General features: G+C 41.8%; 1 protein-coding gene and 1 pseudogene across 1 annotated transcript; one reads left to right on the forward strand and one right to left on the reverse strand.

Moving 5' to 3' along the window:
- The first annotated feature begins 20333 nt into the window (after positions 1-20333).
- Positions 20334-41801, forward strand: LOC149026238 (RING-H2 finger protein ATL11-like; annotated as a pseudogene).
- Positions 41802-42918: 1117 nt separating this feature from the next.
- On the reverse strand, positions 42919-46457 carry LOC149026239 (uncharacterized). Its single transcript, XM_089143631.1, has 3 exons — positions 45176-46457; positions 44509-44586; positions 42919-44247 (listed from the first exon to the last, which is right to left on the reverse strand). The coding sequence occupies exons 1-3, from the start codon at positions 46268-46270 to the stop codon at positions 42919-42921; spliced, it is 2502 nt and encodes an 833-aa protein (XP_088999757.1). The 5' UTR covers positions 46271-46457.
- Positions 46458-72089: the final 25632 nt, after the last annotated feature.

A 72089-nucleotide genomic window follows, 5' to 3' on the forward strand; every position in this document is an offset into this window, starting at 1 on the left:
AAAGGCTTAATCATAGCCATCCAATCTATACTTTCTATCCGACGGTCATCAATGATAAGAGACAACATATTCAAGCCTATAAATAGAGCCAAGATTCTCATGAAAGGTAAGCTCATTCGAATATTCACACACTTCTCGTTTATTTTCCATTAAAGCTCTCTAAGAGCTCACTTTTGATCATCTACTGACTAGATCGTCGGAGACGGGCCAATCAAGACGATCGGCTTCGTTTCTCACTGGTGTTCTATCTTTCAGGAGCAAGAGGTTGATTGATTGAAGAGCGCGTCGGGGGGGGGGCGGGGGGGGGGGGGTTTTGGGTTGGGTGGTGGGGGTGTGGGGCCCCTCTTCCTCCAGTTCTTCTAGAGTCTAGTGTTGTAACTAATATATCCATTGCCGGTTTGTACCGGTCAAACCAATCTCAATCGGGTTCAATTGAGATATAAAGCTAAGATGATCGAAGACGTCCAAAGAGGAGCAATGATCTGATGGCCATGATTTAAAGAGTATTATAAACGGGAAAGTCAGTATAAAAGCGAGGGAAGATCCGTGAGAAGGTAAGTCTCTAGAATCAACCAAAACTCTAAGCTCACTCTGATTGAACTCCATTACTAGCATTCCAAAAGCTCCAGAGAGAGCTCTGTGAACACCATTGACTCCATACTGACTAGATCGTCGGAGACGAGACGCCGATCAAGACGATCGGCTCCGTTTCTTACTGTGATTCTGTTTTCTTTCAGGAGTGAGAGGTTGATTGATCAAGGAGCAAACCAGATCGAATCAGATCTGAGGAGTTCGGTGCGAGAAACTTCGGTTCAAGGCGATCGACAAAAATAGCACTAACATTTGGCGCCGTCTGTGGGAAATCAAGTCAGAACAGAAGCTATGGCTCAATCACCTGAGCGAGAGGAGGAATTACCGATAGAAATGGCGGAAACAAGCCAGAGGGAGCCAAGGAGAGTAAATCCAAAAAGAAGAGCGAGAGAAGTGGTTCCGATGCCGCAAATTCCGATGATGCAAACTCGCCAAAGGCGAGAGAATGCTTTGGAAGATCATTCTCCATCTCGTCCAACCGATCGGTTTGAAAGGCAAGAGAAACAATTAGCGAGATACATTGGCGACATCTCGTCCAGAGTTAGATCCAAATCTAATTGCTGAGCGGTTTGAGAGCATGCAGCATCAAATACTGGAGACACAAAATCTAATGAGAACCTTCATCAAGCAGATCGGAGTACATCCTGAGGAGAGAGTTCCGGTTTTGTCAGTTGGAAGATCTCGAACTCTTTCCCGAGCAAAAGCGACTTCTGTCCCAAACTCTCAGGTTCAAAAATCAGGAGGAAGTCGAAGGAGATCATTTCTGAAGGAAGGATCAGGAGAAAGTGCAGATCCAAACTATATTCCACTAGAGACTGAAGATCGAGAATCGTCCAGAGATGATCAATTGAGTCATATCTGGAGCAAAAAAAGCAGGAGCGTTGGGAATTGGAGAGATAAGAGAGAAACAGAAGATCAGAGATTGGCAGATCTGAAGTTTATGGATCGGAAATCAGCAAAAGATTTCGCGTCCTCGATGATCGATCCAACGATTGGTGAATAAAGATGGCGGAGAAAATACCGAGGAAATAATGAACCGTAATCCATTTGCTAAAGATATTATGTCAAGCACCATTGCCGCGCAATTTTAAACTTCCGACATTCACGATGTACGATGGAAGTACAGATCCAATGGAGCACCCGCTCGGTTCAACTCTGTTATGATGCTAGCGAGTAACTCGATATTTTAAAGTGTCGCTCATTTCCATCTTCCCCGAAAGGATCTGCAACAACCTGGTTCTTCACTTATTGCCGACTCCATTAAGGATTTTAAGGATTTGACGAAAGTATTCTTGTCAAGATTCCAAAGTAGCATGAAAAGCAAAGAAAATCATGGATAACTTGGCCGCAATCCGCCAAAAATCGGGAGAATCGGTTCGAAATTATATGAAGAGATTCAATCAGAGTCAATTCAAATTAAAAATTTGAATGAGGCGGTGGCATATGACGCTATGTTCGAGGGCCTAACGGATGAACATCTTCCGGAATTCCTAATTATGAATAAACCACAAACATAGCGGAATTGACGACTCATTGGTAATCGGGATGCAAATATGAAAGACATTCTCCAAGCAAGAAAAGAAACTGATAGCGAGGAGTTAAAAGAAAAGATGATGGAGTTGTGAAATCTGATCGAGAGAGATCGAGAGAACGAAGGAACAACAGGAGCTTTTCAAGAAATATTCCCGATTGTCAATACGTAAGGGATATTCCCAAACCATTCCAAGAAAACTACACTCCTCTCAACGTAAGAAGATCGGAAATTCTGATGCAAATTCAGCACCAGGGATTTATGAAATGGCCATTACCTATGATAGAAAAGGCGGATGAAAGGAATCCGAATAAATTCTGGAGATATCACAAAGATCATGGTCATGATACCGATGACTCGCAGAATTCTAAAATATGAAATTGAACGACCGATCAACCAAGGAAGATTAGATCAAGATGTTCAAAAAAGAAATGGGGGAAACAGAAGAAATGTTGCTGATCAGCCGAGAAGGTGGAACAATCGAACACCAGCAAGAGAAGAACAAGCCAAGGGAGATTTTCAGTATAACTCTCCGGAGGAAAATACTAAACAAGCAGGAAAATCGGCAGATTCAACAAGCATGGCCCCCCGTCATGACCATCCTGGGAAGTTTGGACTTAAATTCAATTTCAAAATCTAAGGCTCATGCCGTATGTGAATTCTGTTGAATCTCATGTTATTCCTAGAAGAATCAAAATGATGAAGGAAATAGTCTTCACGGAGGAAGAAATGGAAGGAATTCAAGAACCACACGATGACGCAGCTTGTGATAGTCATTGAGGTGGCAAACAGAGATATTCATAGAGTTCTCGTAGACACAGGATCATCTCAGTAGACATCATGTCTTACGAAGCTTTTCAACGATTGAAGTTGGATACGGTCAAGATAAAACCTTGCAAGACAAGACTATTTGGATTTTCCGGAGAGTCTACTTCGGTAGAGGGAACTGTGGAACTAACGATAACACTTGGAACACATCCACAAACGGTAACTACAGTTACCAAATTTTTGTTAATAAAAAGTCTATCAAAGATACAATATAATTCCGGGGAGACCAACGTTGAATACTATTGGTGCAATAATTTCGACAAGACATTTGAAAGTCAAATTTCCAACTGAAAGTGGCATTGGAGAATGCAAATCAGATCGAAAACTTCAAGGCAAAGCTACACAACTTTTTTGAAGGATTCGAAAGCACAAGGTAAGGCACTTGCCTTTACCGTTGAAGTTACGAGATAATAGAGATGAGGAAAAAATTCAAAGAGGTGAACCAAAGAGAAAAGCTAGAAAAAATTTGTTTTGATTTGGAGAATCCAGAAAAAGGGACCATGATAGGAGCTGATCGTAACAAATGATAAGGAACAATTGAAAGAATTTCTCCAAAGAAAACGCAGATGTCTTTGCCTGGTCAAGACAAGACATGCCAGGTTTAAGGAGGAGGTAGCAGAGCATTGTTTATGGATAGATAAATCTATCAAACCAAGAAAGGTAGAGACGAAGGAATTTCTCATCGTAAAAGCATGATGCAATTAAGGTTGAAGTGGACAAACTTAAGAAATCTGAGTTCATTGAGCAAATCGAGTGCCCAAGGTGGTTAGCAAATGTGGTAATGGTGAAAAAACATAATGGAAAATGGCGAATGTGTGTAGATTACACCGATTTGAACAAGGCATGTCCCAAGGATTGCTATCCTTTGCCACGTAATCGATCAGCTAATCGATGCCACATCAAGTCAGCAGATGTTGAGTTTTATGGATGCTTATTCAGAGTTATAATCAAATTCTTATGAAAAAGGAGGATCAACCTCACACGGCATTCATGACCAATCGGGAAAGCTATTGTTATAAAGTTATGCCTTTTGGGTTAAAAAATGCTGGTGCAACATACCAAAGGGCAATGAACAAGTCTGTCACTGATCAAATTGGAAGAAATATGGAGGTTTATGTAGATGATCTTCTTGTAAAAAGTCAATTTAAATCTGATCATCTCGCTGATCCGAGAGAATGCTTTGATGTATTGAGGAGAAATGGAATGAGACTCAATCCCGAGAAGTGTGCATTTGGAGTTTCATCTCGTAAATTCCTAGGTTTCATGGTCACACAGAGGGGCATTGAAGCAAATCCAGAAAAAATCGTGGCTATCTTAAATATGACGGCTCCCAAAGAAGATGAAGGAAATTCAAAGCTTAACAGAAGAGTTGCAGCATTAAGTAGATTTATATCCAGATCAGGAGATAAGTGTGCACCATTCTTCAAGGCTTTGAAGAATCTAAATGCACTCAACGAATTCAAATGGTCGAGGACTCACAAAATTCATTTGAAGAGTCAAGAGGAGGTTGACCAAATTCACCAGCTTTATCTCGACCAAAGCCCGGAGAAAGCTTGCAGATATATCTATCTTCTTCAAAGGCGGCGGTAAGCGCGGTGTTAATCCGGGAGGAAGGTACTGTCCAAAATCCTATCTACTTTGTAAGCCATACATTGTTAGATGCAGAATCTAGATATCCTGGAATTTGAGAAACAAAGCTTTCGCCTTAATAATAGCAGCCAGAAGCTCCGGCCCTATTTTCAAGCTCATCCAATTATCGTTCTTACTAACTGGCCTTTAAAGAAAATACCGCATAAACCTGATCTCGGCAGAAGAATGGTATCATGGGCAGAGAGTTAACATAACATGATATAGATTATAGACCTAGAACCGCAATAAAGGCACAAGTTTTGGCTGATTTTATTGCCGAAAGTATTTCATCACCAGAGGAGGAAAAAGATTCTAGTAAGGTATCTTCTATATGGACCTTGCATGTAGATGGGTCAAGTCATTCGCAGGATCGGGAGCGGGAGTGATTTTACAAAGTCCGTTCGGATTTGTAATTCAAAATGCACTTCGGTTTAATTTTCATGCTTCAAACAATGAAGCAGAATATGAAGCTCTTATTGCAGGATTACGACTAGCTAGATCTCTCTGTGTTCAAAGCATCGAAGTAAAAAGTGATTCAGAATCGGTGGTCACCAAGTCACGGGAGCGTATGGTGCGAAAGATGATCGAATGGTCAGCTATCTTAAAAAAGTATCACAATGTAAGGAGTGGTTCGCACAGCTTCTCACCACAAGGATATCTCGAAATCAAAACAATGAAGCAGCATTCTCCGGCAAAATTGGCATCCGCAAAGTCTGTTTCTATTCCACAAACCGTATATTATGAGGAGCTAGATATTCCGGCATATTCAGAGCCGTAGATAATGGAAATTGATGCAGAGATATCTTGGATGGATCCTATTATGCAATATCTAAAAGATGGTATTCTTCCCGAAGATAGAGAAAAGGCCGAATCGTAAAAAGAAGAGCTGCCAAAGTTTATTCTAAAAAATGAGTTATTATATAAAAGAACAGCTTTCGGGCCACGTTGAAATGTTTGGGACCCTCTCGATGCTCTTTATGCTCTATCTCAAGTTCATGAAGGAATTTGTGGAAACCACTTAGGTGGGAAAGCTTTGGCATATAAAATTTTAAGACAAGGATTTTATTGGCCACGAATGCAATCTCGAGGCAATTGAGTATGTAAAAAGGTGTCATCAATGCCGATTCATGCACCAATTCGGAGCCAGCCAACAGAGCAGCTAACATCAATTCTTAATCCTCTCCCATTTGCTATGTGGGGTATGGATTTGTTGGGACCTTTTCCCCGTTGCAGCTGGAGGGAAAAAGTTTGTAGTGGCCGCAATCGATTATTTTACGAAATGGGTAGAAGCAGAAGCCTTGGCAACAACTACCACGAGTCAAATTGAAAAGTTCTTCGAAATCATGTCATATTCAGATATGGCCTACCAAAGATTCTACCGACTGATCACGGACCACAATTTGACAATGAGAGATTCAAGGAATTCTCAGGCAGATTATCATATTGAGTGCAAACACTCATCTCGTAGCGTATCCTCAATGCAATGGCCAAATTGAGGTAACAAACAACACTTTTGCAGGGGATAAAAAAGAGACTGGATGAAGCGCATAGTCCGTGGATTGATGAACTACCTCATGTATTATGGGCATATAGGACTACGGTCAGAACCCCAACAGTGAAACACCTTTCAGATCGGCGTATGGATCGAAGCATTGGCTCCAAAGTGGAAGTTATGGTGGGATCAAATAGATATGAAGGATTTGATCCAATAACTAATGAAGAGGGACTACGGGCAAACCTCGAATTTTTAGATGAAGTCGAGAAAAGGCCTTATACCGTAATATGGAATATCAAAGGAGAACAAAGCAAAGCGTATTATAATGCTCGAATCAAACATAAATCTTTCGTAGTAGGAGATTTGGTTTTGAGGAAAAAATCAGCGTCGATCCAAGGAATTGTGGAAAGCTTTCCGCAAACCGGGAGGGACCATATGTGGTAACAAAAACCGTGGAGCAAAAACACATACCGGCTGAAGGACTCTCATGGAAGTTGTTTGAAACGACCGTGGAATGTAGTTCACCTTAAGAAATATTATCAAGAGAAAGAATTTTCTTGTATTCTTGGAGAATGCATTTTATTAAGCGGGGTCATCCAAAGTTTCTTTCTCGTTATTAAACCAAGAAACATCAATGCGAACCAGCTTTCTTCCGATCAAGCCATATCAACGCTGATCCAGGGTCATTCCTTCCGAGGATGATCCCGACTTTCCGAGTCAGCCCAAGTGGCCAGCCTTCCGAGGCCTGGTCATGCTTTCCGAAGCCGATCACGGATCATTCCGTACCGAGGATGATCCCGACTCTTCGTGAGTTAGGCTCAAGCAGCCAGCCTTCCGAGGCGTGATTATGCTAGCTGATCCGGATCATTCCGCACCGAGGATGATCCCGACTCTTCGTGAGTTAGGCTCAAGTAGCCAGCCTTCCGAGGCCTGGTCATGCTTTCCGAGCCGATCACGGATCATTCCGCACCGAGGATGATCCCGACTCTTCGTGAGTTAGGCTCGGCCTGCTCAGTAGCCAGCCTTCCTTCCGAGGCCTAGTCATGCTTTCCGAGCCGATCACGGATCATTCCGCACCGAGGATGATCCCGACTCTTCGTGAGTTAGGCTCTGTAGCCAGGTCACGCTAAGCTAATCACGGATCATTCCTTTCGCGAGGGTGATCCCGGATTGTTCCTTCCGAGGAATGATCCCGACTTTCCGAAGTCGACCCAAGTGGTCAGCCTTCCGAGGCCAGGTTATGCTTTCCGAAGCCGATCATGGATCATTCCGCACCGAGGGTGATCCCGACTTTCCACAGTCGACTCCAAAGAGCCATCTTTCTAAGGCATCATTTGGATCGAGTACGACGGAATTAATCAAGAAAATAACTCAAGGATCAAAGTTACACCGAAGTCCGTTAATTAAAGCTCAAAGGTCGATCGTATTAAATCAACATCTCAAGCTATCCGATCGTATTAAAAATCATTTTAAATACTTTTTCATCGTAGGTATTTTCAGCAAGATATATATATAATATAAAAATAATCACAATAGAAGGAGGGAAGAAAATTTCATTCACATAAAAGTTGGACAAGTAAAAAAAAAAAAAAACAAAAAAACTCATATGCAAAAGAGGTAGGCAAGAAAGAAAAAGGTAAGTCCATAAAGCAAAAAGAGTGTTTTCTTCATATGTGTGATTTTGTAGATGGATCAACATCTCGTAGCATTATCGACGGATCAACATCAACAAGATCATTAGCAGCAATATCTTCATCTCCTTGAGCAGTAAATTATCATCATCATTATCATCCCAACCACCGCGTAATGATCCGCCGAGCCGGAGGAGTCACTCATATCATTATCGTAATCATCTTCCGATGAACAATCGAATCGGGATGCTTCAAATTCCTAAGATCAAAAAAGGTTCTAGAAGGGAGAAACTCTGGAGGTAACAACTTGAAATCTAAACCAGGGTGAGTCTTAAGGATCTCTCGAAAAAATTTGGTCGAGCAGTCCTTTACCATATTTTTGCAAAACCCTAGGAAAGTCGGATTATCTCCAACTTCCTTTATAGAGGAGGTAACCGAGTTTAAAACTATCTCGCTCTCATTTTGTATTCTTCTCTTTTCAATTTCAAACTGCTTCCTCTCTCGCCTCTAAGTCTTCATGCAAAGAAAGTTTTGAATTTTAAAGTTTCATCCAGGAGTGCATGAAGGTTTTCTTTCTCCTTAGAAACCAAATTAAAGGAAGCATTGAGATTATCCTTTTCCACCGTCATCTCATTTAGCCTTGACTCCAAACCATTATTCTTATCTTCCAAAGTAGACTTCTCCAACAGAATTGAACTCAAGGCTTTCACATGATATTCTTGTGCCAACTCTAAAGCAAGATTCAGCTTCTCAATCTCATCAAACTTCTCCCCGGAGTTCATTCTTTTCCTTCTCAATGCTTTGTGACTGCACCAAGGCTCGGCCGCCTTTCCTTTAAAATCTTCTCTTTCACCCGTGGGCAATTTTGGCCTCACAAGGGCATCATCCTTTAACATTTTAAGTTGAAAAAGCTCATTCCTATGATTCAAAACGGCTTCTCTCAACATAGAAACTTCTTCCCCGCAATTCAAAGACAATGGTCGAGCAAATTTCATAATCATTATGCAAACTATCAAGATCATTCATCAAATCTATTTCTCTCGAACTCACCTGCCGTTAATTTTCTTTTCGAAGATCCCAATTTTCTTCGAAGATCCCGTACCTCATTAACCAATTCGAAGTTCTTCTTGATCAGCTCAACATTTTCCCGAGACAAAGTTTTCTCTCTCTCCAACACTTCGTAAAATGCATTGAAGGCAGCTCCAAAACATCTGTTTATCAATCAATATATATGTATACATTAAAGACAATATAAATAATCAGATCAAAAGCGAATTAGTTTTAAATAAATAAAAAGAAGGAGAGGTCTAATTCTTACCCCCACCCATGAGAATAAAGATCGTAATCGACATCCGTGCAAAGATTCTTCTTGTCGCGAGGAATTCCCGCCTTTTGTACCCCATTCTCTCGGCAGCCTCCCAATTACGGCCGGGTCGTGGTGATTTTCTTTTAAAAACCACTCAGTGGTGGAAAGGATTCCCGTAATCAGCATTGCTCATGGTATCATCAACCCGATCGGGGCTGGTTGGAGATCAGCTACCTCAAGAATATTCTCAGGATTAACATTCACCGCAAAGATCATTTGAACCAACCACGCATGATGATATTTTCTTGATCTTCATGAGGGACAATTACCACGAGGGCTTCAGGAGGGACAGGATTATTCTCTGGGAGAACTACTTCATGAATTCCATGGGAAACATTTTGGTTATTATCCTCCAAGGGAGGAACATCTTCATTACTTTTCTCAGGAGGAGGAACATCTTCATCATTTTTCTCAGGAGGGGGAACATTAGTATCTGGGGGAGCAAGAACATTGGTATCTGGAGGAGCAAGAACATCAATATCTGGGACAGCAACATCCAACACAGGGATGGACAAAGGTAAAACGGAAGCGGAAATTTCATTTACACGATCTTCGGCAACAACATCCAAGGGAGAGACAGAACATCAATATTTTCATCACATAGTTGATCGGCTATTTCTTCAATAATACCACCCGCAAGATATGTTAGTATGTCTTCAGCAATTTTCTTCGATGGTCGAAGAATAGTCAAATAAATCCTTACCTTGACCTTCGTCCTCAACCATTTTTTCTCGGGAAGACAAAGTATCATGAGGAATTTCTTCACATGGATTATCTTCAACAATAGGAACTTTTATGGGGGCAAGATGAATTTCTTTTCTTCTTTTCTTCTTCTTCTTTGAGCCGATGGGCCCCCGGTCGTAGATCGGACCAGAGACCTAAGTCTACATCTCAAAGGTATTGGAGGTTCCGGAGGTCCTCATCTTGGGACCAGGGATTTCACTTGCAATCGTTTTCACAATTTGCACATCAAGCATCTTCTCCGATGGCACTTTCTGAGCCGGGGTAGTTTTCTCTTGATCGGGGAATCTCTCTTAGCAGTTTTTCTCTTCGAAGGATGACGGGCAAGATGTTTTCTTTTCTTGGAGGGTTTAATAACCCTAGAATCGTACTTCTTTTCCTCCGAAACACTTCTCCGTAAGTCAAGAACATTAAGGATGGGACGAGCAATTACTTCGATGGCAAAAATATATGATAATGAGTAAGGATTACAAAAGGATAGAAAGGTATACAACAGCTTATTATCTTTACCTGGAAAAAGGCCATGACTAATGAGACTCGCATCCGTCTTCAACTTGGCCGCATCTATGGGAGTTCCAACTGGAATCATTCTCCAAAGTTATTCGGTCATATTCAAGAAGCTACGCAGACGTACTTTTAGAGGAGATAAGGATTCCAAGGAATGAAGACACCATCGAGACCGGAAGTTTGGATTTGGAATAGCGCAGAAGAAGTATTTTTCCCGCCATTGCTTATTGTCATGGGGAATGGAGGAATCAATGAAAATTTTGGATTCTCTTCCCAGCTCACCCAAAATGCAGTTCTTCTAGCAAAATGAAGATATCCGCGTCATGGGATACTTTCAAGGTGTAATAATTTCTGAAGAGATCAACAGACGGGACACGATTCATCCGGAGAATAAACGCAAAAAAACAAGAAACTAGCCTCCAACTATTTGGAGTAAGCCGAGAAGGACAGACATGATAATAGTCCAACAAAGATTGAACTACGGAATCAGCGGGATTCTAAAACCCGAATCAAGGTGATCAAGGTAGATGGTGATAACACCAGGATCAACCGAGTAAGGACGGTCGGAGGAGTCGGAAACCCATACTCTAGCATCGAAGGAAAATGGTAACTTTCCAAGTAAGAATCCAGGGGATTTCTTTATTTTAGTGGGATACCATTCAGACCGGCATGCTTTGGGTCCATTTTTTCTCCGGACATGTTGACAGGAGTATAAGGAAGGATGGCTTCGCCATGAGCATACGGGACCGGTTTCCAATCGAAGGATCATGTTGAGAAGAGGAAGAAGCACCAGACACATTTTTCATTTGCTCTCTGCTTGAAGGTATATCAAAGTTGGGAAGAGATACTTGGCAATCAAGGATTGGAAGCAGGATCCATGGCGGAGATAAGCAAGGAAGAAGAAGGAAATTGAAAAGGTAAAATCTGAAAAGGAGTAATAAAGAAGTTAGCAGATAAGGTATGTTGGTGTTCGCGAAGAAGAACAGAGAGTACGGAAAGGAAAAGGCGACAGCTGATGATATATATAAAGAATGAGAGAGGATTTCTTGAAAGGAGGGGGAAATACACGATGGTCCAAAATCAATGGTCATTACCTTTCGTGAACCGACGCGTGGGATTAATCAACTAACGCATGAAAAACAACAATTGAAAAAATGAAGATGATGTGTGAAAAGACAAGGGAACAATATGATGGCAATGCATGGGAAAAAGACGAAGTCGTTGATCAAAGCGGCGGTAACGCTAAGGAAGTTAAAAAGTTATATTTGAAAATTCAGAAAAGATCTCGACAAGACAATGGATTTCAGCCGGTTTTAAGATAATTTGGGGGCTGAATACGGGATAATATAATGTCAACCAATACGAAGGACATGATCTCATGAGAGATATAATTATAAGCAGATTTTCAAGATAATGATGATATGATGCGGTAACTCGTCATCAAGGTTTTGAAGAAACCGAGAATTACCCGGGGAAAAGGCATAATAGCCGGACAAGAGATGCCGTGTGTTTTTTATGAAAAGGATAAAACCTCCCGACTGCAGTCTCATACAAGCTCGACCCGATCAGCAGTGCTTGGGGGCTTATGTTGTAACTAATATATCCATTGCCGGTTTGTACCGGTCAAACCAATCTCAATCGGGTTCAATTGAGATATAAAGCTAAGATGATCGAAGACGTCCAAAGAGGAGCAATGATCTGATGGCCATGATTTAAAGAGTATTATAAGCGGGAAAGCCAAGATAAAAGCGAGGGAAGATCCGTGAGAAGGTAAGTCTCTCGAATCAACCAAAACTCTAAGCTCACTCGATTGAACTCCATTACTAGCATTCCAAAAGCTCCAGAGAGAGCTCCAGGAACACCATTGACACCATATCGACTAGATCGTCGGAGACGAGACGCCGATCAAGACGATCGGCTCCGCTTTCTTACCGTGATTCTCGCTTTTCTTTCAGGAGTGAGAGGTTGATTGATCAAGGAGCAAACCAGATCGAATCAGATCTGAGGAGTTCGAAGTGCGAGAAACTTCGGTTCAAGGCGAAAAAAAAACAAACAACAACAAAACCAAAACAACTTCACAAACTAACAATCCTCCTTTCATTTTTCTTCATTGACCGCCCCCCCCCAAGCAAATAAAAAAAAACCCCAACCAAAAAAAAAAAAAAGAAAAAAACAAACCCCACGAAACCAAAAAAAACAACACAACACCCACCACACTTTACACTTTAACAAAAACAAACCCAAACCCATCATTAATTTTTCTTCTCATCTACCTTCCCCCCCCCTTTCTTCCCTTCTTCTTTATCTTTTTTGTTTTTATTTTCCTGTGTTTTCTTTCCATGATCCATAATCTATAGATTTCTAGTTGTTCTCTTCTACCATACTATGTGTTCTTCATGATGCATGGTAGTTACATATATGGTAGGTTTTATTTCCTTATTTAGATTTATGCTTCTAAGCCTTTTACCTTGAAGATCTAAGTATGTTTTCATGATACATTTACCTGAAGCAATGATCCATCCTCCTATTGTTCTTGTCTTTGTTTTCTATTTCAAATTCATCAAGATCCATGGTTGATTTAATTATGGTAACTTTTTGTTTCCTAATTTGGATCTTGATATCTTGATTTGATTAGTGTTTTGAGGTCCCCTATATGTTAGAATACTACTGATGTAGTCTACCCCTTGATTAGTACCCTTTTGAACCACCAAATTCGGATTTCATATCTTAAAACTCTGTTTTTTTAGGTTATCGTCGCATTGGTCGATCGATTGGTCGATCGGACCACTCGACCAATCCACTCGACCAATGAGTACAAAGAACTCCAGAATTGGTCTATGTTGGATGTTTTGGTATCTTTTCTGTTAGGGATCTTTCCTAATATGTTGTATATACTTGTTTAGGACCTTCTTCTCAAGTTTGCCAAGATCTTACTTGATTTCTTAGGATTCCTTTGCGAGTTATAAAAGGTAAGGATGGTTATTTCCTTAATTACATAGATAGCATGAATCTAGTTTCTATATTTGAATATCATTGACATGTTTCCTAAATTAGATTCTTACAATGATATACTACTATGTTGCATAACTTTGATTACGGTAGCATTACTTATTCATATTAAATTGATTCATGTATGATTTACTTACCAATGTTATACAAGTGATTGTAATTATTGATTTCTTTCCATATATGAAGTTACCATATATGTGATGATATGAATTGATGCATGTGTATGCTTAAGTATGGTTTGGAAAGGAGAGGTGTCCTTTTGACACTTCTGTCCTTGGACTACTACGGGAATATTATGGGATGTTTCCGGAGATGCCCTCTCGGACACCTTCCTAAACCGTTGGATGACATATCTAGGATTTGTCTAGTAGTGTTTGGCTAGGATGTCCTGTTATGTCGACCCTAATCGGAGGGGTATTGAGACCGAACGACCCGTGGTAGCAATGGGGATTCATGGGCGCTCAAGACCGGTAACCAACCCGGTGAGAGGACAGGAATCACATTGTGGGGGCCATTTATTGGTAGGGTTGCATATGGTTAGACTTGGGCTCACGGGCGCTTAAGACCGGTAACCAACCCGTGAGAGGACGTGAGAGCTTCCCGTTTACCATATGTGGATAACCAATAGGGTTGATGAGTCCGTAGTCCGAGTTGGTCGGTGCCATAGGATACGCCGACTCTAGTGTGAAGGATACTGGAAAGGATCGTCGTGGACGAGGAATGGACGTATCTGGATCCGACTTGATGTAACTAAGTAGAAGACTTGCATTTGGCTAGGTTTTACCTCGACATGCGCCAAGATTTATACCAAATGGTTGTGAGAGAGTGTGTTGACTTAACCCCCGCCAAGGTTTGTCCCGAGGGATGAAGGACCCATTACCAATCGGCTACTCAAGACCGGTGAAATGATCCGTGAGAGAATCCAAGATATCTTAAATGGTTGAGGATGTGAGTGGACTTTCCTAAAGAGGTACGGTGCTATGACTTAAAGCATGTCTCGCCAATAGAGACCAAAGATACATAGAGTTAGATTCATTCATTCATTGTTTGTCTCATATCATATTGCATTTATGTTTGTTCTGGAATCCTGCCATTTATGTTATTATGGATTTTTAATCGCTTACCGAGTTTCTTTGAAACTCATTCCTTTATTGTACAATGTTGTTAGACTATCCTGCAGTACCGAGTACTATGACGGTCCCTATGAAGAAGCGCAAGGCGAAGAGGCATATCTCCGGGGAAGGTGATTGCGGTTACCACAATTACTCGAAGATCCCACGAGTGGTTATGCTCCGTACGATGCTTAGTCCGACCATTGAGTGGAAGCGTCCTTGTGCCATTTATGAGATTTACACTTACAAGGATGTTGTCTATAAAGTGGAGAACAATTTAGTTACCCGATGTACTAGCTACTGGGATTAGATTTTTATTTAGTTTATTCTCTTTAGAGCTACTTTTCCGCTGGATGTAAAGTGGAATTTTTGCCTCACTTTACTTATCTGTTTGATACTCTGATTATATCTATTATTCTGATTCATTTATGATTCATTCTTTCTTTATTGGATCTATGATTTATCTTCCGCACTTTTATTATGATTGTTCATGATTATGTTATTGTTTATGTGGGAGGTTGATCACTCGATACCTGATCTTCGGGCTGTGGATCACACTCTCGGGTATGCCAGATAGGGTACCGGCTGGGAGGGCGTGACAGCTGATGTCACAACTAGGGAGGATGATTTGAAATCTAGTGGGACCCATCAGAGTTTGGCTAGGCTAGAAAGTGATGGAATGCTGCAATTGGAAGTGGTTCTTCCTCGTCGAAAGCCTGGTTGTCCTAAGAAGGCTCACACAATGAGGAAAGTGTTAACAAGTAAAAAGAGTTCAATGGCGGAAGAATTCAAGAAGGTAGATGTAGCTTTAGAGAAAATATCTACAATAAATAAGAGCCTCTCATTTGGAGAGGACAGTGTTGCTATGTAATTCTTACTATGAATCTTTTCTTTTGGAATATTCGCGGCATCGGTAATGTGTTTGGGAAGAGGGGTTCTTAAACTTTTGTTAATGACTCATCAACCATGTAGTTTTTGTATCACTGAACCAAAAGTGGATGTTAGTAAGTACTCAATTCTGATGGGTTAAATGTGAGTAGGAATCAGTTTGATACTTCCAGTTTTAGATTGAAAGTATTAAACACAAATACGGACCATTAGAAATTTTTGAAAGAGTCTAAATGAAAATTACCCTATAAACATTGAAATGAATCATTGTATTCAAAGATTTAAATTTGAACTAGATACCTTTGCTAGGGCAGTTTACGCACACTTTTAACTGCATCCTCAAATGATTAGTTTTTAACATAAATTTAAATAATTTAAATATAAGGTAGAGATTCGTCTTTATAAATATCTTGATTATTGGTACCCTTAGCAGTAATGAGAATTCTCAACCTTTATTATATATGTTTTTTAAGTCTAATCGATACTCATGTACAGCAACTGAAAACGAAAAACCCAAATCCTAGGAGGCTAACACAATAATCATCGAGGAGATTAATTACCTTGCAAGGAAACTAAAATGGACTTTTAGAAGGAAAAGCCTCCCCAACACCTTCCCTAATTTTACCATCCAAAAAAGAATAGAGTTTAATACAAATTCAGTGAGCATCAAGTATTACTTGACTTGAAAGACAACAAAAGGAAAAAGATAAAACCTATTAATACTCAATTACAATTCATCAGATTTTTTTTTTAACCCAAACCCTACACCAGTCCAAGGACCGTCGCCACAAATGCTACCTTGTCAGGGTTCCCCCTTCATCTAGCCCTGATTAACTTTAATTGGGCTGCGAAAATCAGGTTGGCCTTGATAACCCTAATCAAGAAATTAAAAAATATATATAATATAATAAAATAAATAAAATAACAAAAATATTATTGTCGATTTCACAAGGGTTTTCGTTATGCGTTTGAAAGAACACAAATCTCTTCTGCAAATTGTTGTCAATAAATGAAGAAAAGTTATCTTCCTTCTCAATATATGCGGTTTATTGGAGAAATTTAATTTTGATTTGAGTAGGGTTTCTAGAAGCTCAGGCAGATGAAGAATTCCAAAAATTGAAAAAGAATGCTACTTTACTTCATCGAAGAGAGGCAACCAAGATTGCTTAAGAATTACACCAGTATAACTCTGAAAGAATTAAGAAAGAATACATAGATTGTTTTGATGCCCTAACTCGAATTTTAAAGCAGAGAACAGAATTGATATTAACAGAAGAATCAGATCAATCTATTAGGGGGAAAAGAAAACGAAGATGAACGCTTCCTCCTGTCTCCATAAGTATAACTACTGTGTCACCATGGTCTCAAAGAAGTATAAGCCATCTAATTCCAATGCAAACCTGGGCATCTTCTCCGGCACCGGTGGTGACAACTTCTTCGTATTCGCCGACTCTCCGGTGGCCACCTGAGTTCCCTTTTGTTCAGCTACTCCTTCATGTCTACTTCCCTTTTGATTTGGAACAAAAGCAAGAGAAGAACCCAGTAAGAGCCCCAAGGACCCTGCAGCAATGGCTGACAAAGGACTGGAAAACCAATTCATGGATGATCGAAGAGAATCAAAATAGAAGCTTAAGATAAATTTTAGGTCTGATGGAAAAGAAATAAAGCAGTTAAGCTATATATATATATAAGGACTGAGGGGAGAGAGGGAGAGAGGGAGAGAGGGAGAGACCGAGAGAGAGAAGGTTTTTGAATTTGGGAATCAGATGGCTTGTGAAGGCCGAAAGGGATTTATGGGTCCTTTACTTTTTGAGTGGGATTAGGACATTACGTGGACCAATCACTGTGCTTTATGTGGAACGTTTCATATGAGTCGTTTTTTCTTTTTGGTAATTTTCATATGAGTCGTTTGTTCCTTGTAATACTAATTGTTGACGGCTCATGAAGATTCTCAATGGATGGATCATATTTTTCTAGCATATATAAAGATTAAAATACACCACGTGTAAGGAATCCACACGGGCTTCTTTCCTTTTTAAAGGATGCTATGAACAACTTCAGTTTTTTTTCCCTAGGAAAAGCAATGGGCTCCATTTAAAAGTTGAATTCTTAAGATGCAATGGTTGGATTGTGCTTTCCTTCACCTTATTGGAGGATCTACTCTTGTTTCTTATAGGCATACGTTGTATTGAATCTTCTAGCTTTGGACACCCTTTTCAGTTGATCACATACTCTAAGAGATTTGAACACCCTTTGCAGTTGATCACATATTCTAAGAGATTTGAGTAGATAACAAAAAAAATTTGGGTAATTTTCATCTGGACCCCCTGAGGTTTGGTCCAGGTCACTTTTAGTTCAATTTTAGTTTTCTTTTGCATATGGCTCCCCTCTAGTTTTAATAAATGATTAAATAAGGACAAGTTAACAGAAGCTGTTAATTTAATAAATTTGGTGACAAAAATACCCTCGTTTGGAATTTTTTTGTTTTTTATTTTTTATTTTTGTTTCGTCCCACAAAGGCTTCGTCTTCAACATCGAATTTTCAAGCGAGAAGGGAAACCCTAGCAGCAATAACTTGCTCTTATCGTTTTGAATTCAGTTCAAATCACAACCTCTCAAACCCTAAAAAACATCAAAATGGAAGTCATGAGGAACAAATTTCAAACTTCAATTCGATTATGATCTGAGATGAAAAATTATTCGTCAGATACCATACCTGTTCTCACCACTGGTTCTTTGAGAAAAAAATTCAAAACGATGGATCTACAATCCAAAAAAAGCAAAACAAGAGCACAAAAACGAATAAAGAAAGTCAAAAGCCAAAAAGAAAAAACTGATTTTTTCTATCAGAATGTAGAGGAACGTCAACTACGAATCCATTCTAAAATAGAAGAAGAAAAAAATCGGGAAAAAAAAAGCCCGTACAGAAGAAAAAAGACCGTCAAACAAAGTCAGAAACCTGAAAAAAAAATTTAAAATTAGAAATGGGTATATTCATGTATTCAATAATCCCACAGCAAAAGAACCGATTGTCATTCTTACCTCTGCGATTCTAAAGAATGAAGCAAAAGATCCACTTCCAAGAAAAATAGCAACTAATCCAAGCTTGAAACATGAGAAAGGTAACACTTTTGAAGAGCGGTTACCCCTATTGTAGATGGAGACCAGCAGTAGTAGCAGAATAAGAGTAAATCGTCCTCATTTTCTTTTTTGTGCAGTAGCATGAGGATCACAGGTATGGTTTTGATCTCCAAATGTGGCTCACTCAATCTTCTTCGACGGCGAATGTATTCCGACTCCGACAGATAACTGTTCAAAGGGAATCGATGACTGTTTATTATTTATTTATTTTATAGTATTTATTTTAGTAGATTAAAATAAAAAAATAAAAAATTCCAAACGAGGGTATTTTTGTCACCAATTTATTAAATTAACAGTTTCTGTTAAACTTGTCCTTATTTAATCATTTATTAAAACTACAGGGGAGCCATATGCAAAAGGAAACTTAAACTGGACTAAAAGTGACCTGGACCAAACCTCAGGGGGCCCGGCAGGAAAAAAATCAACAATTTTTTTTTAAAAAAAGAGAGGAAAAAAGAATATTTTAAGGATATTTTTTACAGGGGGCCCCGACCCCCCCCTTTTGCTCTCCTTCTGGGGCTCCCACGTGCGCACCGCGCCGCGCCCGTTTCTCGCGCCCGCCCCGGCCCACACCCCCCCTGAGGGGGGTGTGTTTGGGGGGGGAGAGGAGCCCCCCCCCCCCAAACCCAACCCCCCCGCCGTTTAATAATTTTACATTAAATACTGTTTGAATGGTCATATTATCCCTAAGTAGTTGGTATAGATAATTAGAAAAATTGAGAATGAATTCAAAGATCAAATAGTCATTCTATTACTTGTAAGGGACAATCAGAAGGATTAAATATGAATGCCCAACTGAATGTATTAAGTTTGTTTAAATTAAATAAACACTTATCAATCTAGATTTATTTCTTTTACATATCAATCTAAATACCAACCCAAAAAGAGAAAGGGGGAAAAAAATCTACATTCTCACATAACAAGAACCCAACAATCAATTATAGCACAAGATGGAATTTAAAAGGTTTTTGGTTTGAGAATTTGTTTATGAAGGACCATATGGTGGAGTTTAAGGAATGAGCTTGCAGTCTCTATGCTACTACTTACTATCTGGTTCTTAATTTCTATAGGGTGGGTGAATTTTCTACAACGTGGAATGACTTTTATTTTTTTAAAGGAAATTGACCAATAGCAATTTTGTTTTGCATGAAATTTTGGCTTTTGTTGTAAGATGCTCAACTATTTCTTTTTATTCTTTTTCTTGCACACCATAAAGCGTTAATCAACCTGAATCTAAACTGTTAGCCCAAACCGCTAGTCAGCCCATACCCAAACCGCACCAAACTGAGACTAGCTCTAAACCATTATTTTGTGTCATGTTTGGGCTGAGTGTTTTGTAGCCCAAAACCATTAAGCCCAGCTCAAAATTGGCCCAAACTGGACCGTTGACACCCCTATCTCTCCCTCCTCAAATCCGCAAATTAAAGTCTTTGCCATCTTGACCCCTCCCCTCCCCCACCCCCACTCCCAACAAAAAAAGAGTTTTTTATATGGAACCCACTATTATTGGGGTGAAACTAACGTTCACCATAAAAGCTTACATTACATGACACTCACTTGCAAAATTACAAGTTACCCACAACTAGGGTGTAAAATAACCTAAATAGCCTTTGGCCATTAAAATGACTTAATTACCCTCATTTAATACCCTCCCATACCTGATTTTTAGGTGGGTTTTTCCTTTCTCTTGTTGGAAACTGCACACCCCCTCTTGCCGGCCACCACGACCCACCCCCTCTCTCTCTCTCTCTCTCTCTCTCTCTCTCTCTCTCTCTCTCTCTCTCTCTCTCTCTCTCTCTCTCTCTCTCTCTCAACACGGCATTGGGTACTACAAGGTAGGTCATCTTGGGTACTTCAATCCTTCATGGTCATCATACTAATCGTCCTCATAAGCATATTCTTCTTCATGGGTTTCTTCTCCATTTACATCCGCCAATGCGCTGAGAATAATAGTGCCGGAAGTATACACCCTACCTTCTTGGGCAGCGAAATGTCATGAAGGGCAGTGAATTGTGGTAATCGAAACTTTCCCAACCTTTGAATACTCAATGGTGAAAGGGCTCAAATTGGGGAAAGGAGCCTTAGAGTGCACCGTTTGCTTGAACGAGTTCGAAGATGATGAAATGATTCAATTCTTCCCAAATGTGACTTTGCATTTCATCTAGAGTGGTATATTGATGCTTGGTTGGCTACTCATACCACTTGCCCTGTTTGTCTAGCTAATCTAGTCCCTGTACTTGGGGAAACACTCCTAGTTATGTTGCCAATATAGGAATTGGAAAGCACATAAAAAAGGGGAAGCCAAAGATCAAAACCAGTAGATGCACAGAACGAAGAACTTGATGTTTCAGTTTGATGCGCTTAAGAATTGTTCAATCTTCGAATACCTACAAAATGAACGTTGACTCTTTAGTCGGGAAGCCACCTCTGATGGTTAAATCAATGAGAGCACCAGCAAAGAGCCCTAGCAAGTTTTAGGGCCTAATTGAAAGACTGAATGGAGGGAAATGAGTCAATTACCTTCCCTTCGTGCTATGCTTCGATTTATATAGGTTTACCTCTTATTTCCGATCATCAGATCAATTCACAAGTTTTATTCATACCGTGTGATTGTAGGGTTTTTCTCCCTTATTCCGAGTTAGTGGCGATATCCATTTAGAGCATGATTGCCTCTCCTGAACTTGGCGGGAACCGTCAAGTTCCTTCATGTTTAGGGCACCATGGGTTAACCTCTTAAACTGGTCCCGACCAGGGCAATTGAACCTGCCATAGTTTGACCCGATTGGTTATTATTTTTACTTATCACTATTCATGTGATAAAGGGAAGAAGAGCCATCAAGATTGGGGACAGTAGCACCTCAGGTAATTAATCCAATTCAAACACCAATGCACAACCATCCAACGAGATTGAGATCGAGATCGACAAGACCAAGATACGCAGGTATATTTCCAAGGTCGCAGTTTGACGGGGCACTTGTTGTTCAACCTGGAGAGGACATGGAGTTGTTCACTCTCTAGCTGCCAGATGAAGGAAGGAAGCAAATCATGAGTGTAACAACCCCTGTATTTCTAACCCGAGATCCGTATTGCAGGTCCGAGAACCCGAAGGTCTAGTCGGGTAAGTTTGTGGAGTGTCCAGATAGAAGTCCATGATCCATACCCTGAACCCATGGATCTGGATCCCCTGTCTGAAGAGCCTGCCTTGCTTGGTAGTTGGTCTTTTGGAAGACAAGTGTTGTTTGGAGATGTCCAGAATGAAGGTAAGATCTCCCCCATCTCTTCTTTAGGGCTAGGTTGTACTTGGATATCAACCCCCTAGCAAAATCACCCTGTATGGCAAATTACATGGGGGCGGTTGCTAGTGGCAGTCGATCAAACCAAGCGACCGCTCGGTCTGTTTTCTGGGTTTTGCCCTATTTTGCCCCCTGACTTCTATAAAAGGTAACCCTCGTCCCACTCACGAATATTTTATTCGTGGTTACCGTTTTTGGAGGTTAGACGGCTGTGGAGAAGTGCCGAAAGTGGATCTGAAGTGCTGGCAGTGATTGGAGATCAGTCCTTCCCTTTTTTCGGTGTTTTAAAGTGAGGTAGTAATGAATTCATCCTTCATCCTTTATCTCCTTTGTCTTTTAATTTCATGTTAACCCATCCCCTCATCATTTTGGTTACCCTTTTGATTCAATTGTGACTCTCTTTCCAATCTTCTTGAGGTGATTCATCCGAAAACGAAAACCCTGCTTTCGTGAAAAGGATAATCTAATCCAGGGGAGAGTTCTGGGTAATCCAATGATGGTAATTGTTAGGATTCCTTCACCCTTAGGCTATAGGAGTGTTAGATTCGAGACTTAGGCCATGATCACTCGAAATCCGGATTGAAAATGGGTGATCAAAAGCCTGAGTTTTGGATTGAAACTTTCTGTTTTTGGGGCAGTCACTAGTGGCGGTCGCTCAACCTAAGCGACCGGCACGAGCGACTGGCAGGTAAACAGTGACCAAATGACTTTTGGTTTTGATCCACATTGATTCAATTAACTGATATATTATTGTAACCCTGTGTTTAGGTATTCTCTATTTGAAGAGAAAGTCTTGTAATAGTTTACGGATCTCTTTTTACAGACAGTTTACTTATATGTAGGTAAGGACTTTCAATCCTATCTTTATGAATAGACTTGAACATGCTAGTCCAGTGTCTATTAGCAATAGCCTTTCATTATATATCTTGTTGTAGTCATGTTTTATATACTGATCTTGTTATACTACTGCTGTTTGTCTTGTTTACATATATACTTTGTTGATTATGAATGCTATGTACTGATTGTGGTTAGTATATGGTTCTGATGGATGAGGTATTCCTTTGAGATATCTCAGCTTGGGATATTAGAAGGTTGTGGAATGGGACACATGCCTGCTGATGTCTCCAGCACTGTCATGATTGTTGGATGACATTCTTAGGTAGAGTCTAGAAGTGCATGGTTAGGTACCCCACATGCTACTACCCTTTCGGTAGGGGGATTGAAACCAAGTGACCCGTGATGACAGTGATGTGACGTTGGTCCACTGTTAGTCATATAAATGGTAGGGTTGCATATGTTAGGGTTGGGCTCATGGACGTCCAAGGAATGGACCGAGTGTCGTGAGGAGTCATGAGAGCTTTCGCCCCAATAATATGTGGATGACCATAGGGTTAAGGAGTGGAGTCCAACAGCGGTAGCCAGTGTCACATCCTCCCAGCCGGTACCCTATCTGGCATACCCCCCCCAGAGGGTCCACCCCCCCCACACCCACCCCACATAATAAACCCCCCCCCCCCCAACAAAAAAAAAAAAAAAAAACCAACCAAAAAAAAAACCGGGAAGATAAACCATAGACCCAAAAAGGAAAGAATGAATCATAAATAAATCAGAATACTAGATATAATCAGAGTGTCAAAACAGATAAGTAAAGTGAGGCAAAAATCCCACTCTACAACCAGCGGAAAAGTAGCTCTAAAAGAGAATAAACTAGACAAAATCTAATCCCAATAGCAATTACAATGGGTAACTAAATTGTTCTCCACTTTATAGACAACATCCTTATAAGTGTAAATCTCATAAATGGCACAAGGACGCTTCCACTCAATGGTCGGACTAAGCATCGTACGTAGCATAACCACTCGCGAGATCTTCGATGTAATTGTGGTAACCGCAATCACCTTCCCCGGAGATATGCCTCTTCGCCTTGCGCTTCTTCATAGGGACCGTCATAATACTCGATACTTGCTGCAGAATAGTCTAACAAACATTGTACAATAAAGGAATGAGTTTCAAAGAAACTCGAAGAAGCGATTAAAACCATAATAACATAAATGGCGGGATTTCGTAACAAACATAAATGCAATATGATATGAGACAAGCAATGAATGAATGAATCTAACTCTATGTATGCTTTGGTCTCTATTGGCGGACATGCTTTAAGTCATAGCACCTGTACTTCTTTAGGAAGGTCTCAATCACTCATCATCGGTTGGTAATGGGTCCGGCATCCCTCGGGACATTCCATGGCTGGGGGTTAAGTCACCACTCTCTCACATCACCATTGGTCTAAGTACCGGCGCATGTCGGGGTAAAACCTAGCCAAATGTAAGTCTTCTACTTAGTTACATCAAGTCGGATCCAGATACGTCCATTCCTCGTCCTCGACGATCCTTTCCGGTATCCTTCACACTAGAGTCCTCATAGTCCCTGACTACGGACTCATCAACCCTATTGATCATCCACATATGGTAAACGGGAAGCTCTCACGTCCTCTCACGGGTTGGTTACCGGTCTTAAGCGCCCGTGAGCCCAAGTCTAACCATATGCAACCCTACCAATAAATGGCCCCCACAATGTGATTCCTGTCCTCTCACGGGTTGGTTACCGGTCTTGAGCGCCCATGAATCCCCATTGCTACCACGGGTCGTTCGGTCTCAATACCCCTCCGATTAGGGTCCGACATAACAGGACATCCTAGCCAAACACTACTAGACAATCCTAGATATGTCATCCAACAGTTTAGGAAGGTGTCCAGAGGGCATCTCCGGAAACATCCCATAATATTCCCGTAGTAGTCCAAGGACAGAAGTGTCAAAAGGACACCTCTCCTTTCCAAACCATACTTAAGCATACACATGCATCAATTCAGATCATCACATATATGGTAACTTCATATATGGAAAGAAATCAATAATTACAATCACTTTGTATATAATTGGTAAGTAAATCATACATGAATCAATTTAAGCAATGCTACTGTAATCAAGGTTATGCAACAGTAGTATATCGTTGTAAGAATCTAATTAAGGAAACATATCAATGATATTCAAATATAGAAACTAGATTCATGCTATCTATGTAATTAAGGAAATAACCATCCTTACCTTTTATAACTTGCAAAGGAATCCTAAGAAATCAAGTAAGATCTTGGCAAACTTGAGAAGAAGGTCCTAAACAAGTGTATACCACATATTAGGAAAGATCCCTAACAGAAAAGATACCAAAACATCCAACACAGACCAATTCTGGAGTTGCTGTACTCATTGGTCGAGTGGATTGGTCGACTGGTCCAGTCGACCAATGCAAACAGTAGCCTAAAAAAAACAGAGTTTTAAGATATGAAATTCGAATTTGGTGGTTCAAAAGGGTTCTAATCAAGGGGTAAACTACATCAGTAGTATTCTAACATATAGGGGACCTCAAAACACTAATCCAATCAAGCCATCAAGATCCAAATTAGGAAACAAAAAGTTACCATAATTAGATCAACCATGGATCTTGATGAATTCAAAATAGAAATCAAAGACAAGAACAATAGGAGGAGGGATCATTGCTTCAGGTAAAGGTATCATGAAAAGCATACTTAGATCTTCAAGGAAATAGGCTTAAAAGCATAAATCTAAATAAGGAAACAAAACCTACCATATATGTAACTATCATGATTAATGAAGAACACATAGTATGGTAGAAGAGAACAACTAGAGATTGATAGATCATGGATCATGAAAAGAAAACACAGCAATTAACTACTAACATGATCAATATAGAAGATCCAAGGAGATCAGAATTCAAATCAGAAGTTTAACAAAGATTAGATCATGGTTTGATCATGATTCCTTCAAAAGCTTGCAATGATCATGGTTAAGATCATTGTTCTAGCCTTTAATCCTTAGGATGATCATGAGAGACAAGTCCAGAGATGTTTGCAACAGAGAATGCAGCATCTCCTCTACTGTCTCAACTCAAAAAGGAAAGAAAATAAGAGATAGAGGAGAAGAAGAGAGTGTAGACATACCTTTTGATGAAAAGGAAGAGTTTTGACGAAGATCCGTCAAGAAAATCACCAAGGATGCAAGGGAGATGACTTGCAGAGGTCTTTGGTTGGTTCCAAAGAGTTTGGAGGCAGCAAATACGAAGTAGACTCGAGATTGGACTTAAATAGAGCAAGCAAAACCTAATTGCCAAAGACAGCACTCATTGGTCGAGTGGATTGGTCGACTGGTCCAGTCGACCAATCAATCATCCGATCTTCGAACACGAATTCCAAAACAGGGAATTGAAGACCCAGATCAAATCCAATCCTAAAGGGGTTTTGCACACATAACAAATGACTTACCTAATAGGTAGAAATGCCTTCAAACCATGATAGAGAGCACTCCAAGTCCATCAACTAATCCGATCTTCATCAAGATTCAGTTTCCATAAATAGAACTTCATCATCAACTCTCATGGATTAACAAAAGAAGAAAAAAATTCCTCCTTGGGGTTGCCCCAAAGCTGACTTCTTACTTTACTTCGGGTCATCGGACCTACAAATAACAAGGTTTCCGGGTCAAGGTTAGGGCTGGGTTTTACAGCCAGTCCGTGAGGATTCTCATTCCTAGGTTGCGAAGGATACTGAACCGAGTTGGTTGGTGCCATAGGGGATGTATCTGGACTTCATGTAGACATGTTACCAGTATGACCTTGCATTGGATTAGAAACCCCGACATGCGCCAGTACTCATTACCAATGGTCGTGGTAAGAGAGTGTTGACTTAACCCCAGCCATGGTTTGAGAGCTAGGTGTGGACTTTCCCTTTTTCCCATGATCCCTACAGAGGTAACCAATCCTTGCCAGATCAGAGTGACTAGACCTACCCAGAGGAGGGCTGGTGTACATCTTAAAGCATGTCAGCTGTTAGAGACTTGCATAGTTAGAAATCATAGTATCATTCATACTTTGCACTCATTCATATCATTTATGCATTTATGCTTTGTTGGATAATTGATGGGATTTTTGATTTTTTCTTACTGAGTTCTCTAGAACTCACTCCTTTATTTTGTATATGTTTATTAGCCTGCACAGAAGAAGGAATTGTACCGGAAGATGGACTGGTTTCCTATGAAGGAACCATCCCGTATGAAGAGGATGTGGCACAGTCAGTGGGAAATGGAGATAGCTTGTGCGGGAGCTCCTGCAGGTGCATGGAGTGCGCCTATCGCACCTATTGATGGTCAGTGACGAAAAGTGGTTAGAAAGTTCGCTCAGTGAATGGATCAGAACTGGAGGACACCCTATCTTGAGATTCATGAAAAACACTATTTATCCTTAGAAAAGGAAACTGGAAAGAAACTTATATAACTCTTTGGTTGCTTCCGCTGAACTCGTATTCATGTTATTCATTATTCTTTCATTTCTTATTGTTATTGGAGTATTTGGACTCCTGTAATTCTTTAATTCATTTATTGAACATTTATTGCTCTTGATTGTCTATATTTGTATTTATTATTGTTGATAGACTAAAACCGTGGATCACGGGGCCCCCCCCCCCCGTGTCGCGGGGGGGCCCCCCCCCCCCCGGGGGGGGGGGGGCAAAGAGCGAGCGTCCCCCCCCCCCCCCCCGATGGCCCGCCGATACCCCATCGGGCATACCCAGGTATGTGATCCACAATCTCGAAGATCAAGTATCGAGCAACCATGCCTCCCACATACGCGATAACACAATCATGAACGATAATAACCACGGTTTAAGCATGTAATAAGGAATCATGAATAAGATAAAATAGATAATCAGAGTGCGGAATAAAGATGATACCAAGATATATATAGAATCCAAAAGGAGAGAGAGAGTGATCAAAAGTCACTTCCTCACACGGCAGCAGAAAGTAGCAATTTAAGTTAAGTTTACAAATCACATCTAATGAGTATATCAAAGAAAGTTAAATTACAGATCCGGTTTTAAAGGAGAATCCAAAATGTAACATTAAACAAATGTTTCTTCGGTCACATAAAACACATCCTCAAAAGTGTAAATATTCGAAGTCCAATACAGCTGCTCCAACACCAGTGTCGGGCTAATCCTGGTGTGCAGCATAGTCCTCTTCGGTACCCTCACAATAATCTTCATAGTAGCCACTACCCTGAGGGTAGTGTGGCTCATCATAGGGTGCTTCGAAGGATGTGCCATCGGACTCTTCAAAACCTGTAGAATAGTCTAACAAAGCAAATGCACACAAAGGAATGAGTTCAAAGGAACTCAAAGGTAGAGTTAATCCATAGTACATAAACCATATGATTCAAGTCATAACATGATGCAAATGATATGAGACAAATGATGTGATTATGATTCTAACTCTACATATGCTAGTCTCTATGGTAGACATGCTTTAAGTCATAGCACCATACTTCCTTGGGTAGGTCTCAAATCACTCTTCCCTCAACCATCCAGGTATCTTGGGTTCTCCGGTGTGAATTGGGTCTTGCATCCATCTCGGACAATTCCATGGCTGGGGTTTAGGTCACCACTCTCTCACATCACCATTGGTATAAGTATTGGCACATGTCACGGTAAAGCCTAGCCCAATGCAAGTCATCTACTCAGTCATACCATGTCAGATCCAAATACGTCCATTCCTCGCCTCGGGCAATCCTTTCCTGTATCCTTCACACTAGAGTCACTGATATTACTCACTAGACTCATCAACCCCATTGGTCATCCACAAATAGTAGACGGGAAGCTCTCACGTCCCCTCATGGATATGACTCACTGATCTTCGAGCACCCATGAGCCCGAGTCTGACTATTTGCAACCGTACCAACAATGGCCCCTTTCAGGTATTCGTAATATGATCTATGTCCTCTCATGGGTTGGTTACCAGTCTTGAGTGCCCATCAAACCATACTACTACCATGGGTCGTTCGGTCTCAATACCCTTCCAATTTGGGTCTGATATGACAAGGACATCCTAGCCATACACCTAGACAAGTCCTATATATGTCATCCAATAATCCGGAAAAGCGTCGATGGACACCTTTGGAGAACATCCCATAGTATTTATTCCCTCCGATGTCGAAGGACAAAAATGTCAATAGGATATTCCTCAATCCCAAATTATACTTATCCAATCACATTCTCAATTCATCATATCACACATACATGATACATCATCATATTGAAAGTCATATCATAACATTGCATAATTCAAGTGTAATGTAAATAACAATAATTAAATAGACATGATATACAAGAGTAACTAAACATGTTACTACTGTTAAAAGACAACTACAGTAGCCATATGATGTCTAGATAGAATTGATAAGTAAAACATATCAAGTTGCCAATCATCATTTAATAAACACATAGTCCATGCCATAAGGGTATAACTGTCCTTACCTTAATTTAATCGGGAATAATAGCAATTACCACTTAGAATAGTCCCCAACTTAGTGATTGAACCCTAGATAACATATAAGTAACATTAGAGAAGGAAACAATCAAATCTGAGATCAAACAAAGCGAAACGAGCAAGAGTTGGGTTGCTGTTTTCCTTTGGTCGACTGATTGGTCAACTGACCAGTCGACCAAGAGGATCAGTAACGGGCAGCATAGGGAAATTGGGCCCGAAACCGATCTTCCGGGTCTCGGATCGATCTGAAATTTGGAGGGAATGATCATAGCAATATAGGGACACTATACAATGAAAATTATCATGATCCAACGGTCCAATTAGGAATACCCAAATTGAAACCCTATGTTCTATATGCTAACATCAAGAATTGAAATGGGGTTTGTTGCAATGGCAAGGAATGATGGGGAATCAGCTAAGGAAATGATAAGAACTATACTAGAATCATTAACCAATAGTAAATCAGACCTAGCATGCATCTACACATCAGTTTAGGTTGATAAGACAAGTTGGAATGACAAGAATCATAGAAATGCAATGCTATTGATTGTATTGAATGCATAGCATAGCAAGAATGAAAAGAAATTAATGGAGATGAAAGGGAAACAAATGGCTAAGTGTTTGCAAGGTTGCAGCACTTCAGCCATAGTTTCAATAGTGAAAAAGAGTGGAGGAAAGAGTAGATAGAGAATGAGAGAGAGGAATCATACCTTGAGGAAGTGAATGAAGAGGGAATGCAATGATTGAGACCAAGATCCTTCACCAACTTCAAGAGAGGTCTTTGGGAAGCTCACTCCTTGAGCTCTGGAGTGCCAATGATTAGGTTAGGCTTCTATTCACGAGTTCCCAAAAAGTAGGGTTAAAATAATAGAGAATTTTGTAATTTTCGAATTTACTATTTTGTTGGTCGACTGGCCGGTCGACCAAGCCCTAACAGCAACTTCAGTCAGGGAAATGGAAGGCCAGACTTATCCAAATTGAGTTGGGTTTTCTCCTACAAGTCAATCAACAAGTCTACAATAGATAAATACCTTCGGAACAAGATCGGAAGTGCATCACATACTTCAACTACGCTCTCCCCCTTCTAAGTGCAGTTTCTCAGTGAACACTGATAGTGTATCCAAGTAAGGGGCATCACTGTCAATATCCATAGGCTCTAAGTCATACACCGAATCTTCGACTATAAGGGCCCATAAGTCTCTTCTTCCACTACTCCAAGTCTTCGAACCTACAAACACCAATGAATCCAGGTCAGGGTCAGGGTTAGGAAAGGGTTGGATTTCACAGCAAGAGACTCAACTAGACCAGAAGTTTGGTGGTGTTTCTAACGGTGGGGAGTTCAAGAAGAGGTTACCGGATGTCCGGCGAAGGGAAGGGGAGAGGAATGAGGTTTTTTCCTATAGTTTTTTGACTATTCTAGAAACTTCAAGCTTGTACAAAATTTTGGTTTACTCTGTAGGATTTTCATTTTTGTTTTTGTTAATTAAATTACAACGGAAAGGGTTTGTAAGTAAAGATACTTTAATTTACTATTTAAATGGAAGTGGCCAGTGGTCACTAGTATGGGAGGGTATTAAATGGGGATAATTAAGTCATTTTACTGTTCAAAGGGTATTTAGGTTATTTTACATTCCATTGAAGAAAAAACAGTAATTGTCGGTAACTTGTAATTTTGCAAGTCGGTGCCATGTAATTTAGGTCTTTATATTAGATAGTCACTAATTTCACCCATAAAATAGTGGATGCCATGTAAAAATTCAAAAAAAAAAAAAAATCTCTTTGCCATCAACAAAGTGGAACCAATGGAAATGGGATTGACTATCTCTCTATGAAGACTACTATGTCGTGTATCAAAAAGAATTCTTCACTTGCAAGTGGAGATGGATAATGTACAACTTATAAAGTGTCGTAAGGATGTCAACACTCCCAAACCAATAGCAGTGTTACTTTGGACCCAAACTCTGTTAGGGTTTTGAAAGGCTCTGTCGTGAAGAGCTCTATCAGACTTTTTCCTGAATGTTTATGCTTACCTCTTATATGGCTACCAGAGAAATTTCTCTTTACTATATACCTTTGGTTCTTTCTTCTCTATACCCTGTAACCATAAGGTGTCACCTCCTGTGAGGGGTTTTTGGCTTTTACTACTTTTATTAGTTTGAACTTGGTAGGTAAGGTTTGTTTAACGGTGATTGTGGTTAAAATTGTGAAATCCAGCCCTAACCTTGACCCGAAAACCCTATTTTTTTTGTAGGTCTGAAGACCCGAAGTGAAGGAAGAAGGAAACTATGGGCCATCTCAGTGGAAGATATGGTGTTTGATCTAGAACCCATGGAAGTTGATGATGGTGTTCCATACTTGGAAGCTTTGGCAGATTTAGAAATGAAACTGCACCTTGATGAAGAAGAGTCTAGTTGATGGACCTAAAGCCTAGTTGGATATGATTTGAAGGCATTCCTCTATGCTAGGTAAGTCATATGTTGAGTTGGGAGAACCCCATTGGATTTGGAAGAGGTTTGGGCCTTGAAGTCCCTGTTTTGGCCTAGCTGTCATGCTTGGTCAACTGGGTGGTTGACTGGTCCAGTCGACCAGCCAATCGACCAACAAAGGCAGAATATGTGGAGATCCTCTGTTTAGGTCTTTTGGTGCTCTATATAATAGAACTTTGTGTTTCTTAGCCTCTTTTGTTTCTAAAACCTCTAGAGAACGTGGGGAACCCTTCTCAAAGCCTCTCTTGGTGTTGAAGAAGATCTACTTGCAAATCTCAAGCTTTCATCTCTTGTTCTTCAATCAAGGTTAGTAATCCCTTATATTTCTATTGACTTACTCTTGCATGATCTACTTCCTGTACTGTGATTATGAAGAAAGTATTGTATCCTTGCAAACACCTCTTCTACAGTCTCCAAGGTTGGGAATGAATCTCCATTCATTCCAATGATGCTATGGTCTTCATACTTGATCATAGCCATGATTCATATGATTTCTTCATGAAGCCATGATCATTCCTTTGATTTGTTTTCTCTAGCATGTTAGATCTATTTTCATGTTAGACTCATGTATGATCTATTGTTAATGTTCTACTAGAATGAGATCTTATCATCTGTAGTTCCTCTCTTGAGTTCATAGTTTGTTTTCAATGAAAACTATGTTTTTTTTATCAAATTAGTAAGTATTGTTTTTTACCATTTTTGGTGTCTAATCTATGCTAGTTAGTCTTAGATTACTGCTCCTAATGTTCCTTTGAGTTTTCAGAGTGTTTTGAATCCCGAAAGATGAGTTTCGGATAAAAAATTTGAATTCTGCTGCGTACTGTTCATCTGATTGCTTGGTCAATTGGACCAAGCTACCACCCAATCGACCAAGGCTGACAGCTTTGGTCTTCTTCGTCCGATTTGATCCGTTTGACTTCTAATCTTCTAGGTCTTTTTCCTAATGATGTATTTATGCTTGTTTAGGGTTTATTTGCTAACTTTGGAACCATTCCCTTTGATCTTCAAATTTTCATAAAAGCTAATTAAGGTAAGGACGGTTGTGTCCATAATAACCTAGATTGCATGATCTTAGTTTCTAATTTGGGAATTTTATGAAAATACTGTTGTTCTTATAGTTTCTTACATGATGCTACTGCTGTAAGTACCTTAAGTACGGTAGGATCTTAATCATGTATTTCTCATATTGCTTTGATCATGTATGGATACTTATTCATGCGATGTTACTTATTCATCTGATTATGTTCTATGTATCTTTCTATATGATGGAATATCAGTTGCGTATGTTATGACTGAATTGGAATTGTGATTAATTAGGTATGATTTGAGATTGGGGAATGTTCTTTTGATGTTTCTATCCTTGGACATCAGTGGGAATGGTATGGGAAATTTTCTATGGTGCCCTTTGATGCTTTCCCGGATTATTGGTTGTCATACCTAGGGCTTATCTAGCGGTGTTTGGCTAGAATGTCCCTGTTGTATTAAACCCAATTTAGAAGGGTATTGAGACCTAGTAACTTGTGGTAGCAATGTGGGTTTGTGGGCGCTTAAGACCGGTAACCAACCTGTGAGAGGACATGGATCACATTGTGGTGGCCATTCATTGGTAGGGTCGCAACTAATAGACTTGGGCTCATGGGCGCTCACGACCAATGAGTTATATCCGTGAGAGAACATGAGAGCTTCCCGTCTATTATTTGTGGATGATCGATAGGGTTGATGAGTCTGTAGTCCGAGTTGGTTGCAGCCATAAGATACATTGACTATAGTGAGAAGGATACCTGAAAGGATCCCGAGAGGGGAGGAATGGAAGTATCTGACTCTGAGTTGATATATTTAAGTAGATGACTTGCATTGGGCTAGGCTTGACCTTGACATGCACCAGTACTCATACCAAATGGTGGACTGGGAGAGCGGTGACCTAAACCCCAACCATAGAATGTTCGAGAGGGATGTAGGACCCATTACCCACCGGAGAACCCAAGATACCGAGATGGTTGAGGGAGAGTGATTTGGACCTTACCTAGAGAAGTACGGTGCTATGACTTAAAGCATATCTGCCAATAGAAACCAACATGCATAGAGTTAGATTCATACATGCATTCTCTGTTTCATATCATCTTGCATCATGTTATGTTGTGCTATCATGTTTACTAAGTTGCTATGGGATAACTTGCCTTGCTGAGTTCTTTTGAACTCACTCCTTTTTGCAAATATCTTTGTTAGATTATCCTGCAGGTACTGATGACTATGAAGGCCAGTACTACGAAGCACAAGCCGATGATGCATACTACTCCCAAGGTGCTAGCGGTTACGAAGATTATGGTGAAGATTCCTTGTGTGATCATGCTGCATGCCAGGATTAGCCCTGTCTTGGACAAGTAGAGGTTACTAACCGAACGCTACTTGAAGGAATAAAAAGAAGACTCGAAGCTGACAAGGCTTCTTGGGTCGAAGAACTTCATAACGTACTGTGGGCCTATAGAACTATGGTTCGAACACCTACAGGAGAAACTCCATTCAGGTTTGCATATGGGTGCGAAGCATTGGCACCGGTGGAGATAATGGCGGGGACATTACAGGATCGAGAGTTCGAGGAAAAAGCAAACGAGCAAGGACTGCTTGATAGTCTTGATCTGTTGGACGAAGTTCGCGCAAAGGCAATAGCACGAACTCAACATTATCAAAGAAGGATAGCGTCTCATTATAATACTCGAGTGAAAAATCGTCGGTACTTAGCAGGAGATTTGGTGTTGAGAAACACCTTAGCTTCCAACCCACGTCACCAAAGAAAATTTGACCTTTCCTGGGAAGGACCTTATATGGTTGTAAAACCAGTTGGTTCAGGAGCTTACAGGCTGAAGAACATCAACACCCAGAAAGAGTTGGATCGTTCGTGGAATGCCAGGCATCTCAAAAAATTTTATCCTTGATGATGATTTCAATTTTGTTCGTGATGTAAATATTTTCAACTCAATTAATGCAATTTTTGGCTTTCAACAAATTATCTTTTGATTGGGGGGCATCATACACCACATTCAAGAACAAGATCCAACTATAAGGCATCGGATGAAAATCCGTGTGGGTCCTTCAACACTTATGTAGTTTTTTCGGAATTTCTTAAGTCAAGGCATCGGTTTAAAACCCGAGTGAGTTCCTTCTCAGACTTATTGTATTTCTCCGGAAATCCTTAAGTAAAGGCATCGGTTTAAAACCCGAGTGAGTTCCTTCTCAGACTTATTGTATTTCTCAGGAAATCTTTAAGTAAAGGCATTGTTCTAAACAACTAAGACCTAGTACAACAGCGATTCAAGTGACTAGCAAAGTTCAAGATGAAGTTAATTTCTTATTGCTTCAAAAGACCAGAAGAAGCCGGTCTCAACATCAAACATAAGATTACAAGAGCTGGATACAATCTTCGGTCAAAAAAGAAAGTCGTCATCGATGATCATTAAGAAGTCATACAAGATCAGCACAACTTTGCTAGAACAAACACATGAGTCAATCATTGGTATGGATTCAAGGAAAAGAAGAGGAGAAATGAGGATTACAAAAAACATTTCAGTATGTATAAAATCCTCCGCAATTTCATACTCTTTGTCCAGCTTGTCCAGGAGAAGTATGGTCCTCGACCAAACTTGCATTCAAGGCGAGCTCATCATAATTAAATCCTTCCAAGGGAGAATAAACAGGAGAATCTTCCAGATAATGCATAATATCTGGATCAGAAGGCGAAGGATCAATCTTATTTTTGGTCCAGTCAGGAGGAGGAGGGCTCAGGTTGGTAAATACTTCAGGATGGCAAACAGCACTGTAGGGAGTCGTATCAAAATGAGGATCCTTCCTTAATATTGATTCCCATCCTTCGTTCTCACCATCCCGGTACGCCTGCAAGTTATAAGCATTCAGCATATCAACAAAGGGCTTATTGTGTAAATACTTGAAGACGCAGGCTCTGCGAACATCAGTTGGAAGGGATTCGGGCAAAGGAACAACAACTTGCCTTTGGGGTAATGTTTCAGATCCTTTGGCTCCTAACTTTCCAACTCCTCGCTCCAGGTGCCGAATCTTCTCCCTGGCATCATCCAAGTCTGACCGAAGATGATCGATCACCGAATTCTTTTCTCCTGCAACCTCCCAAGCTAGTTTCCTAAGGCGAGCAATCTCAGCATCTTTAGCTTCAGAGATTTCCCGAAGCCTGAAAACTTCATTGCTCAACCTATTGAGCCTAGAGGCTGCTTCCACTTGGTTGTGGAAGTTACCAGTAAGACTCCTGCAAACAACTTCCGAGTTAAAAAGGAGCAGAAGAGTAATATTCAGAATCAAAAGATAATGAAGAAAGACTTACATCACCAGTGACTTCATAAAGACTTCATCTGGAAGTTTGGAAAGAACTGCGCTCTCAGAAGTCATTCGAGCAGCGGTGCACCATTCCAACGCTCTGTCTAACTCGTTTGACACTAATTCGGGCGAAGGATGAGAAGGATGAGCTACACCAAGAGAAGGATGAGCTGCATCACTTGTCACCCGACGGCGCTTCCTGGTGACAAAATCCTCCAACCCCAAAGGAGAGGAGGAGGATGCCAAACAAGCACTGGAATTGGAAATAGGAGCAGCACCTGCTGGGACCACACCTTCATCAGATGCCAACATAGTTGCCTCAGATGCCCGAAGAATCTCCTTCGGGGGTGCATGAACGGTCTCTGCAGCAAGGGCGTCAGCAGCACCATCAACAACGGAGTGATCAAGATCTTCCTGGGAAGAACGAGTGATCACTTCAGGCAGAAGAGGCGTAGGGGCGGCATCAATAGAAACTGTGGTAATCTGACTTGAAGATTCACCAACAGCAGTCGCCTTACGCTTGGAGGATTCACTAGCTGAAACCACCTCACTGGCCCCAACCACCACCGACGGAACGATTTTCTTACAAGATTTCGCTCTAATAAAGTTCGGGTCGATTCTGGGAGCCACTGTATACACAGAAAAAGCCGTATCAGTAAAGATATCCAACAACAATAGCAACAAGGGAAAACCCTAGTTCTCTGTCAAATATGCAAACTCGATTAACTAAACCCCAAGTACTACTATTGTGCAGTTTACTCAGGAGGAAAGGGGAAAGAGATGAGTGATCAAAAAACTCACTTGTTCAGAAGTTGATAGAGTTATTGTTGGAGTACGAGGAATACGGAAGCAAGCAGGAGGACGGAATGTCGCTTTAGCAAATCTAACTTGCAGATAGCAGGATAGATGGAGAGTACCCATGAAGGCTTTAAATAGCCTCAGGTATTAAGACGACGGTTGAGAGCTAAAGACAATCAATGGACCAGATCGAAATGACACTTCGAAATCCACAATAAGCAAGATCAACGATCAGAAGGAGGCCACATGGAAACATGTGGAAGCGAGCACCCGATGCAAGAATACCTTCAACCGTCGCACCGCCATTGTGATAATGGATGTATTACCGATTCATTGGAAACAATGAATGGTATACTAAGGCAAGGAAACGTTTGGACTTCGCAGATACCAGAAGGGAAACGTGTGGACTTTGCAGTAAATGAAGGAGTGGGGAAGATTAATGCATCTTTCCAAAACGTATCTTCATAATATCTTTACAAGATTATTATTCGTCAAAGAATGTGAAGTTAAGTGATAAGTTTTATCATTTATATTTTGATATTCAAGACAGGATTTCGATAGGACAAGAGGAAATGGAAAGGCCAACATGAAAAAGAAGTGTCTATTCATTAGCAAGGAGGTCAATCTTTACAAAAAAAAAACATAATAATAACTCCCTAAGCCTCTTCTTCATTGATGCCCGAGGAGCCCTAAGCAGGAGGACTTTTCTCAGGATCCTGAGAAGAGCCTTCCTCAATATTGACATTGTCAGAGCCCTCTTCAGCAGCATGATTTTTCCTCTAGAAGTGCCGGCTCATCAGCAAGATATGCTTCATATTGTGGGTCGGCTGGAAAAGGATCATCTTCTTCCCGAGCCCAGTCTGGGAGATCCATGCCTAATTTCCCGAAGACCACTTTATGGCACACCTCACGAAAGGGAGCAGTATCGAAGGAAGGGATTGATGCGAGAATTCGCTCCCAAACATCATTCTGCCCCAAGCGATAAGCTTGGACGTTGTAGGCACCCAATAGCTGGGAGAAAGGTTCGTTGTTCAGGTACTTCCGAACACAATCCTTCCGAAGCTCTGGCTTGATGTGCTCGGGCTTGCTGGGAATAGCCAACTTCAAGTATTCTTCGTTCTCTATACATTTAAATTCAAGTCCGTCACCGAACAACGTGGCGGCTTCTTTTTGCTTTTTGGCCTCTCGCTCGGCAGCAACAGCACGAGCCTTTGAAGCATCAAGGGCCTCCTTGAGGGAGATCACTTCTTCCTCGTGCTTTCTTTGCAGCTCCTCGGCAGCTGCAGTCAGCCCAGTCTATCTCGGGAATTGGTTTTGGCCAAATTCTCTTCACGGGGTCTGCGCAGCAAGGAGGCTGTTGCGGCCAACCCGGCTCAATGCTTCCATGTGTTGATAGAAGCTCAACACAGCATTCCTGGGAAGGCGGAAATTATCAGAAGAAGTCATGAGAAATTATGAAAAAATAAGTAAGCAAGAAGCCCGATACCTTGTGGATTGACTAACAAGGGCAACGTCATCCAGGGTTTCAAATTCCTGGCGATCAGAAGGAACAAGACTGAGGGAGCTCCACTCTGCAGCTTTCTCAGGATCCTGTGTCACCCTGTCGGTCAACTTCAGGGTCCACTGGGGGGTGAAGACCTCCTCACAATCCGCAGAATTTTTGGATTTTTTATGGGAGGAAGCATCAATTGTATCATGCCTCCTTTTGGTTCGGGCGGAGGAGGAGACATTAGTCCTTTCCACCATCGGCTTCTTCCCTTTACCCGAAGCATTAGCCACGGGCTTGATATTCCTGATACCCCTATAAGAGGGGTCGGGAGAGGGAACAGAAGCCTCTTGATCAACGGTCAAGGCTCTAGGCGATCGTTGGTCGGCTGTCACAAAGGCCCTAGCGGCCTTCACTTGCAGGTTCTCGGGGTTCATTCTTGGAGGCACTGCAAAGAAGAGCAAGAGTCAGAATTAAAGACGTATCACTTCAGTGAAATTAAAGGATGATGGTTAGAAGCTCACAATGAGCCAAGCCCCAGTACTGAAGAATGGAGTTATACTCCACCTCAAGTCCATGTATCTCTTGATACCATGGAATGGATTTGATCTTCCTGATGGCCGCCTCGTCTTCTTTGGATAAGGGAAGGCCTCGGTTATTCTCGGAAGAAGAAGTACACCGCCTCCAAACGGTCGGGAAGTTAAGATCTGAGGGAGGCGCTCGACAGAAAAAATATCGTTCGCTCCATCTTTTGTGGTTAGAAGGGCAAGTTCCTTTGACAATGATGCTACCCCTCCAATCAAGTTCAGCTTTATTGCGTTTGGACAGAAAAACCCAACCGGGAGGATGGGAGATAGAAAGAACATGAAAATGCACAAAGAGAGAAAGAGATAGCGTAATGCCAAGTTCAAAACACAAACCCAAGAAGTCGACGATGAGACGCTAGCTATTGGGAAGGAGCATTCCAGGGCAAATGTCCCAATGATTCAGAACGGCTGAGAACAAAGGATTAAAAAAGGGAAGGCGAACCCCGCTTTCCAGTGCATCTATGTACAGAGAAAATTCACCCGAAAGGGTTGAATCAACCCTCTCATCAGGATGGGGAGCCCTAACCTGATAAGAGGAAGGAAAATCAAAATCTTGGATGGCTGAAAGAAGGGTTTCCTCCTTGAAAATGGAGGGAACAGACCCAGGTCCGCCATCGGACTTGGAAGTTTGAGGCTGCCTAGAAGACTCGGCAGTTACCCTAGAAGTCTTGGAAGATCCAGACTCAAGAAGGACGGAAGGAGTTTCGGTTTTTCTCTCTAAACCTTTTTGAGAAACTTCAGCAAACTCGCGCCAGAGGACAGTTAGGGTTTTGTTGTCACTATCCGACTGTTCAGAAGGAGGAGAAGCAAAAGCTTCCTTACCACTACTATTACTAACACTGGGTACCGGAGAAACCCTATTATCCGCCATTACTTGTTTCAATAAGGTACAAAAAGAAAAAGACCAGTAGACTTACTGATTCAGTGAGGCAAAAGCTTGAGAGCAGGAAGGCGCGAAACAGACGACAAAGTTTCAAATTCCAGACAAGAAGAATGAAACCTACGAAGACAACGAACCGCTTTTAAAGCACCCGCACGAGTGTTCGGGAATCTGAACGATCGAGATTGATTCAAAATCAACGATCGAGAATAGAAGACGTTTTGAAAGTTTAACTCACGAATCCGAAACAGGCGTTCGAAAACTGTCGCTTGGGTTACGTGAGCCATGACAGATCGACTGCAAGGAGACACGTGGCATTACCCTCACAACGCTCGAGGAAAAGTGACCACCGCATTAAATGTGATATGACATTTAATGGAACACGCAGAGACTATCGTCTGACGAAGAACCCAGTTAAAAACCAAGCCCTCGGGATCGACCGAACGCTTAGTCTGGGGGGCTCGTGATATGGAGAAAATATGATCGAACTAGGTTCATACTTGGTTCGACCCTCGACCCCGGTCGAGACAGAGGGAATCGACTCGCTCCCGAGCGAACCGGATCCAGAAGATAGCTTGCTGAGGAAGAAAACTTATTCAGCCACAAGCACGCCCTAATCCAATTTATGGATTAGGTTAATTACCCTAATGATGGCAGACTCAAATTGATGGCTGCGGCTAATCATTATCGAAGGGATAATCATCGCATAACCTAAAGGTTATCTCAGGAGTCCTCTACTAGTCCAAACTAGTAGAAGTCTATCGCTCAACGGATCTAACTGTTAAGATCCAACAACTACCCGAAGAAGGCTCAAGTGCATCCGACGAAGGAGATTCGAAGGTACACTCTATATAAACCTCACTGCCATACGAGGTGAGGAGAGAAATTCATATACACACTGGTAGACGTAAACTATCAAGAGCTCACGATCTAGATCACCTTTCCCAGTTCTTCATTCCTTAGCTCTGTGCTTCTAGCAGAGCCGTTTGTGATTAAGTTCATCAACTGACTTAGCCTTCGGAGGTGGACTCCCGACCCTCGCGGTCGGGCCACATCTAACGCTTTCGTTTTGTAGGTCATCACGAGAAGATCTAAGGGCTGAGCAGATTTTGGACGCATCATCCAATTGCATCAGCTCCAACTCTTTGGAGATGAGGCCATATTAATGGGAAAAAATCCTCTGCTGTGCGCATCTTCTACTGTGCACAGCAGTGCGGCACCACAATTTGACACGTGGCATATTTTTAATAAACGGCTCAGATTAGAAGGCATGGTTTTAAGTGAAAGTGACCCATCTTATGACCCGTTTTTTAAACCCGTTTCTAAATATGGTTGCCCAAGATTTATTTCCATTTTCTCCCATCGTTCCCACAAGATGTCTACTTCATCTTCTTCCCTCTTGTTCTTCCATCAATCTTCTTCCCTCTTGTTCTTTCATCGGTCTTATTTCCCTCTCATTTTGATTATGGGTTTGAAGTTGATTGTCTGATATGGGTTTTAGGCTGGAATGTTGACTTCATTGATTTTGGGAAGTGGGTTTGTGAATTAATAGTCTGATGAAACCTCGTATTTGTTTGCTTGTTGGAATTAGGAATAAGAGAAAGCAAGAAAGGAGGACTCTGGCTTCGATCTGATTGTGAAGGTTGCATTTTCTTTTGAAGATTTGGTTTTGACAGACCATCTGGGTGTTCATCATGTCTTGGGGAGATGGGGAAAGATGGGTTTTGATGTAAAAAATAGGGGAATTAGAATCGGGAAAGGGCTGATCTTTTATGTTAAAACTTGCTTTAGATCAGTCTGTGATCATCCCTTCTATTGGGGTTTGGTATTTTTCTCATTTCCCTGTACAGATTTTTTTTTCCTTCTTTGTCTGGACTGTTGATCGCTTCTTCCCCTGTTCTTGTTTGAACTGCTGCTCTCCTTGGAATTCTCTTAAGTTCTGGAAATCCAATAATCCTTGAAATCGACAAAGATGAACAAAAGGCTCGTGAAGTTGCTTTACTGAAAGCAACTATTGTCGAAAATAATATTGTTCTTCAAAGAGATGAGAGCCTTTCTGCAAAGGACCGATAGAAAAGATAGGGGAAGTTGAAGGCAGGGAAGAAGATGAAGTAGACATCGTGGGAACGATGGGAGAAAATAGAAATAAATCTTAGGCGACCATATTTAGAAACGGGCCTCAAAAACGGTTATTTTTTGTTAAAACGGGTCATAAGATGGGTCACTTTCACTTAAAACCCTGCCTTCTAATCTGAGCCGTTTATTAAGAATACGCCACATGTCAAATTGTGGTGCCGCACTGCTGTGCACAGCAGGGAGATGTGCACAACAGATGATTTTTTCCCCATATTAATTGGACTTTCAGGTAAACAGTTGAGAAGATGAAGAAACCCCCGCTTCTTGATTGAACCATTCTTCATTTCCTTGGTGCTCACTGGAATATGTAATGGGGCTTCAATCCGGTTTCAGAAAGAGTGAAAAGCCTTTGGTGGAAGGAAACCGCACGATCTAACCAGAAATTATCACAAAGTATCACTCACACTCAGAACAGTTGATATGAAACAAGTCCAAGTGCGCCCAAAAAATTCTGTAATTAAAACAAGTTCCCAGCCCATCGTTTACAACTGTGGATCCAGCTCCTTTACTGGACCCAAACTGGAAGATGCCCAGTGCACGCCTAGAGTTCTGAAAAGCTGTCAAACAGTGAGGATTGATGCAATCATCTTTCATTTTTCCCCTCAAAATTCAAACATCAAAATGATCAGATTACAGAGTTAGAATGTAAGTCATGAGTATGGCTCACAGAAATGTAAGCCAACTCAATCAGGTCATATTTTTAAAGGTTAGGTTAGTCTACTTTTCCGAACCTTTGTAAGGAAGGAATTCTCCCATTGTAATCCTCAAATGATTCTTCTTTATAACATTAACCGATCAATCAATATCACAGTAGCATCCCACATGAGATCAAAATGACATGAATAACAAATAACATATAAAGTATCTGACAAAACAGTGCTAGAACCATGAAGAAGTGCAAGCAATAGCAATTAATATGTTAGGAAAGAAAGAAGACTCAATGTGGAAATTTATGCAACATTTTGACTTATATTAGAAAATATTTTACATAATCCATAATTCAGTTCTACATCTCTCATCTGGTGAAGCACCAGAAGATTACCTCACACCCAGATTATCTCCGACCTCTACCACGCACAAAACTACCACTACCTTGCCGGTATGGCTTTCTTCCCCGAGTAGAACGTGCTCCCTGATTAAATTGCTGGGGAGCTGCAAAGTTTCCTTGAGTAACTGCAGGTGGTTGTGCTCCAAAATTCTGTTCATTACATGCTCCAATAGATGCAACTCCTTGCTGACTAGAATTCACTGATGAGTTTCCAAGCTGATTTGGAAAGCCCATACCATATGTTGCCTGGTTGAATCCAGGATGGCCCACAACCCCTGTCCAAGGTGTTGATAAAGGCCTTGTGGTGAAATTTGATTGCCCAGATGGTAGCAACATATTTTGCAGTAGCATCTGACTAGGATTGAACTGCTGCTGAACTGGCATTCCATTTGGTAAATTCATAAATAATGAATGAGGTTGCTGGAAAGGCTGCCCACAAGGTAGGGGCACATTCTGTTGCAGAGGAGGTAGGCTGTTAGTTGGAAATCCATTAGGAAAGACAGCATGCTGTTGGTGCAACAGCTGTTGTTGCTGTTGGTGCAGCAGCTGTTGTTGCTGTTGGTGCAGTTGCTGATGCAGTTGCAGTTGCTGTTGTTGCTGCTGCTGCTGCTGCTGAAATTGCATCCCATTTGTCCAAACGCCATTATTTGTCTGAGGCATAAAATAGGTAGACTGCCCCTGCCCCTGCCCCACCCCCACTTGTGAAACGGATGGAACAAAGGAAGACATACTAGCAGTGCCTGGTCCAGTGCCAGTGCCATTAGAGGAAGCAAAACCACCACAACCAACTGGTACTGCAGCAGATGGTGTATGGCGTTGGTTTGGAATTTCAGGTGGCCGACCACCACAATGAATAGGCTCTAATCCTGGAGGGACTGAGGGGTGAATTTTCTTCTGGAATTCACCCTTTTGTTGAGCTTTCTTCCTGTCAACGAAATCTTTGTTACCACGTTTTCGACCATTTGAGCCTTGCTTTGCCATCTTGATCATTTTTTTATACTCAGCTTCCTTTTCGTCATCAGAAAACTCTAATTCATCAAAAACTTCTTCGTCATTCTCACCAGAGGCATCATATCCTTTCTTATAGAGACTATTGTCTTTAAGAATAAAGGAAGCAAAATTGTCGACAAAAGACACAGGAGTGCCATGACATATTCCAGCAGGAACCTCCTTGTCTGAGTTGTAACGTACAACATAGTATGGGCTCTCGACAGGTCCAAATATCTCATCTACCAGACCTAGTGGCAACCTACTTTCTGTGATCCAGAGGATAGAACCCTCATTAAGAGGATTGTGCTTCTCTGACCCTTCCACGATGACTTTAGTCCCCATGATCTGAAAATCGAAAACAGTTTAAACAGTCAAGAGATAGATTGCCAAAGTCAAGTGCTTCTAAATGTACTTTCATCAGTTATTGTCTTTACTGGGGCTATAAAAGAACTTTGAAGCTAACCAAATCAAAAAATAAAAAATGGAGCCAAGTTGTGGAAGACTGAGAATACAAATAAGATTAGGAATGATAGAACTTTTTCTTTTTTTTTTTTTTTTTTTTGGGGGGGGGGGGGGGGAGATTGTATTCTAGTTTCAAGGACTTACAGATAAAATAACTCCAACAGGCAAGGTCTGATGATGAGGTTCAAGGGCAACCTCCACTGGAGGAACTGGAGGAAGGATCTGCAAGAAAATTCCTTTCATTAAAAATATTAACATTCTGATTGCCAAGCATAGATGATTTAAAAATAAAACACAATTATCAATGAGTAGACTCTGCAGCAAGAATACTGCAAGTTTCCTGAAGATCTCACGGCTTAGAAAGAGCAATTTCATTTCACTTATCTTTACTATTCAGTCTTTGAACAATGTCATTTAAATTCACCAGATCAAACTAACTATACAAAAGGTACCAACCATGAGGTAATTTTGTAACAACTCAGTTCGAGTGAATTATACTCTCACCAATTCCTATATTACTCAGTTATACCACACACTAGCTCCATCAGATCCTAAGGCATGGATATAGCTTCAGAATGTCGTATGCCCACAAACTCACTGCACCTAAAATTTTTATTTATAGCATTTACTAAAACTTGATATTACAAAATATTCAATCTTAATAGTGAAACATAATACGGAATTTCAGGCACATTTATAATTCTATAAAAAAAATGCAGCAGTTTAAAATTGCACTTTTGTTCATAAAATGCTAACAAGATGAAGGCAAAAAATATGCTCTAATATAAGAGAATTAAAGCTGCCATATTACCTGAACCTCATTCTTCGATATTATTGGTCCTTTAACTGCACCCCCATCCTCTTCAGCATCACTGTCTCCAGCAATAACATCTACCTCTAAATCCATTATCTCACCTTCTTCCATTTCTCTCACATCATCATCCACCTCTTCCTCTTCCTCTTCTTCCTCACTGTCACTACATGAAGAAGATGAAGATGATGAAGAAGAAACCTCACTCTCCGATTCAGAACTACTATCATTCTCATCTTCATCACTTAATTCACCACCCTTCTTGTCACTCCTGCCATCCTCCTGCTTTCCCAGAGTAGTATCTGAAGTGACCTTAGAATCCTGTTCTCCACTTGCAACTACTACTGTTCCTTCAGTGACAGTCGGAACAGCAGCCACGCTTCCATCCGATCCCTTTTCATCAGAATCTGTTATATTTTCAGACTTTAAGGAAACCAGAACAGCACTCTTGGAAGCATCAACGGAACTATTCTTTTCTATCACCTCCTCTATTTGAAGAGACCTTAAATCCCATCCGTCAGGCTCTGAAGTTCGAGCAGACGTCCCCGAAACACCAACAAAAGTCACCTTCTCCGGCTTTTCCAGTTTAATATCCAAACCGACATTAAGTCCTATATCTCCATTAGCACCTGACACTGTTTTTTCAGATACGTTCTGAACAACAGCCACGCATCCACCTGAACCCTGCTCATCAAACTCAGGCACGTTTTCAGAGTTAATAGAAACTCCAACAGAACTCTCCAAAGAACTCTCCAAAGAACCGAGCAAATTAATCTTCTCCATCCCTTCCTCTATTTGATTACCAGGATTACCGAGCTCCACCGGAACTCCTGCCTCTACAAATGGGTTACCATCGCCAGTTCCTTTGAGGGTGTCTTCAACTCCAACACTCCTACTAGCATCAGAGCCATCGGAACCACCTCGGTTTTCTCCTTCAACTGGTATTTGAATTGGGTCGTTCTCAACACCCCAATCTAAAGAATCAAAATCCATAAAATCCTCGATAACCAGTGGAAAGAAATCGTCCAATTGCTTGGGGAGTATGGGAAGAGGTTTCCCGAGGTCTTCAATGGAAGAAGGATTAAAACCCACCATCTACGACCAAGGAGAAAGGGGTTTGCTGATAAAAATAAGGTTTTGGAGCAATAGGATGGAGGAGATTCATTGTTAGAACCATGGTAGTAAGGATAAATAGGGTGACCAACCGGCACTGGAAATTCGCCGAGCTCCACGATGAGAAGCGTTCCAGTTTCTAAAACCCTAGTCAGGGTTTGAATCATATAATGAGTTTGTTAAACCCTAGTCAGGGTTCCCCTTTTTTCTTTTTTATATTTATTTTGATTTTGATTGATAATCCCAAATAATCAAAAACAAAAAAGTAGCTCGGTACAGCTCTCCAGGATGCACCCCATGACCCCATCCAACCTGGACGAGTCACTAGGACTGGGAACAACCATGGACATGTACATTAGACCAATGTCCGACATGTCGCTTGGTGTCGCCGTGTCAGCGCCTGGCGACATGGGCGACATGAGCGACATGTCGGACATGTCGCCCGACTTTTGTTCATTCAATTAGTGATAAAAAACGATATAATAAAAAGAACACTTAGGGAGATGCTAAATCAACGGTGTGATTAAATGCCCAAGTATTTGGCTAATTGTGAAGACACGCACAAGAAACTCATCCAACCCAACTTTGTTATTTCCGCCCCTGCCTTTCCCATTCACGTTTCTCACCGTCCAACCTCTGTTCTCACTTCTCAAGTTCCAAAACGAATAGCCAGAGTCCAAAATCCGGCAAGAACAGGTTAAAGAAGAGGGTTTTGATTTCGATTTCACCTCTACTGTTCTACGATTACCTGATGGTTGTTGCTGCGAAGGCGAGATAGATAAATCTTCAAATCTCCCAAAGAAGAAGAAGGCATGGAACTTGGAAGACACTGCCATTCTTGAACGATTTTTTCTAGGATTTCGAAACAGCAGTAGGAGGAGCAATAGCACCAGAGCTGTTCGACGTGGGATGGGGTTTCGGCTGGTGCTGGACCGCTGGTAGCCTGGTACTGGTGCAGCCGTGCAGGTGGTGTTTTGGCCGGAGAGGGCACTGGGGGCGGCAACGATGGTGGTACAGACGTATAGTTGCAGGAGCTGGTGCGGAAACTGATGGAGGCAACTCTGCATGCTTGAGACTTGAGACTTGAGAGCAAGCAGTGGAAGAGAAAGAAAACGAGCGATTGTCTGCAAATCACATATGCGGTTTCGACTTTCAATCCTCTCTCTCTCTCTCTCTCTCTCTCTCTCTCTCTCTCTCTCTCTCTCTCTCTCTCTCTCTCTCTCTCTCTCTCTCTCTCTCAACTTGCATTCTGCAAAACTCTTCACAAATGGAGTTTCGATCTCCATTGAATGGGGGTGGAGGTGGCTCTGGCTTGGATGCTGGAGGTGGGGGTGGAGGTAGTTCTCGCCTGGGTTCCGGAGGTGGGGGTGGAGGTAGTTCTCGCCTGGGTTCCGGAGGTGGGGGTAGAGTCGTCGAGAAAGTCGACTATCGGCGACATATCGCCGATTCTCGGCGACGAATCAGCGACATATCGCCGATTCTCGGCGACGAATCGGCGACATATCGCCGACTTTTGGTAAAGTCGGTGTCGCTGGGGGTTTTGGTGTCGCCCCCCAGCGACACAACGAAAAATCGCCCCGTGTCGGCGATTTATCGACGACACAAGGTACCCTGCATTAGACACGGAAAGTCTTAATCTTTAAGGCTGCATTTGTTTGCTGGAATAAAAATAGGGTGGGAAAATTCTTTAAAAAACAAATTTTTTCTTTAAATCCCAAAAATGTAGTTTTTTTGGTTGTTTGGGGTGGGAAAGTTATAAAACTTGTCTGGTGAGATAGCAACCAACTTTTCCACCTCAAGCCTTTATAAAACTCCACAAAATGTGTGGAACTTTAAGCTGTGTTTGTTTGCTGAAATAAAAGTGGAGTGAGAAAAAAGGGTGGAAAAATTCTTGTTTCTTACTTTTTCGTTAAATCCCAAAATTGTAGATTGTTTGGTTGCTTAGGGTGAGAAAATGAGAGACAAGCTTCCTTGAATTAAGGAAACTTGTATGGTGATGTGGCAGCCCAACTTTCCCACCCCAAGCCATTTTAAAACCCTACAAATTTTGTGGAAAAGTAAAAAGTGGTGGGACCCACCACTACCATTTTTCCACAAAACCCTTTCCTTTCCTTTTCTTCTCCCTCACCCCACTACACATGGGGCTCACATGTTTTTTTTTTTTTTTTTTTTTTTTTCCCACCCCACCTTTACAAACAAATGCAGCCTTGAAAAAGTGTGGAAAAGTAACAAGTAAGACCCACAATTAATATTTTTCTACAAAATCTCTTCATTTCATTTCCTTCTCCCTCACCCCACTACATTTGGGGCCCACATTTTTTCCCACCCCACCTTTGCAAACAAACGCAGCCTAAGGGGTGGCTCAACTAATAAAAACTCAACACCTCTAAGTAGGAGATCAGAGTTCAAATCTCCTCGAGGCTAGGGGCGAAGTTTTACCTTATATTATATAATATCTCCCTCCATAATATATAAAATCACCTATTACAAATAAATAAATAAATAATTTATATGACAAATTTTGACAACCCTATGATTTGTAGCAACAATGAAACTAGATAGACTAGCCATGGCACCAGAGTATAGTGCAACCACTCCTTTAAATCTATCAAGTCTAAGACAAATTGTTGAACAATTAGTTGTTGTCGTATTGTTTCTTGAAGTCCAAAGAGAAGGACCCAACATCATTAGTTCACGATTGATGCGTCCAAAAATTGATCAATCCTTAATGCGTGCCTGCAAAACAAGATTATATGTGTGCTATCTCCACGGTCGGGATGGCAATGGAGGTAAACGATTTAGATACCTCTAATTTGTGAGATACTTTAGTTTATATAGGATTCACCTCTTATTCTTGACTGTTGGATTCATTCATAATCTTTCTTGGTAGTCGTCCAATTGTAGGGTTTTTCCCCTTTCTATTTGAGTCAGTTGTAGTTTCCATGTATGCTACAATCGTATATTCCAAATTTGATGGAAACTGATGCGTCTCAGTTATATTGATGATGCTCCCGACTAAACCTCCCCTTGTGCCGAAGACGATGAGTCCTGCAAAAAGGGTTAGATGCGGACCGGCTAGAATACCACGCAACCGCCTCCAATGGCCCTAAGTCGACAAAGGAATGCAGTTAAGGTCCCGTGCAAGGATTACACAAGATTATACTCGGAATGTATTTGATGCTTACCCTTGGGGGGGGGGGCCCCCCCTTCTTTCTTCCCCGTTTTCTTTTTTTTTTTTTTTTTTTTTTTTCCCCCGGGGGGGGGGGTGTTTCGCCCCACCCCCCCCCCCCCCTTGCCCCGAAACCTTGTTATTTGTAGGTCCAATGACCTGAAGTAAAGTAAGAAGTCAGCTTTGGGCCATCCCAGTGGAGGACTTGGTGTCTGGCTTTGAATCCATCAAAGTTGATGATGAAGTTCTATTTATGGAAACTGAATCTTGATGAAGATCTGATTAGTTGATGGACTTGGAGTGCTCTCTATCTTGGTTTGAAGGCATTTCTACCTATTAGGTAAGTCAATTGACTTGTGTGCAAAACCCCTTTAGGATTGGATTTGATCCGGGCCTTCAATTCCCTGTTTTGGTCTTGTTTGTCGCATTGGTCGATTGATCGGGCCGGTCGACCAATCCACTCGACCAATGAGTGCTTGTCTTTGGCAATTAGGTTTTTCTTGCTCTATTTAAGTCCAATCTCGAGTCCACTTCGTATTTGCTGCCTCCAAACTCTCTGGAAAGAACCAAAGACCTCTGCAAGTCATCTCCCTTGCATCCTTGGTGTTTTCTTGACGGATCTTCGTCGAAACTCTTCCTTTTGCATCAAAAGGTATGTCTAATCTCTCTTCTTCTCCTCCATCTTTGTTTTTCTTTCCTTTTTGAGTTGAGACAAGAGAAGAGATGCTGCATTCTCTGTTGCAAACATCTTTGAACATGTTCTCATGATCATCCTAAGGATTTGAGGCTAGAACAATGATCTTAACCATGATCATTGCAAGCTTTTGAAGGAATCATGATCAAACCATGATCTAATCTTGTTAAACTTCTGATTTGAATTCTGATCTCTTTGGATCTTCGATATTGATCATGTTAGTAGTTAATTACTGTGTTTTCTTTCCATGATCCATAATCTATCAATTTCTAGTTGTTCTCTTCTACCATACTATGTGTTCTTCATGAAGCATGGTAGTTACATATATGGTAGGTTTTATTTCCTTATTTAGATTTATGCTTCTAAGCTTTTTCCTTGAAGATCTAAGTATGTTTTCATGATACCTTTACCTGAAGCAATGATCCATCCTCCTATTGTTCTTGTCTTTGATTTCTATTTCGAATTTATCAAGATCCATGGTTGATCTAATTATGGTAACTTTTTGTTTCCTAATTTGGATCTTGATGTCTTGTTTGGATTAATGTTTTGAGATCCCCTATATGTTAGAATACTACTGATGTAGTTTACCCCTTGATTAGTACCCTTTTGAACCACCAAATTCGGATTTCATATCTTAAAACTCTGTTTTTTTTAGGCTTATCGTCCGCATTGGTCGATCGATTGGTCGATCGACCAATCGACCAATCCACTCGACCAATGAGTACAAAGAACTCCAATTGGTCCGTGTTGGAGGTTTTGGTATCTTTTCTCGTTAGGGATCTTTCCTAATATGTTGTATATACTTGTTTAGGACCTTCTTCTCAAGTTTGCCAAGATCTTACTTGATTTCTTAGGATTCCTTGCGAGTTATAAAAGGTAAGGATGGTTATTTCCTTAATTACATAGATAGCATGAATCTAGTTTCTATATTTGAATATCATTGATATGATTCCTAAATTAGATTCTTACAATGATATACTCCTCGTTGCATAACTTTGATTACGGTAGCATTACTTATTCATATTAGATTGATTCATGTATGATTTACTTACCAATGTTATACAAGTTGATTGTACTTATTGATTTCTTTCCATATATGAAGTTACCATATATGTGATGATATGAATTGATGCATGTGTATGCTTAAGTATGGTTTGGAAAGGAGAGGTGTCCTTTTGACACTTCTGTCCTTGGACTACTACGGGAATATTATGGGATGTTTCCGGAGATGCCCCTCCGGACACCTTCCTAAACCGTTGGATGACATATCTAGGATTGTCTAGTAGTGTTTGGATAGGATGTCCTGTTATGTCGACCCTAATCGGAGGGGTATTGAGACCGAACGACCCGTGGTAGCAATGGGGATTCATGGGCGCTCAAGACCGGTAACCAACCCGTGAGAGGACAGGAATCACATTGTGGGGGCCATTTATTGGTAGGGTTGCATATGGTTAGACTTGGGCTCACGGGCGCTTAAGACCGGTAACCAACCCGTGAGAGGACGTGAGAGCTTCCCGTTTACCATATGTGGATAACCAATAGGGTTGATGAGTCCGTAGTCGTGGGACTATGAGGACTCTAGTGTGAAGGATACCGGAAAGGATCGTCGGGGACGAGGAATGGAAGTATCTGGATCTCGACTTGATGTAACTAAGTAGAAGACTTGCATTTGGCTAGGTTTTACCCCGACATGCGCCAATACTTATACCAAATGGTTGTGAGAGAGTGTGTTGACTTAACCCCCCGCCATGGTTTGTCCTGAGGGATGAAGGACCCATTACCAATCGGTTGCTCAAGACCGGTGAAATGATCCGTGAGAGAATCCAAGATATCTTAAATGGTTGAGGATGTGAGTGGACCTTCCTAAAGAAGTACGGTGCTATGACTTAAAGCATGTCTGCCAATAGAGACCAGCATACATAGAGTTAGATTCATTCATTCATTGCTTGTCTCATATCATATTGCATTTATGATTGTTCCGGAATCCCGCCATTTATGTTATTATGGATTTTAATCGCTTTACCGAGTTTCTTTGAAACTCATTCCTTTATTGTACAATGTTTGTTAGACTATCCCGCAGTGCACGAATACTATGACGGTTCCTATGAAGAAGCGCAAGGCGAAGAGGCATATCTCCAGGAAGGTGATTGCGGTTACCACAATTACACTGAAGATCCCGCGAGTGGTTATGCTCCGTACGATGCTTAGTCCGACCATTGAGTGGAAGCGTCCTTGTGCCATTTATGAGATTTACACTTATAAAGATGTTGTCTATAAAGTGGAGAACGATTTAGTTACCCATTGTACTTGCTACTGGGATTAGATTTTGTCTAGTTTATTATCTTTTAGAGCTACTTTTCCGCTGGTTGTAGAGTGGGATTTTTGCCTCACTTTACTTATCTGTCTGACACTCTGATTATATCTAGTATTCTGATTTATTTATGATTCATTCTTTCTTTATTGGATCTATGGTTTATCTTCCGCACTTTTATTATGATTGTTCATGATTATGTTATTGTTTATGTGGGAGGTTGATCACTCGATACCTGATCTTCGGGCTGTGGATCACACTCTCGGGTATGCCAGATAGGGTACCGGCTGGGAGGGCGTGACAGTTTCTCCTGAGATTATGCCTCCATGTCGCTGGTCCCGCTCGATCAGTGACTGAGTTGACCTTCCTAATCGAGAACGGTTGCCATATTGGTCCAGAGTTTGTTACGCTTTAATCAAGCTGGTCGGTTCTTATCCCGAATGTAGGTATGCGGAGCCCCGGCCGAGTCTGACCCGATCGGGTAGGAAACTTCCGTATCATAAGCCCCCTATCCTAGTCGTTGTTTACATTGTGTGGGATAGCAAGGAAGTCAAGCTGTCGAGTGTATTTGTCTTTCCCGACTCCTAATCTGAATGGGTCCTCTTCATACGATACTATCTCATAATCTGCCATGTTTCCGAGAGAGTACTGGCTATCCATGATTGAGGAAATTGTAGGTGATTATCCCAAGGACAGTTTTATGTAATGTAGAGAAAGTTTGGTTAAGAGAGAGATGTATCTGTCTATGATTGGAAATCATATGTTGTCTCGTCATTCGTCACGACCAAGTAATCGGTCTGTATGTGCCCGAGTTTGTGAGAGTCGAGGGCGTAGTATAAAGGATAAAAACGTCTTGTCCCGAATATTGCTTTACTCGTTCAGGAATGTAAGGGTGTTCTTCTGTCAGGCGCATTAAATGCTTGGTATGAAGTGACTAGCCATTATCATAAGGGTTTTCCCTCGAAGCCCGTGTCCAATCCAGCTTTGTCACGTCGAATGTCTAAGCCTATAGCCATTATGACCACCTCGGGAAGTTACATCGTCTTCTTTTTTTGAACCATCGATCGCGTAACGTTGTAACCATTCAATCAAGAAAGGAAACACCTCTTCTGGTAGTATAAATACCACCTTTCCTTCTTTGTTTCAATCCGTTGTTTTCATTGCTCTCGACCAAGAATTGCTCCCGACTAAGCTTCGAGATTCTTCAATCTTTTAAGCAGTAAGTTCTTTTCTTTCCTTCCATGGCTCCAAAGAGACCTAAAGTGAGTTTGAGAGGTTTTAGGCATTAGCCTAAGGTTCCCATCCCGATATTTCGTGAAAAAAGACGTCGTCGGGGCGAGGGGTATGCGAGTGAAGGCGATAGTGATCAGACGAGAAGGTTTAACTTAACCGGGGAACGTCTGAAAGATCTTCACGAGCAGTCTTCAAATGATGAGAGTTCTCGTACCTCTAGTGATAGTTCTCCCGATGATGACCCTAGGTTTCTCTTGGAAATAAGAGAGATGAATCGTAAGGATAGGGAACTTCAAGCGGCTCGGGCCCAGGCCGCTCAAGCTCAAGTTGATTTTCCTAGCATAGAGCCTCGAGATGGTTTTGAGTCTGCCACCGCTTCTGATTCTACTACCCCTTCTGCTCAAAGTGCTTTAAGGCTTGAATCTACGGCCACTTCTCGTGACCCCTCGGCTTCTTCTTCCCGAGTCTTCTTGAGGCCAAACATTTGGCCTCGTCTTGAGTCTCCCTTTCCAAAAAGGCCCCACCCCATCCACCCTTTCAGCGTCCTAGTGGTTTTCGGGGAGCCCTTCCGCGTAAGCCAGATAGGAGAACCTTGGATGAGGATGCCTTGGCATTGGCGAAATCCCAGCCTTTGACTCCTTGGCATGTTAATTTTGTTCAATCTTCTTCGAGACCTGAGTTTTATTCTTGTTCCCTTTTTTCTGATGATTTAGAGAGGTTTACCTCTAGTTTTGACACACCCGAGGGGTATGAAGTTATTTTCCCGAAGGATAACGAGAGGGTGAATAGTCCCCCAGAGGGTTTCTATCCCTTATATTATGATGCTTTCATCGGGGGCCTTTGTCTTCCCCTGCACGATCTTTTTGTTGATTTCTTGGAGCATTATGCCATCAGCCCGTCCAACTTTAGTCCGAATTGTTGGTGTATCATGATCGGCTTTGTTGGTTTTTGCAATACCTTAGGTGTCTTCCTAACCTTTGGCTTGTTTCATCATTACTACTCCTTCCACCCTCACACCCAGTGTGACTGGTTTTTCATAGCAAAGAGGGTGTCTTCCTCTTTTCAGGGAAATTTTATCAAGAAGGATTCTCTCCTATCCACAACCAAGAAATGGAGAGAATTCTTCTTGTTCTTCAAGCCTCCTTCTCCCGAGCCTTTTCTTACAGAGTTCCAAGAGAGGTCCAAGGATGACATTGACTTCCTAAACATCCCTGTCATCCTGGATCCCGACGAAGAGGAAAGGGTCGGGATAATTAACCAAGTAAAGGGGGATGATTATGTAGTCCATGGTTATTCCATGGAGTATGTTTCTGTTCCTCAACTGTGGGGCTTCTCCCCGGGTAAGCTTTTGTTTCTATTGCTTTTACCTTGTATTCCATGTTCTGACCTGATTATATTTCTCTGTCTTGCAGTGGCTACCAATATCTTGGATGAAGATCTTATAGCCGCGGTGCTCGGGGGAATGGATGAGGCCCAGAGAAGGAAGCTTGTCACTAAGACGAAGGCTTTGGCTTCTGCGGTAGTCAAGACCAAGCTCCCTGCTCCGGGTACTATCTCAGTTAAATCTCCTGTGGCCAAAGGCCAAACTTCTGCGGTGGTTGCCTTAGCCGGGACCGTGAAAAGTCCAAAGAGGAAAGCGCCTCCTTCGAGAGGTGAAAAAAAGGAGGGGATTCTTCGTCCTCCCCCGTGTGACATCCAGCCCAAACCTAACCAGGGCACCCTATTTGTTTTGGGTGAAGAAAGATTTGTTTGATATTAGACCTTAAAGTTGGACCTTGATTTCAGTGTTATTATCTTTGAAAGCCTTAAGAAGTCATGCCAGACCTTTCCTTTAGGTAGACCTGTAATATCTGGCCTTATCCTAACCTTGACCTGGTCCGGAATCTGTTATGTTTGTAGGTCCGGAGACCCAAAGTGGGGGAAAAGAGACTTGTGGACCATTTTTGTTGATGATTTGGTGTCGGAGCCCAAGCCCATGGACATTGACGATGATACCCCTCACTTGAGAGCATTGTCAGTGTTAGTTTTGAATCTGCGCACCAAAAAGGGGTGAATTAGTTGAAATACCTAATGAACTCCTGTGCTCAATCTGAATATATTTCCCAAAACTAGACTTCTTGATGGACTTGTAGGAGAAAACCCCACTCAATTTAACCCCATATAGCCCTTCAAATCCTTGTCCGAAGTTGCTGAACTATGTCTGGCAAATCCTGCTTGCGCATCGAAGAAGGTGAGCTTAGTTGGTGATCTCCCATTCTTGATCCAAAGGTATTTCTGAAAACTAGACTTCTTTATTGACTTGTAGGAGAAAACCTCACTCAATTTGACCCCTTATAGCCCTCCGAATCCCTGTTCAAAGTTGCTGAACTATTTCTGGATTTTCTGCTGAAACCTATTACCTGTTTTGGTTGATGCTCTTTGGTCGATGCCATCAACCAAGGACCATCGACCAAAGTTACCCAGATTCGAGAAAAAGATGTTTTTTGGATATTCCTTCCTCTATTTAAGTGAAACCTCGAACCTCGAACCATATTTCACTCATTTCAACATCTGAGAACGTGGGAAAGCTCCTCTTAGGCTCCTCCTTAGCTTGGGTGATGATTTTCTACAAGAATCATTGTCTCTCTTCTCTAATCTCTTCTCTAATCTCTTCTCCAAGGTATGTAATCTCTCACTCTCTCTCTAATCTACTTCTACCTCATCTTGTTCTTGCTACTGAGTTCGTGAAGAAGGTGCTGCAACCTTGCAACCACCTCTTCTACAAACTCTTTTGCTTTGATTAAACCTCTCTTCACCCTTTCCATGCTATGATTCTCATACATGATGTTCTTGCTTTCTTATTTTGATTTTTCTCTTCTTTACAACATGAATTCATCTCTTAATCTGATTTTCTCTTTCAATTAGGTCTGATTATATGTTAGTATGTATCTCTAATCTACTGCCCATCATTCCCTTAATTGAATTCCTAAGTTCTCTTGCAATTGATTCCATTGAAGAACATGATTCTTGCAAGTTTGAACCTAGGACCTCAATTTGGGGGTTTTCAATTTGACCATTAGATCATGTTAATTTTTGCTACATAGTCTCCTGCTACTGTTCCTAGCATTCCCTCCAAGTTTCGGATCGATCTGAACCCCAGAAGACCCATTTCGGACCAAAATCCCCAAAACCCATTATGCAGCCCCAAAGACAATTTTGGTTGATCCTCTTTGGTCGATGCCATCGACCAAGGACCATCGACCAAGGACCATCGACCAAACTTGTTGCTGACAGCAACCTTGCTCCGTTTTGACCCGTTCGACCTCCGATTTTCCCGATTTCTTTTCTAACCTTTCATTTATGTTTGTCTAGGGTCTTATTACCATCTTTGGATCATTCTTTTGAGATTATTGGATTTTCATCATCGTGACTTAAGGTAAGGACGGTTGTTACCATAACTACATAAATTATGTGATTCTTGCTTCTATGTTAGAGACTTAGTAGATTTACCTTCTTTATCGTATTTCCTACAGTATATGACTGTTATAAGTACTTCAAGTATAGTAGTGCCATGTTTACATATTCTTTTTTTATCATGATTATGTATTCTTAATAAATTCATATGTAACTGATCATGTTATGGTATGTATCTTTCTATTTGATGAAATGTCATTTATGTATGATATGATGGAATTGAGAATGTGATTGAATAGGTATGATTTGGGATTGGGGAATGTCCTATTGACATTTCTATCCTTGGACATCGGAGGGAATAGTATGGGATGTTCTCCGAAGATGCCCATCGACGCTTTTTCGAATTATTGGATGACATATATAGGACTTGTCTAGATGTATGGCTAGGATGTCCCTGTAGTATCAAACCTGAATCGGAAAGGCATTGAGACCGAACGACCCATGGTAGTGTATGGTTTGATGGGCGCTTTAGGCCGGTAACCAATCCGGTAGGGGACATAAACCATGCTACGGATACCCGAAATGGGCCATTTATTGGTAGGGTTGCAAATAGCTAGACTTGGGCTCACGGGCGCTCAAGACCGGTAACCAATCCGTGAGAGGACGTGAGAGCTTCCCGTTTACTATTTGTGGATGACCAATAGGGTTGATGAGTCCGTAATTTGGGATTACGCTGACTCTAGTGTGAAGGATACTATAAAGGATCGTCGGGGGCGAGGAATGGACGTATCTGGATTTGACTTGATACGACTGAGTAGATGACTTTCATTGGGCTAGGCTTTACTATGACATGCGCCAGTACTTATACCAAACGGTGATGTGAGAGAGCGGTGACCGATTCCCCTACCATGGTTTTTGAGATGACTTTACCTAACTTCCCTAGCAGACCCAAGATATCTTGTATGATTGAGGGGGAGTGACTGACAACCCAAAGAAGTATGGTGCTATGACTTAAAGCATGTCTACCATAGAGACTAGCATACATAAAGTTAGAATCATAATTGCATCATGTGTTTTATATCATATTGCATCATGCTATGTTTTGTATCATGTATCTATGTTATTGTGGAATAACCTGCCTTGCTGAGTTCTTTTGAACTCACTCCTTTTTGCAACATTTTTGTTAGACTCTACTGCAGGTACTACTACTATTGACTATGATGGTTAACACTATGAAGACTAAGTTGATGACTCTTAAACTACTGATTATGGTGACTACATTGGTGAAGACTAGTAGTCCGTGATTATTACTTATCTGGAGCAGTTCGGCCTTTGCACTTGTGTCCTAGTGTCGGGATATTGTCCCATTTTCTTTTTAACCTTTTTATTTGATTTGTTGAGATCGTAGTTTAGTTCGTTCCCTTGTCATTTTGGGAACCGGTTGTAACCCTTAATTTTATTCGATCTACCTTCCGCTAATGTTGTAGAGGGAATTTCCACCTCATTTCCGCATGTTGATCATTTATTTTATTGGTATCTTTTCCGCACTCTGATGTCCTTTGTGATCCTTCTGAGTTCCTCTGTTGACTTTATTATTAAATGATTTGAATACAAAGAATTGTTCTTGCTTTTAATTATATTATTGTGCTAAGTGACTATGATCGTTCCTAAACTTGATCGGCGGGACCGTGATTCACTCCCCGGGTAATCTAGATAGGGTACCCCCTTGGTGGATTTAGGGCCGGATGTGACACCCCGACCAAGAGGGTTCATATTTTTGAGCCCGAACCAAGTGTTGGGCCTTCTGCCACTTCTGGAGTCCCCGAGTTTACATTGGTTTTTAGCGACTCAAGTTATGCTGAATGGTGGGTTGGGGACACCACTGATGACGCTGATCAGGAGTATTTGAAAAATCTCCCCAATAAAGAAATTTTTGCAGAAGGATACAGGTAATTTCCTTCCTGCTTAATCTTTATCCGTTTTTGCCTTCTTACCATTTGTCTAATGCTTCTCTTTCAGGTATGTGGCCGGGGCAGTTCACATCTTTGCCGAGTCTTTGAATCGAGCTCGGGACCAATCTGAGCAGCTGGCGCTTTCCGAGCAGCTTCACCAGAAGGCCAACGTTGAGGCCACTCAAGGAAAGAAGGATCTGGAGGAGGCTCGGGAGAAATTTGCCAAGCTGAAGAAAGAGAGAGACAACATTTCCAAAAGCAAAGGTAAATATAAAGGAAAAGTTAGTGCACTCGATAAGAAACTCGGGAAGGCTGTCGAAAACTTGACGAATTCTGAGACTCTCCTAACCAAGGAGAGAGAGAGAAATGTACAACTGAGGAAGGAGCTTGAGGAGCTTGAGGAGCTTAAGGCCTCGGGACCACAAAGCTTTAAGAGGGTGGTGTTGGAGGATTATTTCACCACCAAGGAGTTTAGAGATTTGTCTGTGGCTATTTCTACTCCCGCCTTCAAAAGAGGGTTACGACAGGCCTTCAAGCTGACCCTTCAGCAAACGCAACTTCCTCATCCCGAGAAGTTGCAGAAGCTTTTGGATCCCAAGTTGTTTGATGATCTCAGGCTTTCCACGGCCATAAAATCTTCCCGAACTCCCTGACTTCCCATACCCTAATCCTGCAGATTACATCGATCCTCCTCCTCAAAAGCACCCCGAGGAAGAAGCTGAGGAGGAAAATGAGGAGGAAACAGAGGATGAGGACGAGGCTGAAGGTGAGTCTGAGGATGATGTCGAGGATGAAGGCCCTGAGAAGTCTTTAGCTGAAGAAGGAGCCAGAGGGTCCCCGACTGACACCATTGTTGACACTAATGTGTCGAATGATGGTTTGGTCGGGCCATCTGCTGAGGAAAGAACTTCCCCAAGCCCTCTTTGAAGGTTGACTGAGATGGCTAGGACAGAATGCGAGTGACAGTTCAAGATGGCCGTCAGCTTGTTGGTAAGTTCATGGCTTTTGATCGGCACATGAATCTTGCTCTTGGCGACTATGAAGAGTTCAAAGATGCTTCAATATATCAATTATTATGAAGCATCTCTTTCTTGAAGTTTCTTGTGTCCCGAGTCCTATATCTCTTTGTTCCCGAATCATGTAATTAACTAACATGTGTTGTTTAGCTCTTTGTTCCCGAGTTATGTAACTTCTCTTATTTAAGAGCTTATCTTGAATGAAATTTGACTAAGTGTTTTTCAACTATTGTCTCTATGACTTGTCCGAGTTGTAAGATGTTTAGGATAAAAGAAATGTAGGTCCTTTTAGGAAGGTGCATGATGACTGGGAAGGACCCGAATCAATTTAGTCTTAAAAATGTGCAAGTCCTTTTAAAAAAGGTGCAAAGATCACCGGGAAGAACCCGAATCAACTTAGTCTTAAAAAGTGCAAGTCCTTTAAGAAAGGTGCAAAGATGACCAGGAAGGACCCGAATCAATTTAGTCTTAAAAAAGTGTAAGTCCTTTAAGAAAGGTGCAAAGATGACCGGGAAGAACCCGAATCATTTATTCTTAAAAAAGTGCAAGTCCTTTAAGAAAGGTGCAAAGATGACCGGGAAGGACCCGAATAAATTTATCTTAAAAACGTGCAAGTCCTTTTAAGAAAGGTGCAAAGATGACCGGGAAGGACCTGAATCAATTTATTTGTCTTAAAAAAGTGCAAGTCCTTTTAGAAAGGTGCAAAGCTGACCGGGATGGACCCGAATCAATTTAGTCTTAAAAAAGTGCAAGTCCTTTTAAGAAAGGTGCAAAGATGACCAGGAAGGACCTGAATCAATTTATTTGTTTTGAAAAAGATACAAAACTACTGATAGAACTTTCTCAGGTTAGTGGAGTTCCATGACCGATCGATCGGCTTTCCAGTTTCTGAGTCTTTCAGTCGGTATGCTCCCGGTTTTGTCTCTTTGTCAATGATATAAGGCCCCTCCCATGTTGGAGTTAACTTTCCTTGGTTGGTAGGGTCGGAAGCCCCAGTTCTTCTTAGCACCAGATCTCCTGATCTGTACCTTCAGTCTTTAACTCGGGAGTTGTAGTGTTGAGCCATTCTTTTCTGGTACAACTGATTTCTTTGCTGGGCTTTCTCTTGGGTTTCTTGTAGGAAGTCCAAGTTTTCCCTTAGGCCCTAGTCATTTTGTTTTTCGTCAAAGGTATTGTAACGGAATGACCCGGCCAGTACTTCCACAGGAGCCAGAGCTTCGGTACCATACGCAAGGCAGAATGGTGTTTCCCCAGTCGGGGTTCGGGTAGTGGTCCTGTATGACCATAGTACGCTCGGGAGTTCCTCGACCCAAAGTGCTCGACTGTCTTCTAATCTGTTTTTGATCCCGTCCAATAGTGTCCTATTGGTGACTTCAACCTATCTGTTGCTTTGGGGGTAAGCAATTGAGGCAAATCGATGTTCGATGTGGTATCTTTCACAGAAAGCTTTGAACCCTACTCCTTTAAATTGCTTTCCATTATCCGTCACAAGGATTCGGGGTATCCCGAACCTATAGATAACTTTTTCTTCAAAAAACTTCTCCATTTGCTTCTCTGTAATGGAAGCCAAAGGTTCCGCCTCGACACATTTTGTAAAGTAATCTGTAGTGACAACAAGATATTCTTGGTTTCTTGAAGCCTTTGGTAACTTCCCTATCAAGTCCATACCCCACATTGCAAAAGGGGTCGGGCTAGAGACGGACATCATGGGTACTGCAGATAATTTTGGAACATTTGCATGCTTTTGACATTGTTCACATTTGCGAACATACTCAATAGCAGCTTTTTGTATAGTTGGCCAGTATATACCTGAACGTAATACCTTTTGTGCCAAATTCCACCCATGTGTGCACCACAAATTCCTTCATGGATTTCTGCTAAAGCGTAGGTGGCTTGGGAAGGTCCGACGCATCTTAAAAGAGGCTCAGTGAAGGATCTTCTGTACAACTGCCCATCTATGGTGGTGAATCGAGCAGCTTGATTCTTAATCCTCCTGGCTTCCTTTGAATCGGTCGGGAGCCTATTTTCCTTTAGGTAAGTTACCAAAGGTGTGGTCCAGTCGGGATCACTGGTTATTTCAAAAACTTCTGATTCTTGTGTGCTTGGGAAATCTAATTCTTCAATATAGATTGCCGAGTCCAAATTCTTGTAGTTGGCCAAGGTTAGCCGAGACAGTTCATCTACCCGTTCATTCTCTTTTCTGGGTATTTGATGGAATGATACCTAGTTAAAGAGTGTCTGAAGTTGCTTGACCTTAGCCAAGTACTTGGCCATCCTCTCATCTTTCGCATTATACTCCCCCTTTATTTGATTCACAATGAGTTGGGAGTCGCTTCTCACTTCTAGCTCCCATACTCTGAGCTCTTGGGCAACTCTCAAGCCTGCTATAACAACCTCATACTCAGCTTCATTATTTAAGGCCGGGAATTTGAATCTTAATGCGTAGCTGACTGTGAAGTTCTTGGGACTTTTGAGTGTTAGTCCTACTCCCGAGCCAGAAGTGCTACTCGAGCCATCAACATGTAGAATCCACAAGTCTGATGTCTTAGTTGTTGTTCCTTGATTTTCACTTTATGGTAAGCTGCTTTCCACAATAAAGTCAACAAAACCTGAGCTCTTATGGTTGTTCTTGGTTTGAACTCAATTTGGTACTCGCTCAGCTCTACTGCCCACCCGACCATCCTTTCAACTACATTGGGCCATTGAAGAATTTTCTTGAGCAAGAAGTTGGTTGGAACATTTATTGGATGTGCCTGAAAATAAGGCCTTAGCTTTCGTGAAGCCACCAAAAGTGCTAGAGCTTGCTTATCAACGTCTTGGTACCTCGTCTCTGCATCAATGAGTACATGACTCACATAGTAGACTGGGTTCTGGATTGTTTATCCCTTTACCAATACAGCACTTACTGCAGTTGGTGAAATGGCAAGATAAATCGTTAGAGGCTCCCCGGTTACTGGTCGGGCTAAGACGGGTGTTGTCCCAAGAGATACTTTTAATTGCTCAAATGCTTGTTGGCATTCTTCTATCCAAGTGATTTCTCCCGAGCTTGGTGTAGCCTTCAACGCTTTGAAAAAAGAGTTGCATTTTTCTCCCGCTCGGGATATGAACAGATTTAGCGCTGCCACCCTTCTTATCAAGCATTGGATTTCTTTTATAGTACTAGGAGGTTGCATTCCAATCAGGGCCTAAATCTTCTCTGGATTAGCCTCGATTCCTCTTTGAGAAACCATGAAACCAAGGAACTTCCCGGAGGAAACTCCAAAAGCGCATTTCTCAGGATATAGACGCATTTGATAAGTTCTCAAAACGTCAAAAGTTTCTTCAAGGTCTGCTAAATGTTGGGCCAGAACCAGACTCTTCACGAGCATGTCATCAATATATACCTCCATGCTTCTCCCTGTGAAACCCAGCCCTAACCTTGACCCGGAAACCTTGTTATTTGTAGGTCCGATGACCCGAAGTAAAGTAAGAAGTCAGCTTTGGGCCATCCCAGTAGAGGACTTGGTGTCTGGCTTTGAATCCATGAAGGTTGATGATGAGGTTCTATTTATGGAAACAGAATCCTGATGAAGATCTAATTAGTTGATGGACTTGGAGTGCTCTCTATCTTGGTTTGAAGGCATTTCTACCTACTAGGTAAGTCACTTGACTTGTGTGCAAAACCCCTTTAGGATTGGTTTTGATCTGGACCTTCAATTCCCTGTTTTGGCCTTGTCGCCGCATTGGTCGATCGATTGGTCGATCGGGGCCGATCGACCAATCCATTCGACCAATGGGTGCTGTCTTTGGCAATTAGGTTGATTCTTGCTCTATTTAAGTCTAACCTCGAGTCCACTTCGTATTTGCTGCCTCCAAACCCTCTGGAACGAACCAAAGACCTCTGCAAGTCATCTCTCTTGCATCCTTGGAGTTTTCTTGGCGGATCTTTGTCGGAACTCTTCTTTTTGCATCAAAAGGTATGTCTACTCTCTCTTCTTCTCCTCCATCTTTGTTTTTCTTTCCTTTTTGAGTTGAGACAGTAGAAGAGATGCTGCATTCTCTGTTGCAAACATCTCTCGAACATGTTCTCATGATCATCCTAAGGATTTAAGGCTAGAACAATGATCTTAACCATGATCATTGCAAGCTTTTGAAGGATTCATGATCAAACCATGATTTAATCTCTCGTTAATCTTCTAATCTGAATTCCGATCTCTTTGGATCTTCTTTCATTGATCATGTTAGTGGTTAATGGTTGTGTTTTCTTTCCATGATTCATAATCCATAGAATTCTAGTTGTTCTCTTCTACCTTACTATGTGTTCTTCATGATGCATGATAATTACATATATGGTAGGTTTTATTTCCTTATTTAGATTTATGCTTCTAAGCCTTATTCCATGAAGACCTATGCATGTTTTCATGTTTTCATTACCGAAAGCAATGATCCATCCTCCTATAGTTCTTGTCCTTGTTTTCTATTTCAAAATCCATCAAGATCCATGTTTGATTTATTTATGGTAACTTTTTGTTTCCTAATTTGGATCTTGATACCTTGATTTGATTAGTGTTTTGAGGTCCCCTTTATGTTAGGATACTACCGATATAGTCTACCCCTTGATTAGTACCCTTTTGAACCACCAAATTCGGATTTCATATCTTAAAACTCTGATTTTATAAGCTACTGTCTGCATTGGTCGACTGATTGGTCGACTGGACCACTCGACCAATCCACTCGACCAATGAGTACAGCAACTCCAGAATTGGTCTGTTTCGGATATTTTGATATATATTCTGCTAGGGATCTTTCCTAATATGTTGTATATACTTGTTTAGGACCTTCTTCTCAAGTTTGCCAAGATCTTACTTGATTTCTTAGGATTCCTTGCGAGTTATAAAAGGTAAGGATGGTTATTTCCTTAATTACATAGATAGCATGAATCTAGTTTCTATATTTGAATATCATTAATATGTTTCCTAAATTAGATTTTTACAATGATATACTACTGTTGCATAACTTTGATTACAGTAGCATTACTTATTCATATTGAATTGATTCATGAATGATTTACTTACCAATGTTATACAAGTGATTGTAAATATAGATTTCTTTCCATATATGGAGTTACCATATATGTGATGTTATGAATTGATGCATGTGTATGCTTACGTATGGTTTGGAAAGGAGAGGTGTCCTTTTGACACTTCTGTCCTTGGACTACTACGGGAATATTATGGGATGTTTCCGGAGATGCCCTCTGGACACCTTCCTAAACTGTTGGATGACATATATAGGATTGTCTAGTAGTGTTTGGCTAGGATGTCCTATTATGTCGACCCCTAATCGGAGGGGTATTGAGACCGAACGACCCGTGGTAGCAATGGGGATTCATGGGCGCTCAAGACCGGTAACCAACCCGTGAGGGGACAGGAATCACATTGTGGGGGCCATTTATTGGTAGGGTTGCATATGGTTAGACTTGGGCTCACGGGCGCTTAAGACCGGTAACCAACCCGTGAGAGGACGTGAGAGCTTCCCGTTTACCATATGTGGATGATCAATAGGGTTGATGAGTCCGTAGTCCGAGTTGGTTGGTGCCATAGGATACGCTGACTCTAGTGTGAAGGATACCGGAAAGGATCGTCGGGGACGAGGAATGGAAGTATCTGGATCCGACTTGATGTAACCAAGTAGAAGACTTGCATTTGGCTAGGTTTTACCACGACATGCGCCAAGACTTATACCAAATGGTTGTGAGAGAGTGTGTTGACTTAACCCCCTGCCAAGGTTTGTCCCGAGGGATGAAGGACCCATTACCAATCGGCTGCTCAAGACCGGTGAAATGATCCGTGAGAGAATCCAAGATATCTTAAATGGTTGAGGATGTGAGTGGACTTTCCTAAAGAAGTACGGTGCTATGACTTAAAGCATGTCTGCCAATAGAGACCAGCATACTTAGAGTTAGATTCATTCATTCATTGTTTGTCTCATATCATATTGCATTTATGTTTGTTCGAATCCTGTCATTTATGTTATTATGGATTTTAAGCGCTTTACCGAGTTTCTTTGAAACTCATTCCTTTATTGTACAATGTTGTTAGACTATCCTGCTGCAGTACTGAGTACTATGACGGTTCCTATGAGGAAGCGCAAGGCGAAGAGACATATCTCCGGAAGGTGATTGCGGTTACCACAATTACTCTGAAGATCCCAAGAGTGGTTATGCTCCGTACGATGCTTAGTCCGACCATTGAGTGGAAGCGTCCTTGTGCTATTTATGAGATCTATACCTACAAGGATGTCGTCTACAAAGTGGAGAATAATTTAGTTACCCAATGTACTTGCTACTTTGGGATTAGCTTTTATCTAGTTTATTCTTTAGAGCTACTTTTCCGCTTGGATGTAAAGTGGGATTTTGCTTCACTTTACTTGTCCGTTTGACACTACGATTATATCTATTATTCTAATTCATTTATGTTTTTTTTTTTTTTTTTTTTTTTTTTTTTTTTTTCTTCCCCACTCTTGTTATGATTGTTCATGATTATGTTATTGTTTATGTGGGAGGTTGATCACTCGATACCGATCTTCGGGCCGTGGATCACACTCTCGGGTATGCCAGAGGACCGGCTGGGAGGGCGTGACAGATTGGTATCGAGCCCAAGGTTCGAGGAGATCCTAACCACAAAAGACAACAACTGAACATTCCTAAGTCATTGATCTGAAATGACTCTTCTACTCTTAGAAGTGAATAATAGAACACCTGAATTAGAAACTTGAACTTTGAGGCATAACGAACATTTCGAATAACATACCATAATTATACATGAACAAATGTCACTAATGCAAGGAAAAGAAAAGTGCATAACATACAATAATTAAAGAGAAACAAAATGAACTTCATTAATTTCAAAAGTTTTTACAATGATTACATCTGAAATGCATAAATGGAAAATCCTAAGGTACAGTCTATCTAGGTGATCTACTCGATCTCTGAATGCTCCGAACTCCTCTGCTAGCTGAGTCACCCGATGCTCTATCCTGTCTGTCGAGACTCCATCCTCTCGTACATCTGCTCCTGTCCGACCTCCATCCTCTCCAAGCATGGAAGTCATCGATCTCATCTCAGTGCACCAAGATCCGAAGTCTCCGGAACCGCATGTGAAGGGCCGCCTGCCTCGAAGTGTGATGAAGGAAACTCGTGATGCACGGCTCAGCCTCGCGCATATCTCAGTATCATCTCCGGCCCGATCATCACTATCGGGACCGATATCCTCTCCTCCATCCTCCGATCCCCGATCCTCATTCTCCGATTCATCATCATCCTCACCCTCCGGACCGGAGATCTCTCTAACCGATGTAGTCTCATCCGTCGAATGGTCCGAGTCCCAATGGGGTATCCCCGTGATCTAGTGTCCATCGGAGTATCCTCGAAACTCACCCCGAAATGCCCGAAGATCAAAGTCGAAGCCTCCCATAGCAAAGGTTCCGCATGCTAGGCCGCAGAACTAAGTCCCGCGCATGACCCGCTGAATGATGTAGGAGAGATCGATCTCGAAGCCCATGTAGATGCGGTAAATGACCAAGGCCTCCATCACCGTGACCCGATGGTGATGTCCGGCTTTCGGCATGATGTTTCGGCCGACTATGCGACCGATAATACGTGCGAGAACCCGTCATCCGTCCGCTAGTCCACGGTGTGAAGCATCGGCGGCTATCCCATAGCGTAGAGCATATCTCGCGAAGCTCGTACGGCATCGGATGGCTGTCCCGAGATCTGCTCCTGCAGGTATCCACACACACCGCTATGGATAGTAAGGAACCTGCAAGATCTCGGCCGGTGTCCGGGTAGAGAAGCGAATCCGAGTCCGAAGGACCCCGCTCCCGAGGACAAGTCCGAGTGGATGTCCCCGGCCCCGAGCCTCCTCCGTGTAAGTAAGGTTGCCGAAGAACAACCTCACTAGCTCCGGTATACCGGCAAATCCTCGGTGAAGAGGTGAGTCCACCTTGTAAAGTGTCGAACCTCTGCCGGATCCTAAAGGCTCCGAGCTGGCGTAAGTGAAGTAGACGCCCCATCTCGATGTTACAATAGCTGAAGTAGGCCTCGTACGAAACTCGGCTCGAGGTGTGTCAAATAGGTCCGGTCTCCTAACCTCCTCTCTCGGGCTCGAAAGGAACCCGACCTCTGCCCCCGAGAGCACCTACGATGCGACCTCGACCTCTACCTCCTCCTCGTCCTCCCCTCTCGCATGATGTATCTGTGGAAGAGACAAGAGACATTTCCAATTAGTGCTATTTTAAGATTTGAGCCAAAAGGGTATTTTCGTAATTTTTCGGAAAATTTCAAATTTGGGGGAAATTTGATTTGAACATACTAGCATGTGCACAATACTTGGAATTTCATGTCTATGAAGTTGTTTTGATGAAAATCGATCGAAAACTTGGATTAAAGCGAAAAATTCAGCAAGAAGAAATTTGGGGATTTTGCAATTTAGGTCAAAATTGGATTTTTTGAAAAGTTGAAATTGGTTAAATCAAATTTTATGGACCTATCTACAATGTCATCTTGAGCATGTAGCATTTGATCTCGTGCGAAAATTTCAAGCGGTTTGAGAGAAAACGAAATTTTTCTAAAGATATCGATTTCGGTATAAAACTTTGCGAGATGAGCACCAAATGTGTTAAACCTTGTTGTCTATGCATGTCATTGTGTTTAAAACCTAGGGAATATGTTTCTAAGCATTCCTAAGCATGATTTCTAGCATTGGATACAAGTAAAGCATGGTTTTATTGAAATGCAAGCATGAGAAGATGAAAATGGAAGAAAGAATGAGAGATTTACCTTGTTTGTGAAGATGTTGTGTTGTGGTGTTGTTGTTGAAGCACTAAATCACCTCAAGAACACTTGTGGGAACTCTTGGATATTTTCCCTAGAGCTCTCTCACCTTTGGAAGAAGTTAGAATGAGGTTGGAATGTGGAAATGAGGCTTATAATGCGAATTTTCGCATTACTCATCTTCATTGGTCGATCGATTGGTCGATCGGGTCACTCGACCAACCACTCGACCAATGGTCACAGTGACCTCATTTGCTGTTGAATTTTTGGAAAATGTGATTTTTGCCTTATGGAATATTGTTTGATGACTATATGGATATATTTGAGCATGATTTAAGTTTTCAAATCATTTGGACTTGTGGTTTATGTTGAATCTTGAAATTCGGTATTTTGATGTTCTCGGTTTTGCGAGAATGGTTACTCGAGAAGTGGGCGTGGTGAATCCAGTGGTCATGGAGGTGGTGAAGTACCTCGGGGAGGTGGTGAAGTACCTCATGGAGGTGGTGAGATACCAAATGCTGATCGGGGTACTCATGAGATCCCTGGTGCCCCGAATGTTGGAAGTTTCGGAGATATTGCCAATATTATGGGCAATATGATGCGAGCGACAAGCGACTCAATTCAACCGGATGTTGGTGGGTTTCATGACTCTGCATAATGAGACCCGGGCTGGTGCTAATGTGAATCCTCATGCCGCAGATCCCGAATGCGGGAGGTTTAGTTGGAACTCCTCATACTCGCTTTGATGGAGAGTTTTACGAAGATGCAAGTACCCACTTTTACTTGGAGTTACCAAGGACCCCTTGTTTCCTAACAAGTGGCTTCGTGAGTTGGAGAAGGCTTTCCGGCATCTGCAATGCTCGGAAGCTCGAAGATTTTGTTTGCCGAGCGAAGTTGCAACAAGAAGCCGATGCATGGTGGATCTCCACTCGTCCGGTTTTGGAAGGTTTGCATGCCGGAGTTGTAACTTGGGAGTTATTTAAAGAGGCTTTTTGTATGAACTACTTTCCCGAGGCGGTGAAGGATGCAAAGGAAGCTGAGTTTATGATTCGACTCAAGGAACTTTGTCCGTGTTGGAGTACCAACGAAGTTCGAGGAGCTTCATTTCTTTGCTCCGATTCTTTGAAGGAAGACCTCGCCAAAGCAAAGAAGTTCTTCAAAGGACTGCGCCCTGCCATTAAAGCTTATCTCACGATCCAGCCCTATAGTGAGCTATGCTCAAGTGGTGCGAGAACTCGAAGAAGTTGGAAGAAACGAGAGAAGGAAAGTGCTCGTGTGCAAAAGCCTTGGCGATCAAGGAATTCTGGTTTGGTGGATCGCAATGACCGTCGTTATGTGAGACCTACACCCTACCCCACTCCTACCTTTCGGGCTAAGAGTGTAGGTCGAACACGGGTTTTCAGCAGCCCGGCCGGTTTAAACGGTATGGCGGAAACCGACTACCAGCAAATGCAAGTGCAAGTGCAAGTGCGAGTGCAAGGCCTTTTGTTCGTAAGCCCTCGTTGCAGCCACCCACCGTTGGAACCAGCAATCTCGTTTGTTTCTACCGCAAGCAAGCTGGTCATTTTGCTCGTGCCTGTCCGAAGCGGCCTGCCCCAGTAGCCTGCCCAGTGGTGAAGAGTGCTCCTGCTCCTCCCTCTCGGTAGAGTTTTCAGTATTTCCGATCCTGAGCAGGATCCAAGCCATGATGTGATTACGGGTACATTGTTAGTCGCTTCTATTTCTGCATTTGTCTTATTTGATACGGGTGCATCTCATTCGTTCATGTCATCTCGCATTCATCAAGAAGACTAACCTAATCCCCGAGAAGTTGTCTAGTTGTTTATTGATTAGTACACCTCACTGGTCCTGTTGTGAAACTAGATAAGGGGTTATCTAAATGTCCCGTGTTGATTGGTGAGAAGAACTTGGAAGCCAATTTTGTGATTCTTGACATGAAGGACTTCGATGTTATTTTGGGAATTGATTGGTTGACAGCCCACAAAGTCGTGTTCCTTTGTTCCTCAAAGAAGATTCAGTTCCATATTTGTGGAAGTCCGGTCTTTGAATTTCAAGGTGAAAAGAGAAGGGTTTGTAAGAAGGTGCTTTGTCTGCACCGATGCAAGTCTATGCCCTAGTGGATGATGCTTCATCCGAAGGCAAGGGTATAGTGGAGAAAAGAGTCGACGAAGTCGAGTTGTCTGCGACTTTGTTGATGTCTTCCCCGATGATCTATCGGGAGTGCCTCCGGATAGAGATGTCGAATTCTCTATTGATCTCGTCCCCGGTGCCGCTCCGGTATCTAAAGCTCCGTATAGGATGGCTCCTACTGAGTTGAAAGAGTTGCAAAATCAGTTGAATGAGCTCATTGATAGAGGTTTCGTACAGCCTAGTGTGTCACCTTGGGGAGCTCCGGTCTTGTTCGTCAAGAAGAAGGACAGTAGTATGCGCTTGTGCATCGACTACCGTGAGTTGAATAAGTTGACTATCAAGAATAGATATCCGCTGCCCAGAATCGATGATCTCTTCGATCAGTTGAAGGGTGCAGTTGTGTTCTCGAAGATTGACTTAAGGTCCGGATATCACCAATTGAAAGTGAAGTCTAGTGATATCTTCAAGACAGCTTTCCGAACGCGGTATGGTCATTACGAGTTTAGAGTCATGCCCTTCGGATTGACCAATGCTCCTGCGGTGTTCATGGACCTCATGAACCGAGTATTTCATGATGTGCTTGATAAGATTGTTGCTCTGCAGAGTTCTGATCAAGAGTTTTTGACCAAAGTGGAGAAGATTTCTTCGAATCCTGAGTCGGACCCCGACTTTGGTATATCCATGGATGGTGCTTTGTTGTTTAGAGGAAGACTGTGTGTGTGCTCACAAACGATGAAGTTAAGAAAGAAATATTGAAGGAAGCACACCATCGGTCGGTCTTTCTTTGTACACCCGGGAAGCACCAAGATGTACAAGGACTTGAAGGAACATTTTTGGTGGATTGGTGCTGAAGGCGGATGTTGATGATTTTGTTGCCAAGTGTGAGACTTGCCGGCGTGTGAAAGCCGTTCGACAACCTCCATCTGGATTACTTCAACCCCTTCCTATTCCTAGTTGGAAGTGGGAAGATATCTCCATGGACTTTGTGACTAGCTTGCCTCGGACAAGTAAAGGTAATGACACTGTGTGGGTGATTGTTGATAGGTTGACCAAATCAGCCCATTTCATTCCTATGAAGATCACTCATACTC

This window comes from Hakea prostrata, chromosome 2, assembly GCF_041222555.1.
Source record: "Hakea prostrata isolate BN-2017 chromosome 2, UWA_Hpros_2, whole genome shotgun sequence".
Lineage (NCBI taxonomy): Eukaryota > Viridiplantae > Streptophyta > Magnoliopsida > Proteales > Proteaceae > Hakea > Hakea prostrata.

What these genes read in the sequence shown, in the direction of transcription:
- LOC149026239 (XM_089143631.1), bottom strand. Translation starts at nt 46,270, where the DNA reads ATGGTGGGTTTTAATCCTTCTTCCATTGAAGACCTCGGGAAACCTCTT. An exon ending in TATCGAAGAATGAGGTTCAG is followed by an intron (nt 44,587 to 45,175) that starts GTAATATGGCAG and finishes ATTTTCTTGCAG; the next exon opens with ATCCTTCCTCCAGTTCCTCC. An exon ending in CTGTTGGAGTTATTTTATCT is followed by an intron (nt 44,248 to 44,508) that starts GTAAGTCCTTGA and finishes TTCGATTTTCAG; the next exon opens with ATCATGGGGACTAAAGTCAT.